Source organism: Malania oleifera, chromosome 2 (assembly GCF_029873635.1).
Source record: "Malania oleifera isolate guangnan ecotype guangnan chromosome 2, ASM2987363v1, whole genome shotgun sequence".
In the NCBI taxonomy this organism is placed as follows: domain Eukaryota; kingdom Viridiplantae; phylum Streptophyta; class Magnoliopsida; order Santalales; family Ximeniaceae; genus Malania; species Malania oleifera.
The window spans coordinates 144,030,913-144,091,860 of NC_080418.1; the positions used below are offsets into that span (position 1 = coordinate 144,030,913).

The window sequence follows — 60,948 nt, forward strand, 5'->3', positions numbered from 1 at the left end:
TTATAATGAAGAAGAAAGAGAAAAAATCAAAGTGCGTGGTTTAAAGAAATGCATAGATAAAAAAGAGACATTCCATTTTTCAGCTATGTCAAACAAAGGCAAGAAGTAAATGTCATAAATGATAAAAGAAAAAATTGGAAACTTTTAAATAACAATTATGTAACAACAATTCATCCTCCTGAGAGCTCATTCAAAATTCAATATAGAGGGTCATAAGTAATTGCCTCACCTTTCAAAGAAACCAAAGGAAACTCAGAAGTTCATCAATTAGTTAGTCAAAATAATTATACAAATCAAATACTTAGAACAATGGTGAATCAATCATCAAGAATTGAAAATCATTTGGAATACCTTTCTGAAATCAAAGAAAATAGCACTTATGAAGTAGGAGAATCTAGTAAGACAAAACCTAAATTAGAAAATCCAATACCAATTAATACTTCAAATAAAAGTTTAAAGGATTTCAAATTTCAAAAGTAAAATGAATTACTTACTCAAAAAATTGACGAACTAATCAGTAAAACTACCAACTTAAAAATCAATATGTTATCAAAGAATAAAGTTATTAATGCTTTAGAATCCAACTTCCAAGATGATGAAGATTTTGAAATCAATAAAATTACGAATTGGGAAAATCAAAGTCAAAGAACTTACTATAAAATATGGTGGGATCATTACCTCACTCCTCATGAAAAAGATCAAATAATGGAAGCAAAAAAGGTCAAAGAAGAAAACGGGGTTCAAACTCAAGAAAGTGATGCTGTCGCAGCACTTATCTGGTCAATCTTTAGACAATTTATAGGAGATTCAACAAGTCAACACGAAAAAAGTAGCGTCATACTCTTAAATTTTACATGTTCAAAATTATCAGATTTTTAATGGTACAAAGATATTTTTTTTATTGCAAAAATAATGAGTAGACCAGATGGGAGATCGGGCTTCTGGAAAGAAAAAATTATTAGTGGATTACCAAAACTATTTGCTCAAAGGGTCAGAAATAGAGTCAAAGAAACCTTAGGATCAAATTACGAAGCAATTACCTACAGACAAATCATTTGTGTTATTAATCATGAAGGTTTAAAACTTTGTAATGAACTAAAAATTCAATCTCAAATGAAAAGTGAGTTCAAAAGAAATAAAGGAAAACTTGGTGATTTCTGTGCCCAATACGGTTATGAAAGAATCAAAGCACCTTCTAAAAAACATATGCATAAGAAACACAAACCATCAAAAGGATATTATAAAAAATATGATAAGAATTATTATAAAAATAAAAGAAGAAGATCTCAAAAACCTTCAAAGTTTCAAAATAAAGAAAAATATCAAACTAGAGAGAAAAATCAAAAAACTTGTTTCAAATGTTGAAAGAAATGTCATTATGCAAGAGATTGTAGGGTCAAGCAAAAAATCAAAGAATTAAATATTGGAGAAAAGCTCAAAAAGCAAATGCTAAATCTGATAATAAGTAGTGAATCAGATAACTTTGAAGAAACTTCATTATCAGAAACAAAAAATGAATTGATCAATGAAATTCAAACCAGCTCAAGTTCAGAAAATCAAAGTAGCTTTGAAGAATCCTGTCAAGAAGACATTGGATTCTGTTCATGTAATAAATGTTCCAAATCAATAAATGTAATTTCAAAAGAAAATGAGACCATTCTTGAAATGATTAAACATATCAATGATCCAGAAATCAAGAATAAATATTTACATCAATTAAAGAAGAATTTAGAAAAAGATAAAACTCCAAAGATTGATAAAGGATTTGACATTAACAAAATTATTAATAGATACAAAGACAAAGAATTCAAACGAGTACTGACCCTAACATTCAAGACTTACAAAGGGAAATAAATCAAACTAAAATATAAGTCAGATTATTAAAGGAACAAAATGAAAAGTTTGAATATCATATGAATCAAATACAATCAAGAATTGATAAAATTGACACAAAAGGAAAATCAAAAATTGAAGAAATCATTGATCCAAATGAAGAAGAATTTCAATATCAAATTAAACCAAAAGAAGAAGTATTCCTTGGATTTTTATCAAGAGTCAATATTCATAAATGGTATTCAGAAATAAAAATTGTAATCAATAAATCATTTGTTCTTGAAGCTCGTGCCCTTTTAGATACAGGAGCAGATATGAATTGTATTCAAGAAGGTCTTATACCTACTTATTACTATGAAAAGACAAAGATGCAATTATATAGAGCAACAAATTCAACTTTAAAAATTCAATAGAAAATTTCAAATGTCCATATTTGTAAACAAGACATTTGCCTCAAAACTACATTTGTACTTGTCAAAAATATGCAACAAGAAATTATATTAGGAACTCCATTTTTTACAATGATTTATCCTTTTAAGGTTGATGAAATTGGAATTCACACTTCAATTGGTGGACAAAATATTTTATTCGAATTCACAGATAAAATGCAAGAAAAAGAGATCAACATGCTTAAAGATTTAGCCATTAGTAGAATCAATCTTATTCAAAATAAAAGAAAACATGTAAAAACATTAACCAAAGAAATCCTTCATAAAAGAATAGAGGAACAAATTCAAAATCCAGAAATAAAAGCTCAAATTGATTTATTCAAAGAAAAACTTGAAAAAGAAGTTTGTTCAAATCTTCCAAATGCCTTTTGGAATATAAAGAAACATTCTATTAAACTTCCTTATACAAAAGATTTTATAGAAGACAAGATTCCTACTAAAGTAAGACCTATTCAAATGAATAAAGAACTCCTTAAATATTGTAAAAAGAAGATTCAAGGATTGCTTGATAAAAAGCTAATTCGAAGAAGCAAATCTCCTTGGAGTTGTGTTGCTTTTTACGTTCAAAATCAAGCTGAAATAGAAAGAGGTGCTCCAAGACTCGTCATAAATTACAAGCCATTAAATAAAGCCTTACAATGGATTAGGTATCCGATACCTAATAAGAGAGATTTACTCAATAGACTAAATACAACGTCAATATATTCAAAGTTTGACATAAAATTAGGATTTTGGTAAATACAAATTGCAGAAGAAGACAAATATAAAACAACATTTACTGTACCATTCGGACACTATGAATGGAATGTCATGCTGTTTGGTCTAAAAAACGCGCCTTCAGAATTTCAAAATATTATAAAATGAAATTTTCAATGATTATAAAAAATTCACTATTGTATACATCGACGATGTCCTTGTATACTCTGAATCAATAAGCCAACATTTCAAACATCTCAACATTTTTTACAATGTTGTCAAAAGAAATGGTTTGGCTGTCTCTCAATAAAAAATAAAACTGTTTCAAACCAATATTAGATTTCTTGGTCATCAAATTTATCAAAATAAAATCACTCAAATCCAAAGATCTTTAGAATTCGCAGACAAATTTCCAAATGAAATTAGGAATAAAAATCAATTGCAAAGATTTTTAGGGTGTCTTAATTATGTGGCAGATTTTATTCTAAACATTAGAATTTTAATCAAACCATTATTCAAAAGACTTAAAAAAAACCCTCCAAACTGGACAGACAAGTGTACTCAAATAGTCATTAAAGTCAAAACCCTAGTCAAGACCCTTCCCTGCCTTAGTCTTCCTGACCCTAAGGCCTTCATGATTGTAGAAACAGATGCCTCTAATGTTGGATTTGGAGGTATTCTCAAACAGAGAATTGATTCTATAGAAACCCTAGTCAGATTCCATTCAAGAGCCTAGTCAGGACCCCAAGTCAATTATTCAACCATTAAAAAAGAAATTTTATCAATTGTTTTGTGCATTCAAAAATTTTAAGACGATTTATTCAATAAAGAGTTTTTACTCATAATTGATTGTGCAAGCGCTAAAAATATTATTGAAAAGGATGTCAAAAATTTGATTTCAAAACAAATATTTGCAAGATGGCAAGCCATTTTATCAGTCTTTGATTTCCAAATTGAATTTATCAAAGGAACTTCAAACCCAATTCCAGATTTTTTAACAAGGGATTTTTTAATAGGTCAAAATGCCAAGAATAACAGCTGAAGACCTTTATTCAACACCTCAAAATTCAAAGGCTCAGGCCCAACCATCCAGTTCAAAAGCCCAAAGAAAAATTCCTATTCATAATAGATTCAACCCTCTTTCAAGGCCACCTCAAAATATTCAAACCCTCTCATTCAAAGAAGTCATGGAAAGTCAGGCCCAATCCTTTGTTGCCCAAACTCAAAATGCTTCGGTTACTAAAGGTTACTATTCAAAAGGTTTCGAAGATCTCTTCCCTATTGAACCCGAATGGGAAGATTCCACTCCCTTCGATGTCATCAAAAACTATTTCTTTTCTGGGTGCCATTTTGATATTCGAGACCCATTAAAGAATAGAAAATTTTATGAATTAATTCTTGTTGAATCTAATTCGGTTGTAATTGATCATAATTACGACCTTCAAGATTCTTCAAAAATTAATTTTTCAAAATTCAAGATTTTCAAAATCATTTCTCCCACTGAATGGGGAACCCATCTAAGAAATTCAAAAAGGTTCAAAGGAAATTTTATTCCTCAAACTTATGATGACAAAGATTACATTGATGCCTGGTCAAATGTTCTCTTCCTTCAAAATTACTCTCATTCTTGGTTCATGCACTTTGACCCCAAAATTTGCAAAACCTTTCCAAATTGGTTTTTAAAATAGTTTAAAACTTTTGGTCCTAAAAAAGAAATTTTTCCAGAAATAATTCAAAATGATCTTGAATTATTTCAAAAGAATTTTTTTTCTTCCTCAAGATCAATCTCATTCGTCTTTCAAGCTTCTACAATTTTGTTCAAACTTCGGAATTACTTGGATTTTTTGTTGGGACTACCTTGTGGTCTCTCCAGAAGAAAGCTCTCTGTATTATTCAAAATCAATGAGAAGAATTTTCACAGTTTGTTGGTGGGAAAAGTTCACCCTGCCAGAAAGACAAGTACGTTTGTGGCTGGTTCAACAAGTTCTTCCACCTTCAAGTTCTCAAGGATCACTTTTAAAATCAAGAGACAAACTGAGAATAATTGATGAAGATGATACTGTTTCAATTTCTTCAGGAAGGTCAAAATTGTCAAAATCAGGAAAGATGAAAGCCCACTTGATCAAGCTCATCAAACAGTTGAAGGAATCGGATGAGTCAGATTCTGCCTACAGCTCTAACTCAAACAGAAACGTTGATCTTGATCTCGGTTCAAAATTCTATCAATTTATTCAAGAAGATCCTTTGCCCCCCTCTGCAAAAGGCAAAGCAAAGAAAAAGAAGTGATTTCTTTACCTACAAGATTCAAAAACTGCGGCTACCGCTTCCAGTTTTGACAAGCCACCCTATCCCCTCAAAGGTTTTTACTCAAGTCTTGACAAGAGTTATTCCAAAGTTACTCAAGACTTATTTAAGAAATTTTGCAGCCGGAAACCATTTGGCCCAACTTGTAATTCTTTGAGTGCTTTAAAAAAGTGAGTGTTTTACACTTGTCCACTTTGGGTCAGGGTTATATTATTTTATTTAAAGGTGGTGGGTCACCCACACAAATGCAGTCGTCCATGTGCTGTCACATTTAAGTAAAATATTTTGTCTTTTGCGTTGGCTCGTTAGTCTTGTAAAAATCCAAAGTTGAATTTAGTGGTCGATGGGGCCCATAGAGCACCCGCATTAATTCACCCCGGATTCCAAACCATCTGAAGTCTGAACCTCTTGATTATAAATAAGAGTCTTTTGTTCTATAAATCCTCGCACCAATTTAGGGATTCTCTAGAGAGGATCTAAGACGCCTTGAGCTCCACTTGAATTTTCTCTTCTCCCTCTTCTCTCTATCTTCGTCCATAGGAATTCTGTCAAAAGTGTAATACAAGTAAGTGTTCAATAAAAGTTAATAATTTCTTTCAAAGTACAAATAATACATATTAAAAAAATTACTATGATAAAACTAAAATTTATTATAATAATTTTACTAATTGTTCTACTTTCAAGTTTTACTTTACAATAAATATTTTATTGAATGACAATTTAAAAGTAGTAAAAGTATTTGGTAATTAGCTTTATTGCCATTTTTTTAATTTATGTATATTTTTCTTTTAATTATATTTAAATTCATATGATCATTTAATTTTGATTTTAATTTAAAAGTGTATAAAATGAACAATTTAGTCCCAAAAAAATTTATTTTTAGGTATTAAAATTTTTGGCAACAGATTACCAAAATAACTGAAAACCATATTTTTGTCAAACAGGTAGAAACTAGCAACAGAAATTGAAAACTAACAATATACTCAAACGAGTTTTTATTATTTGTTTCTTCACTACAGAAAAATAGAAACAAAAAATATACCAAACAGACCCTACTAAGTTGAAGATAAATTTAGCATTCGGTTTAATTCTATCCCTTTTCATAGTTGCCCACAAATTATAAAAATAATTTAAAATAATTTATTTTTGATGTAGACATTTTGGGTACATGTGAGATGGATGGATGTTCATATCTATATTCATGAGACCCTATCACAATTCAACAATTGAAAACTCCTTTAGAAAATCATAAATATTTGTTTATATAGAATAACATTTTATTGTCAAATAACCGACCAAAAAAGGTTTCATCCAGGAAATTTCTTACTTCACAACTTGCAATGTGGACAAGTTTGCTTTACTGAGTCAAAATCATGGGTAGAGAGGATGGGCAGCTCTCTCAAAATTTTGTGCTGATGTTAAAATCTTATCATAAATGTATAATGGCCCAAAAAGTCATTAGAAGTAACATATGGTGCATTGACTACTAAGTGACCCATATTGCATTCCCAAAAAGATTACAAAATAATTCAGACTCATAAAAAAAAGTTACACGGTTCGTGAAAATCGAGTATTAAATTTGAATTTGCGTAAATTTTAATGAAGTATAGTATTAAATTGTACTAAATTTTATTTATATACAAAAGAATTTAATTTAAGATTTCTAATTCATGATCTCGAAGATAAAGTTGTGTTTAAGGGCACGAGTTTTAGGTTTTAAATTTTAATTTGTATGGTTTTGAATAAAACATGTTAGTATAGTTTCCGTTATATCTTGTCGAAATCCATATATACTAATTTGAAAATTCAAAGAATAAAATATAACCTTATGTTTGAAAATATAGTCTTTGAACATCTTTGGATCTAACTTTGTGTGGATTTGAATAAAATATAGTATAAACTTATTTTTAAATTTCTTCCAAATTTTTTTTAAAAATAATCTAAGTTAAAAATTTGTACACCCAAACATTATCAAAGAGCAAGATTTACACTATTAAGGAGAGAGAATATGAGTTATCAAATTTATTGGTGAAATTTAGTATGTAACTATAATATAGTTAGGGGTGCGCAATTGGTCGGTTCAGCCAATTTACCAAATTAACCGAAAAAATTTGGTTAACTATTCATCATAACTGAACTGACTGAATTACCCTTCTTACCCGAGCCTTACCCAACCATCAGATGATTTATGTATATAGATATATATATATATATATATATATGCGATGATTTACGTATATATATAAATATATGTCAGATTATATCAGATTATTTACGTATATATACATAAATCATCTGATATATATGTATATACGTAAATAATCTGATATAATCTGACATATATTTATATATATATACATAAATCATTTGATGTGTGTATATATATATATATATATATATATATATATATATACACACGTAAATCATCTGATGTATATATATATAAATGTAAATCATGTAATGTATATATATATATATATATATATATATATGTAAATAATACGATATATATGTGTATCTACGTAAATAATCTGATATATATATATATATATATATACCTCCTTTATATTCAAGTTTAGGACGAAGTGAATACACACATCTCTTCCTTCTATTTTAAGAGTACGGCCGCTTTCATTCATACAAAAAATATGAAAGTTGCATTATTATTTTAATAATTTTTCATGTGTTCTGGTTTGTATTAGAATAACCAATGGGACCTTACATTGACTAAATCATGTCCAGGAATTCCGGAGGGCTCCCTCTCACATAATGATATAACTAAATCAATTCCCTGGAATTCAAAAAAAGAGTACGGTCAAATGGAAGAGCAAGCAGCTGGCCTGGTCACAAGGCCAGATGTCCCATCCCCAACCATCAGAACTACAAGTGTCATCACAAATCCTCACATGCGTCCCCCCATCCCATCGCCCCCCTCCCTCTATAAATTCCGCACCTTACTGCCATGCAAAATTCATCACTCAAATTAATTAAGTCGTGAGCTTCAGCATCTATCGCTAGCTGTGTGTTCGTAGTCATATCCCCTCAAAAGAAAACTCAAGATGAACCAGCAATCGAACAGTGCGAGCTACCAGGCGGGCCAGGCCAAGGGCCAAGTCCAGGTACATTAATTCCTAATACCCTACTACGTGCTTTCCATGCTTTTCTTTTTTCCTTTATATCTTTTAAGATTTTAACATTTATGTATATATAACTGGTTTAATTCATCAGGAAAAGACTAACCAGATGGCAGACAAGGCCAGCAATGCTGCTCAGTCTGCCAGGGAGTCCTGCCAGGAGGTATATACATTTACATGCATACACCCATTAATTATGTACATGCATAAGAAGCTACACATCGTTAATTTAAATGAATAGTTAATATACCATTTCCCAAAACTATCCATATGTGTATGTGTGTGTGTTGTGTGTGCGTATGTGTGATGTGATGGTTATGGTTAAAAACTAATATATGCATGGATGGATATCGACGTGGGGGTTGCACTGGTGAAGGCAGGACAGCAGATGAGGGCAAAGGCACAGGGAGCTGCTGATGCGGTCAAGAATGCGACTGGAATGAACAAGTGAAGAAGCTATTAATTAGGAGGATAAGGATCCACGATCCATCTGCGCCCCAGCCCAATTCCTTTTCTTCTTCTTTTTCTTCTTGAACCTATCCCTGTTTCATCGCTTTTTCAATTTATTTATTTGTATTCTTTTATTTTGGGGGGAGGGGAGCAATTTTGGGCTCTTTATTTATTTATTTATTTATTTTCTTCTCAATTTTCCTGAAGTGCTGCCGGTTGTTACTGGCTAGCTTTGGAAGAAGGAAAGAACTATCAATCCATCCATCTATTTAGCTCTAGCGATCAGAGAGTTGTTGTCGTTCCGAGTTATTTTTGTTTTGGAGAATAATATAATCTTTCTTTCTTTCTTTCTTTAATTTCTTTGTATATTAATTCGTTGCAGCTTTCTTAATTTGTTTCATGGTGAATGACTGATGATCATAATTATCAGCAGCTATATATAATAATTAACTAACCATTAGATAAATAATTAATTATAGTTGGCATTTGTCATGAATGATAATTTTTATTTATTTATTTATGATATCAATATGCAGTTCTCATTTTCATAAATAATTAAATTAAGAGCTTCAAAATTAATTAATTAATGAATCCCCTTCACAGCCATATATCATAATTAAGTTAGAATGACAGTGCCAAGATGAGCAGCCTGAACTCCTCAGACACTTGTAACAAGAACCAAGTATGAACTATTATATATGACGATTTAATCTTGAAAATGAGCACTTAATTTGTCTAATTCTGATTTATGTATATATGTAAATATATATCAGATTATTTACGTATATATACATATATATGAGATGATTTACGTATATATATATATATATATATATATATATATATGTATGAAAAGATGAGGAAATTTTTGATAAAATAATTTATGTATATATATATATATATATATATATATATATATGAAGTAATCAATCTTAAATTACTTCATAATTTTCTTCCTTAAAATTGCTTTCTAAATCTTGAATAGCTTCTTCTTTACTAAGAACATTCAGATTATATTTTTTAAACATTTCTTCTATGTTTTCCATAATTCTTTTTTCTTTGGAATCAAATTTAAAATCTAAATTTGGTATTGAAAAAGGTTTAACTAATGTCGGTTGTTTGATAACTTTACTTGACTCTCCCTTTTCATAAGTACTTTTCTTCTCTAGTCTCTCTTCTATAAGGGTTTCCATTCTTGTATTCTGCTTTATTCAAAGTTCAAATCTTGAAATGATCTACAGAGTTTATTGCAAAGCAACAATTTCAACGGTTTTGCCAAATTCACTTCGAACAAGTGAAAAAAGAAAAACAATTATGCTTCAATCAAATTATTATAGAAAATCCTTTGTCTCTCATCCCAAGAAACTTCTTTGGCATGAGATTCAATCCGGGGGAGATTGAGAATTTAGCAGTTTAAACGAAACAAATCATGAAATTATTCCAGGAATTCAAAAAACAGAAAGTTATTCAAGATGAAAGTGGAAATGTTAAAATTAACTTTCAACCACAATTAATAAGAAATCATAGTGTTGGTCAAACTTCAAAACAATCAATCGATTTAGGAAGAAAAAGTATTTCAAGTCTTAATATATACGCTGAACCAAGTAGAAACCTCAAACTTAAAGGAGTCGACTTTGGTCCAGAAATACCTCAAGGTTATTATCAAGAAATTCCTGAATCAAACTCTCAAACTGAATCCCAAATCTTAACAGAGGATCAAAGAGAAATACTTCAAGAAGAAAACCAAAGGAAGAATATTATGGTTTTAAGTAAAAAGTTTGAACCAAACATGGAAATAATTAAAAAAGACTATTATCATGATCTTAATGAATTCAATAGAAGATTATTCTTTAAAAAATTTAATCAAGAAGGAGAACAAATCAAAACAGAATGATTCGAAAAGATGGAAGAATTACAAGAAAATATTCCTTTTTTCAAATTTTTCAAAGAAAGACAAACGATTAATGTTATCCAAGATTATAAAAATTGGAAAACCTCTGATAATTATTATGTCAAATCTATTCATCCTCTAGAAAATTCAATCAAATTTAACTACAAGGGAAAAAAAATTTATGCTTCACCTTTCAAAGAATCAAAAGGGAAAACAAATATTGATCAAATAATTAGTCAAAATAATTATACAAATCAAATGCTAAGATCAATGGCTACTCAACAATCAAGGATTGAAGAACGACTAGAAAGCCTTGCAGAAATTAAAGAAGATAGTGTTGGCGTGAGCTGTCATTGTAAACAACCAAGAGAGATTTGAGGCATTTGAAATTTGTAACATCCCATAAATCAGGGTGGTTAGCTTGAGTCTAGGAGATGAGAAACTGTATAGTAAAGTTAAGTTTTTTATATATAAGAAAGGAAAGACGGCTGAAAAAAAAAAAAAAAAACGGATGAAGAAGGAGTAGAGTACAAAAGACAGATTTTTTACATGGTATCAGAGACAAACGAGTTCTGGCTTCCTATATTGCATCCTAACCATACCTCTATTCATGGCGAACTCTGATGATCTGAACTCTTCTGACGACACATCCAATCTCTTTGATTCTATCCTTGAATTGACTACAAGGATGATCGAGGTTTTGAACAATACTCGGACCCCGACCACCACCACTGAAACATCTGCTGCTCCGATCGGCATTAAGTTGGATGGTTCTAACTATGCACTGTGATCCCAGGTTGTTGAGATGTATATCTCTGGCAAGGATAAACTGGGGTACATTAATGGCGACTTTCCCCAGCTGCCATCCACTGATCCCTCCTTTCGCAAGTGGTGCACCGATAACACCATTGTTAAAGGTTGGTTAATTTCTTCCATGGATTCGTCCTTGATTGGCAATTTTATTCGGTTTCCTACGGCAAAGGCGGTTTCGGATTCCATTGCCACTACCTTCTTTGATGGTAGTGATACATCACAAGTGTATGATCTTCAACGCCGTGTGACACGGCTGAAGCAAGCCGCTGGCTCGCTGGAAAAATATTATACTGTGTTGCAAGGTTTATGGCGTGAAATTGATTTCCGCCAGCCAAATCCTATGGAATGCTCTATTGATATTCAGCATTATAATCGGATCATTCAGAAAGACAGTGTTTATGTGTTTTTGGATGGTCTTGACGATCGACTGGACAAAATACGAGCTGATGTTTTGCAGATGAAACCATTTCCTACTGTCGAACAAGCGTATGCGCGTGTTAGACGGGAGGCTATTCGACAACAGGTTATGACTACCCATGACCCCGATGGGCTCCAAGGGGCTATCTTGGCCTCAAAATCACTTACATTAAGCACCTCTGCCCCTGGTAAATCTTCCAAGCCCCGAAACTCCACTGATTCGAAAAAATTTTCTCATTGTGGAAACTAGAAGCACACACGTGAAACCTGTTTCAAATTGCATGGGTACCCTGATTGGTGGCATGACCTTCAAGCCTGTAAACATCTTGCTGGAATCGAAACGAATGGAAATTCAGGCACAGCTGCTGTTGCTGCTGCAGAGCCTCATCTTTCCCTTATACAACCAGTTGCAACGTCTACGAATGCTCCTCCTAATTTGAACTCAGGTATCCCTGATCTTGCTCTTCCTACCTCCCATCAAGATACAGACTGTAGTGCATGGCTTCTTGACTCGGGGGCCACTAACCATATGACTTTTGCTGCCTCGGACTTCTCTCATACCTCTCTTCCGCGACGCACCAGCATAGCCAATGCAAATGGTGTTATCTCACTAGTCACTGGCGCTGGTTCTGTGACTTTATCTCCATCACTGCATTTATCTAATACTTTACTTGTTCCGTCTTTATCCCATAAATTGTTGTCTGTAAGTCAGCTTACTGCAGACCTTGGGTGTGTTGTGCTTATTATCCCAATTTCTGTCTTATTCAGGATATTCTCACCAAGGAGATAATTGGGCGTGGTACTAAGAGGGAGGGATTATATTATGTGGAAGACATTAGTATCGACCAGACCAATCACACGAACCATCCGCATGCTGATAAAGAGACACTACTTTGGTTGTGGCATCGACGCTTGGGACACCCATCTTTTCCTTATTTGAAGCATGTTTTTCCTAATTTGTTTAAGCATTTACAGAATCCTGATTTGAAATGTGACACTTGTATTTTGGCTAAGAGCTATCGCGCTACTTATCCTTTAAGCATGAATAAAAGTGACACTCCATTTACGTTAATTCACTCTGATGTATAGGGGCCCTCACCTATTACTAATATGTCTGGCTTTCGTTGGTTTGTGATTTTTGTGGATGATTGTACTCATATGACATGGCTTTACTTGATGAAACAAAAAGATAAGGTTGTTAGTGTGTTTGAAACATTCCATGCTATGGTTGGTACTCAATACGGTGCCACCATGAAGGTTCTCTGCTCTGATAATGGTGGTGAATATGTCAATAAGCACCTTAAAGCGTACTTTACTCAACATGGTTTAATTCATGAAACTTCATGCTCACAAACACCTCAACAGAACAGTGTTGCCGAGAAGAAGAATAGACATGTTCTTGAAACTACCCGTGCTTTGCTTCTCGGTGCTTATATGCCCAAACGTTTTTGGACCGATGCCGTCTCAACTGCTGTCCATCTTCTTAACCGAATGCCTTCCAAGGTTTTATCCTCTAAGACACCACTCCAACGTCTTTCTACTTATGTGTCACTACCTACTGCACTAATGCTTCCTCCTCGCGTCTTCGGGTGTGTTGTCTATGTGTATCTCCACAAGAACCAACACACTAAACTTGATCCGTGTGCATGTCGATGTTTGTTTTTGGGCTATGGCGTCCATCAGAAAGGGTACCGGTGCTATGATCCTACCACTCGAAGACTCTATGTGACTATGGATGTCCAATTCTTGGAGACTGATATGTTCTTTTCCTCTTTGGCACCTACTTCTCCTCTTCAGGGGGAGATACATAATGAAGAGTTGAATTGGTTCCAACATGAGGTGCCAAATGAGTTTGATTGGTTGGTGCCAAATGAGGGGCCACATGAACATGAGGGGCAGGCTGGGCTGAATGATAACTTAGGCATTGTGAATTGTGAAGCTGAGATATATCCTACTGCAGAGCATGCAACATCTGAGACTGAACCTATATCCCCTCCCTCTGAAGTGCCAACCAAATCATCTCCTGAGAATACTCCTGAGGTGTGTAATGTTATTACACCCTTACATACCGATGATATAGATGCTTCTGTGGGTTATGTCTTACCTTACAGGTACAATCGTGGCAAGCCACCTACTAGATACTCTCCAGATATTGAGGAACGAAGGTCGAGGTATCCTATTGCTAACTATGTATCCACCAAGGAACTCTCTGAACCGATTAAGAAATTTGCACAAGAACTCTCCATATGTCAAATTCCTACTAGTGTTCATGAGGCATTGGCAGATCCAAGATGGACCCGAGCTATTGAGGAAGAAATGGAGGCACTACTAAAAATGATACATGGACTCTTGTTCCATTACCTAAAGGAAAACAAACTATGGGGTGCAAATGGGTGTTCTCCATTAAACACAAAGCAGATGGATCTATTGAACGGTACAAAGCACGACTGGTAGCGAAGGGATATACGCAGACATATGGTGTCGATTATTAGGAGACTTTCTCACCTGTAGCCAAGCTAAACACAGTTAAGGTATTATTGTCTCTTGCTGCAAATCTTGATCAGCCTTTGCATCAATTTGATGTAAAGAATGCTTTTCTCAACGGTGATCTCCAAGAAGAGGTTTATATGGATGTTCCTCTTGGTTATACAACATCTTCAAAGAATGGAGTGGTGTGCAAATTGTAGCGAGCATTGTACGGACTGAAGCAATCACCACGAGCGTGGTTTGGAATGTTTAGCTTGGCAATGAAGAAATATGGCTTCCAACAAAGTAACTCTGACCATACTTTGTTCTTAAAGCATCAGTTAGGCAAGGTAACTGCTTTAATAGTTTATTTAGATGACATTATTATTACAGGAGATGATGAAGACGAAATCTCTCTGCTTCAAAAGCAATTAGCAATTGAATTTGAGATGAAAAATCTGGGAGGACTCAAGTATTTCTTGGGAATTGAAGTTGCCAGGTCTAAGAAAGGCATATTTCTCTCCCAACTGAAATACATATTAGATTTTCTAACCGAAGTAGGGATGTTGGAGTGTAGGCCTGCAGACACCCCCATAGTTCAAAATCACAAGCTTGGAGAATACCCAGACCAAGTACCAATAGATAAGGGAAGATACCAAAGGTTAGTTGGTAAACTCATTTATCTCTCCCATACTCGCCCAGATATTGCCTATGCTGTAAGTGTCGTAAGTCAATTTATGCATAATCCAAGTAAGAGTCATATGGAAGCAGTGATTCGAATACTTCGATACTCGAAGTCATCCCCGAGCAAGGGACTTATGTTCTCAAAACATAATAGTCAGCCGATGGTTTATGGGTATGCGGATGCGGATTGGGCAGGTAATATCACTGACAGAAAGTCTACATCAAGATATTTTACATTTGTTGGAGGAAATCTTGTAACTTGGAGAAGCAAGAAACAAAAAGTGGTAGCCTTGTCAAGTGCTGAAGCTGAGTTTAGGGGAATGGCTAAAGGTCTTTGTGAACTCCTTTGGCTAAGAAAGCTACTCACTGAAATCGGGTTTGCCCTCACTTCTGAGATTGATCTCTTGTGTGACAATAAAGCTGCAATTGCCATTTCTCACAATCCTATTCAACATGATCGTACTAAACATGTGGAGGTAGATCGACACTTCATCAAAGAGAATCTTGAAGCAAAAACAATTAGGTTTTCGTTTGTGAAATCCGAAGATCAATTGGCAGACATCCTTACAAAAGTTGTATCTAGCAAGGACTTCTACAACTCACTTGACAAGTTGGGCATGCGAGACCTCTATGCATCAACTTGAGGGGGAGTGTTGACATGAGCTGTCATTGTAAACAACCAAGAGAGATTTGAGGCATTTGAAATTTGTAACATCCCATAAATCAGGGTGGTTAGCTTGAGTCTAGGAGATGAAAAACTATATAGTAAAGTTAAGTTTTTTATATATAAGAAAGGAAAGACAGCTGAAAAAAAAAAAAAAGGATGAAGAAGGAGTAGAGTACAAAAGACAGATTTTTTACAGATAGTACTTACGAAAAAGGGGAATCTAGTAAATCAAAAGCTAGATTAGAAGAACCAATACCTTTCAATATATTAGATCAAAGTTTAAAGGATTTTTGTTTTGACAAACAAAATGATCTTCTTATCAAAAAGATTGATGAATTAGTTAATCAAACCTCTAATCTAAAAATTAATATGATATCAAAAGAAGAAGCAATTAATGCTCTTGAATCAAACTTTACAAATAATGAAGACTTTGAAATCAATAAAATCAAAGATAAAAGTATCCAAGTCAAAGAACTTATTACAAAAAGCCTACACCTCCAAGTCTTTTATCAGAAGAAATTAATGATCTAATTCCTTAAAAAATATTCCAAGGTAATGAAATTCATGAATGGTGAATTGAAGGTTTAACAGAACATCAGCTTCATTCATTCTTACATCAAATGGCTATGGCTGCAACAGCCTGTAGGCTTCATTCAAACAAAGTTAGTGAAGAACAAATAGTTGCATTAATTACTCATTGATTTACAGGAACATTAAAGGAATGGTGGGATCATTATCTCACCTATTCTGAAAAAAGACAAATTTTTGAAACGAAGAAAGTTAAAGAAGAAAATGAAGTTCAAACTCAAGAAAGTGATGCAGTTGTAGCACTTCTTTGGGCAATCTTTAGGCAATTTATTGGAGATCAAAGTAGTCAACATGAGAAAAATAGTGTAATACTTTTAAATCTCAGTTGTCCAAAACTAACAGACTTTCAATGGTACCAAGATGTTTTTATTTCAAAAGTTATGAGCAGACCAAATGGAAGATTTGGATTTTGGAAAGGAAAATTCATTAGTGGTTTACCCAAACTATTTGCTCAAAGAGTTAGAAAACATGTCAAGGAAACCTTAGGTACAAACTATGAATCAATTACTTATGGTCAAATTATCTGTACAATTAATCATGAAGGTTTAAAACTCTGCAATGAACTCAAAATACAATCTCAAATGAAGTCTGAATTTAAGAGAAACAAAGGAGAATTAGGAGACTTTTGTACTCAATATGGATATGAGAAAATTCAAGCACTTTCAAGAAAACATCAAAAGAAAACTCACAAAAAATACAAACCATCAAAAGATTATTACAAAAATTATGATAAAAAATTTTACAGAAAGAAAAAGCGAAACCCCAAACACAAGATAAATTTCAAAATTATAAAAATAAAAAAACTTGTTTCAAATGTGGAAAGAGAGGACATTATGCAAAAGATTGTAAAGTTAAACAAGAGATTAAAGAACTCAATATAGGGGCAAAATTAAAGAAACAAACACTCAATCTAATCAAAGATGATAAATCTGAAGAATATGATTCAACTTCATCATCCACCTCATTATCTTCCTATAAAGAATTTGTCAATGAAATTATTTCAAGTTCTGAAACTTCAACCTCTTCTGAAGAATCTTGTCAAGAAGAAATAGGATTTTGTTCATGTAACAAATGCTCCAAATCAGTCAATGTTATTTCAAAAGAGAATGAAATTATATTTGAAATGATTGAACACATTCAAGATCCAGAAGTAAAACACAAGTATTTGCTCCCTTGAAGGAGATTATTTTAGCTCAAGGGGAGAGTTCAAATCGAGTATTCATGCATGTGTTTCTTCATATGTACACACATTGAAAAAAACAAAAAAAAGGAAGCAGTGATGAGTGGACTTCCATGATTTCATGCCTCATTTTCATGGTTAAGTAATGATTCCTAGTTAATTACATGACACTAGGTGATTAAGAAAGGCTTCCACTAAAGGGAGAGTGATTGGAAGCTATAAGTTAAGAGGAAATGTTGAGAATTCTATTTGTGAGTTTGTCTCATATCGAAAAAGGATGATGAGTGCTTATATATATGGGGGGGCCTAAAACTTCGTAAATTTAAACTTTTAATTCAAGTTGGTACTCACCATGTATATCAAACCCTTGCTAAAGACTCTTTGTGCATAGGTTGCAAAGGTAGTTTGGCATTTCACTAATCATATGATGATATCTATGGCATTTTTGTGCATCCTAGAGATCCCAATTGGTTTTCACATATGTCTTCATGACTTTTTGTGAGTGCAAACTATCTCTAGTTCCTATATAGCAAATGCACAATGACAAATTATAACAATCTTCTTAACAACAATCCTTGGTGTAAGGCATAACCAGTTTCCTTTGCTACAAGTCCCATTGCTTCCTTGGTTTCTTCAAGTAGGCTACTAGCTTAAGATAAGAAGTTAATGGATTCATCCAAGATGGTAACACTCTACAATGCATACTTGGAAACCAACGTTTAGCTCAACAAATTCTACTCTCAAAATATAATACAAAATTTCAAATGCTCATGTATGTAAACAGGACATTTGTCTCAAAACAATGTTTGTACTTGTCAAAAATATGCAACAAGAAATCATACTTGGAACACCATTTTTTACAATGATCTATCCTTTCAAAGTTGATAAAAAATGGTATACATACAACAATAGGTGGTCAAGATATTACATTTGAATTTATTGACAAAATGCATGAAAAGGAAATCAATACATTAAAAGATTTAGGAATCAGTAAGATAAATCTTATTCAAAACAAACAAAAGCATGTTAAATCTTTATCAAGGGAAATCTATCATAAAAAAATTGAAGAACAAATTCAAACCTCAGAAGTCAAACTTCAAATTAAAATATTTAAAGAAAAACTTGAAAAAGAAGTATGTTCAAATCTTCCAAATGCTTTCTGGAACAGAAAGAAACATTTTGTCAAACTACCTTATACAAAAGATTTTATAGAAGATAAAATACCTACAAAAGTAAGGCCTATTCAAATGAATAAAGAACTACCAGAATATTGTAAAAAGGAAATTCAAGATTTACTCGATAAAAGATTAATTCGGAAAAGTAAATCTCCTTGGAGTTGCGCTGCCTTCTATGTTCAAAATCAAGCTGAAATAGAGAGAGGCGCTCCAAGACTTGTTATTAATTACAAACCATTAAATAAAGCTTTACAATGGATTAGGTATCCAATACCTAACAAGAGAGATTTACTCAATAGACTCAATACAGTTTCAATATATTCAAAATTTGATATGAAATCAGGATTTTGGCAAATACAAATCGCTAAAGAAGATAAATACAAAACAGCATTCACATTACCATTTGAACACTATGAATGTAACGTAATGCCCTTTGGTCTAAAAAATGCTCCTTCAGAATTTCAAAATATCATGAATGAAATTTTTAACAATTATACAAAATTCACAATTGTATACATTGATGATGTCCTTGTATACTCTAAGTCAATCAGTCAACACTTCAAACATCTCAACATTTTCTATGACATTGTCAAGAGAAATGGTTTGGTTGTCTCTTAACCAAAAATCAAATTATTTCAAACCAATGTTAAATTTCTTGGTCATCAAATATATCAAAACAAAATCACTCCAATCCAAAGATCGCTGGAATTTGCTGACAAATTTCCAAATGAAATTACAAACAAAAAACCAACTTCAAAGATTTTTAGGATGTTTAAATTATGTTGCAGATTTCATACCAAACATCAGAATTTTAGTCAAACCATTATTCAAAAGACTTAATAAAAATCCACGAGTATGGACAAATGAATGTACTCAAATAGTTATTAAAGTCAAAACCTTGGTCAAGCCTCTTCCTTGCCTTAATCTTCCTGACCCTAAGGCTTTTATGATTGTAGAAACAGATGCCTATGATGCTGGATTTGGAGGTATTCTCAAACAACAGATTGATTCAAAAGAAACCTTAGTCAAGTTTCATTCGGGAGCTTGGTCTGGACCTCAAGTCAATTACTCAACAATCAAAAAAGAAATTCTTTCAATTGTTCTTTGTATTCAAAAATTTCAAGACGACTTATTCAATAAAGAATTTCTACTTCGAATTGATTGTGCAAGCGCAAAAAATATCATTGAAAAAGATGTCAAGAATTTGGTTTCAAAACAAATCTTTGCTAGATGGCAAGCAATTCTATCTATTTTTTATTTTAAAATTGAGTTTATCAAAGGAACTTCAAACTCCATTCCAGATTTTCTTACAAGAGATTTTCTGACAGGACAAAATGCCAAGAATAACAGCTAAAGACCTTTATTCAAAGCCTCAAGAGTCAAAAGCCCAAAGCCAAACCTTAAAAGCCCAACAAACACAAATTCCTGTTCATAACAGGTTCAACCCACTTCTAAGGCCTCAAATACCTTCCTTCAAAGAAGTTATGGAAAGTCAGGCCCATTCCTCAGCTGCCCATCAAAGGGATCAAGCTCAAAAGGTACATGTTTCAAAAGGATATTATTCAAAAGGCTTCGAGGATCTCTTCCCCATCGAGCTCGAATGGGAAGACTCCACTCCCTTTGAAGTCATAAAAAATTGTTTCTTTTTTGGGTGCCATTTCGATACTCCAGATCCATTAAAGAACAGAGAATTTTATGAGTTAATTTTGATTGAATCCAATTCGATTGTAATCAATCATAATTACGACCTCCAAGATTCTTCAAAAATTAATTTTTCAAAATTAAAGATTTTCAAAATTATTTCCCCTACTGAATGGGGATCTCATCCGAGAATTTCAAAAAGATTCAAAGGTAATTTTATTCCTCAAACTTACGACTATAAAGATTATATCAACGCTTGGTCAAACGTTCTTTTCCTTAGAAATTATTCTCATTCCTGGTTTCTTCATTTTGATAAAAAAGTTTGTAAATCCTTTGCAAATTGGTTTCTCAAATGGTTTAAAACCTTTGGTCCTGATATCGTCATTTTTCTAAAAGTAATTCAAAATGATCTTGAATTATTTCAAAAGAATTTTCTCCTTCCTCAGGATCAATCCGACTTTTCTTGGAAGCTTCTACATTTTTGTTCAAATTTCGGAATTACTTGGATATTTTGTTGGGACTATCTTTTTGCCTCTCATATAGAAAGTATCCTTTGTTACTCAAAATCAATAAGGAGAATTTTCAAAATTCAATGGTGGGAAAAATTCACCATACCTGAAAATCAAGTCCAATCATGGTTGGTTCAGCATGTTCTTCCACCCTCAAGCTCTCAAGGATCAATCTTAAAATCAAAAGAATGATAAGATGATTTATGTATATATATATATATATATATATATATCATTCTTTTGATTTTAAGATTGATATATATATATATGATTTATGATGATTCTCAAAGGAATAAATCAAGTTGAAAAGTATAAGGAAAATTTTGATGATTCTCTCTATTGGAAGAATGATAGGATCCATTTAGTATGTTCATTATATATGTTCCATGACTAAGACTTTGACCACGTAGGAGGATTTTTGAGTACACTTATCTGTCCACGTAGGAGGATTTTTCTTTATATATATATATATATATATATATATATATATATATATATGTATATATGTAAATAATCCGATATAATCTGATATATATTCATATACGCAAATCATCTGATGTATATATATATACGTAAATCATCTCATATATATGTATATATAAGTAAATATAAATATATATATATATGTGTGTGTGTGTGTGTGTGTGTGTGTAAATCATCTGATATATATGTATATATACGTAAATCATCTAATATATATGTATATATACGTAAATAATTTGATATATATATATATATATACGTAAATCATCTAATATATATATGTATATATACGAAAATATATATATATATATATATATACATACGTAAATATATATATTTATATATACGTAAATAATCTGATACCGGGCACCTGAATGAAACCTAACAAAAGTTTCAACCAAATCACTTTTCTGTTTGAAAATTCCTCCAAATCCGACATTAGAGGCATCGGTTTCGATGATCATGAAGGGCTTAGGGTCTAGGAGGTTAAAATAAGGAAAAGTTTTGACAAAGGCTTTAACCTTAATTATAATTTGAGTACAATCAAATTATATATTTACGTTTATATATATATACGTAAATCATCTGATGTATATGTATATATACATATAGTTGATCTTTGAAATTAATTCACCAACTATGTCTCCGGTCTTAGATCAAGAACAAAGAGAAGCCTTAAGTGAAGAAGGTCAAAGAAAAAATCTATTAACAATAACTGAAAATTTTAAATCACAAATGGATATTTTACGAGCGGATTATAAACATAAGTTAAATAAGAAGAATAGAGATAATTTTCTTTGAAACTTATAGTGAAGGAGAAAGAGAAACAAAAAAAGAAGGATGGTTAGAAGAGATGCAAAGAACTAAGAGAAACATTTTATTCTTTACTTATGTCAAAAAAAGGCAACAAGAAGTTAATGTCATTCATAATAATAAGTGGAAATTATTAGACAATAATTATGTAACCTCAACTCATCCACCAAAAGATTCATTTAAAATTCAATATAAAGGATCAAAAATTATCGCATCACCTTATAAAGAAACTAAGAATACTGATACTGAATTCGATCAATTAGTTAGCCAAAACAATTATACAAATCAAATGTTGCAATCTCTTGCAAGTCAGAATACAAGAATCGAAACCCTTATAGAAGAGAGACTAGAGAAGAAAAGTACTTATGAAAAGGGAGAGTCAAGTAAAGTCATCAAACAACCGACATTAGTTAAACCTTTTTCAATACCAAATTTAGATTTTAAATTTGATTCCAAAGAAAAAAGAATTATGGAAAAAATAGAAGAAATGTTTAAAAAATGTAATCTGAATGTTCTTAGTAAAAAAGAAGCTATTCAAGATTTGGAAAGCAATTTTAAGGAAGAAAATTATGAAGTAAACAAAATAGGAAATCATTGGAAGAATAAAAATCAAAGAACTTATTATAAGAAGCCAACTTTTTCAAGTTTATTATTTGAAGACGATCCATTGAAAGAAGAAAGAAGTTTTAGTGGAGGATCTCTTTACGAATGGAATTTGGATGGATTTACAGAGTATCAAGTTGTAAGAATTGTTCAACAACTGACCTTAGCAGCAGCAGCTTATAAATATAGTGACAAAAAAACTTCGGAAACTACCATTGTAGATTTGTTAGTTCAGGGGTTTAATGGATCATTAAGATCATGGTGGGATAATTATCTTAATCAATATGAAAAAGCAAACATTTATACAGCAACCAAAATTATAGAAGAAAATGGACAACAAGTCCAAGTTAGTGATGCTATTTCAGCATTACTATGGACAATACTAAAAGCTTTCGTTGGAGAATCAAATGAAGTAATTGAAAAGAATAGTGTCATTCTTGTCAATCTTACTTGTCCAAAATTATCAGACTTTTCCTGGTACAAAGATATCTTTTTAGCAAAAGTTTTGAGTAGGCCAGATGGAAGAAGTGGTTTTTGGAAAGAAAAGTTTATAGGAGGATTACCAAAGTTATTTGCTCAAAGAGTTCGAGAAAGAATTAAGGATACATTATGAACAGATTATGAAAGAATCACGTATGGTCAAATTACAAGTGTAATTAACCATGAAGGTCTTAGACTATGTAATAAATTAAAAATACAATCTCAAATGAAGAATCAATTCAAAAGAAACAAGGGAGAATTAGGAGATTTTTGTACTCAATATGGGTATGAGAAAATCCAAGCCCCTTCAAAAGGACATAAGTATCATAAAAAATATTATAAAAAATCAACCAAAAGAAATCATAAAAATTACGATAAAGAGTATTATAAGAAAAAGAAAAGGAATTATTCAAAACCTTCAAAACATTATAAAGGAAAACAAAAATCAAGAAATAAAAGAGATGTTACCTGTTTCAAGTGTGGAAGGAAAGGATATTATTCAAAAGATTGCAGGACTAAGAAAGAAATAAAAGAATTAAATTGTGAAGGAGATCTTAAAAGGAAAATGATTATTTTAATAAAAAATAGTTCCTCTGAGTCTAAATCATTTGAGTCTTCATCTGAATCAGAAGAAGTTGTTCTTAATATTCAAGAAATCTCATAAGATTATTCACAATCTTCATCAGAAGAAGAACTTTGTAATGAAGACATAGGATTTTGTTATTGTGATAAATGTACAAATAAAATAAATGTTATTTCAAAAGAAAGTGAAGATATGCTTGAAATGATCGAGTACATAGAAGATCCAAAAATAAGAAGTAAATATTTAGCAAGATTAAAAGAAAGATTAACAAAATCTAAATTACCAAATATTGAAAAAGGCTATAACTTAGCAAAAAAAATTAAAAGTTACAGTGATAAAGAGGCAAAAGAAAATAAAAATGATCAACCAACTATACAAGATTTACAAAGAGAAATAAATGTTACTAAGAATGAAATTAAAAAAATTCAAACTGAAATGCAAACGTTACAGTTTAAAGTTAAATCTTTAGAAAAAGGAAAAGCTAAAATTGAAGAAATTGTTGAATCCGAAGACGAAGCAGATTATACGCAGGAAGATAAGAATAGAGAAATCTACCTAGGATACTTATCAAAAGTTAACATACACAAATGGTATACAGAGGTTAAAGTTGTTATTAACAAGCTATTCGTATTAGTGGCCCATGCTCTCTTAGACACAGGAGCTGATATGAATTGTATTCAAGAAGGTTTAATCCCAACAACATATTATGAAAAAACAAATACTCAACTTTATGGTGCAAACAATTCAAAATTACGAATAGATTACAAAATTACTAATGTTCATATATGTAACAAGGAAATATGCCTCAAAACAACTTTTATACTTGTCAAGAATATTGAACAAGAGATTATTCTAGGAACACCATTTTTTACATTAATTTACCCATTTCAAGAATCTTGCTAGGACATTGTTAAAAAAGATCTCTTGGATGCGGCAATGGATTTTTTTCAGGGCACTACTCTTTCCAGGTTTTTTTCCTCTTCATTTATTGTTTTAATTCCAAAGGTGGATAATCCTTCTAACTTTGATAAATTCCAGCCTATTAGTTTATGCTCTGTGGCTTATAAATTTTTTTCCAAGATTCTTGTTTTTAGACTAAACGAGGTTGTTGATAAGTTGGTCTCACATGAACAAGGCGCTTTTATTCCTGGGCGAAGTATTTTTGAAAATATTACACTGGCTCAAGAAATGGTTCAGTCTTTGCACAAAAAAAACAGTTGGCGGCAATGTGATGATAAAACTAGATATGGCTAAGGCTTACGATAGAGTGAACTGGAATTTTCTTCTGGAGGTTCTTAAGACTTTTGGTTTCTCTGAGAGGTTTTGCAAGCTCATAAAAAATTGATGAACGGAACCTTTAAGGGGTTTTTTCAATCTACGAGAGGCTTGCGGCAAGAGGATCCATTATCCCCTTATTTATTCATCATAATGGAGGAGGTGTTGACAAGGTTGCTTAGGAAAAACTATGAGACTGGTCGGATTGGTAAATTTAATCATCCGATTGGGACCCCATTGGTTTCGCATTTGTTATATGCGTATGATATTCTTATTTTTGCGAATGTTGGGAAGAGGTTTATGAGAAATTTAGTTTACGCTCTGGAAAGGTATGAGAAGTGGTCGGGTCAAAAAATCAGTAAGACTAAGTCAGCGTTATTCCTATCAAAATACACCACTCCCGCTAGGAAGCATGGTTTATTGAGAATCATGGGTTTCACGGAAGGTAAATTCCCTATTTCATATTTGGATGTGCCTTTGATGTCTGAAAAATTGTCTTCTAGGACATTGGAGCCTCTTGTGGAGAAAATTAGAAAGAAAATTGCAGGGTGGAAATCTAAGTTGCTCTCATAAGGTGGAATATTGATTTTATTAAGACATGTGTTGTCAAGCATGCCTATTCATTTGATGTCTGTTATTAAGATTTTGCAGGTCACATATTCTCGCATTAACTCTCTTCTTTCAAATTTTTTATGGGGAGAGGTGAAAGATAAAAGGAAGATTCATTGGTGCTTTTGGGTGAAAATTTGTAAACCTACCTCCGAAGGGGGTCTGGGCCTGAGAGATCTTAAGGAAGTTCAGAAATCTCTTTTCATGAAATTTACCTTCAGATTGCTCACTTCTAACAATCTGTGGCAAGATTTTTTTAGAGCTAAATATTGCAGAAATGATCATTTACTAATAAGGAAGGGGAGACCAAATGATTCTCGGTTTTGGAAATCAATTATGGCCACCATTCCAGAAGTTATGGATAATGTTAAAATTTTGGTGAGAGGTGGGAACTCTTCTTTTTGGTTCGACAGGTGGTTGTCATCAGGCCCGTTATCTATAAGCACTAAGGATATTTTGAACAAGAAACTGTGTATTAAGGATTTCTGGCTAAATAATAATTGGAACTCTGATTTAGTATGGGAATTGGTTGGTGCTGAGAAAACAAGGGAATTTTTGCAACAAGTACCGGCAGGTAAAAGTGGCATAATATTTTTGTCTGGAAGCCTACCCCGGACGGTAATTTTTCTACAAAAGCGACTTGGGAGGCAATGATGAGCAGAAGTGATAATTTTTTGTGGAATGACTGGTTTTGGCATTCTTTATTGCCTAGAAAAATATCAATGTGTTTATGGAGAGCCTGGTTTAGCTGCTTGGCTGTAGATGATAGAATTCAGACCAAAGGAATATCGATGGCTTTGGCTTGTGATTGTTGCGTTCGGAGAAGCCAGGAAAACATTGATCATAAAGAGGTGGCTTCAGAGGATTGCTGTGTTCGGAGAAGCCAGGAAAACATTGATCATAAAGAGGTGGCTTCAGAGGTTTGGCATCCGGCTAGTGTGGCATTGGGGATTCCTTTCCAACGATCTCTTCCTTCGAAAAATAAAATGGAAAATTGATTCCACTATGCAAAAAAATCGTCTATTAAAGGTATTTTAATCGGACTGATTCCATTATTGATTACGTGGTGCCTCTGGAATCGAAAATGTAAAGTAAGAATGGAAGGAGTTTATCAAAGTGCAGATCAGATGTGGAGAAGTGTTCGATTCTGGGTTAGTTTTATTGCTGAGAGCACCATTTCTTTTAAAAAATTGAAGAAGTCGGACATTAAGATTTTGAATGAGTTTCAAATTAAGCATCAGGGAGTTTGCGATAGGTATGGAAAAATTATTTTATGGGTTAGGGTGGATAAAACTTAATTGTGATGGGAGTTGTTGGGGCAATCCGGGTACTTCAGGAGGTGGAGGAATTATTCGGGATTGTCATGCATGGTAAAAGAGGCTTTTTCAAGTTATTTTGGCAATGGTACGAATAATAGTGCGGAATTAAAAGCAATCAGGGAAGGAATACGTTTGTGTAAATGTTTTCATTATGTTAATGTGATTATTGAAAGTGACTCACGAATTGTAGTTGATTGGCTTCGGAAAGGTAGATATATTTTGTGGTATCTTTGGGAATTTTGGGAAAAGCTCGTGGCAGAGTTAGAAGGAGTGAATGTCATGGTGATGCATTAATATAGGGAAGCCAATAGTGCGGCTGATTTTCTTGCTAAAGAAGGAGAAATGAGAAACAATGTAATCTACGAAGAACAACACCTTCTACCACGTTATCTGAAAGGTATCATTAGGATGGATAGGTGGGGTCTTGTTTCCGTTCGTCGTTAGTTCATCTCTAGAGTTTTGTTTGGCGTATTTCGTTTTGTTTTTGGTTGTTTTTATGTTTTTTATCTCCTTTGTTAGTTATATTTAATTTTGTTTGTCCTAATTTGGTTGGTTGGTTTTATCTTGTAACCACGGAATGAGGGTTTATTAATAAGTTGATGAAAAAGGAATTCATACAGAAATAGGAGGTCAAGAAATTACGTTTGAATTTTTAGAAAAAATGCAAGAAAAGGAAGTTAATACTTTAAAAGATTTAGCATTAAATTTAATTAAACAAAAGAGAAAACATATTAAACATTTATCAAAAGAAATTTATCATAAAAAGATTGAAGAAAGAATTCAAACTCCTGAAGTCAAAATTAAAATTGAACAGATTAGGGTTTAAATTTACCAAATGCTTTTAGGTCAAGAAAAAAGCATATGGTACGACTACCATATGTAAAATATTTTACTGAAGACAAAATACCTACAAAAGCAAGACCAATACAAATGAACCATGAATTATTAGAATATTGCAAGAAAGAAATCAAAGATTTATTGGACAAACAATTAATAAGAAAAAGTAAATCCCCATGGAGTTGCTCAGCATTTTACGTACAAAACCAAGCTGAAATTGAACGAGGAGCCCCTCGCCTTGTCATAAACTACAACCCCCTTAATAAAGTATTGCAATGGATTAGGTATCCCATACCTAATAAAAAAGACTTACTCAATAGGTTATGTATTGCAATAATTTACTCAAAATTTGATATGAAATTAAAATTTTGGCAAATACAAATAGCTGAAGAAGACAAATACAAGACAGCTTTTACGGTGCCATTTGGACATTACGAATGGAATGTAATGCCCTTGGTTTAAAGAATGCTCCATCAGAATTTCAAAACATTATGAATGAAATTTTTAATCCTTATACAAAATTTATCATTGTATACATTGACAATGTGCTTGTATAATCAGAATCCTTAGAACAACTGTAACGACCTCAAATTTCTTATCATTTTTCATCATTTTTTTTTATATCTATATACAATAAACATTCCTACGCAGCGGAAAATCTCGCACTTTCCTCCATATAAATAATGTCTCCAAATTTTAAGAGCATACACCACTGCAGCAAGCTCTAAATCATGGATATGATAATTCTTCTCATATTCTTTAAGCTGCTTAGACGCATATGCAATAACCCTGCTATGCTGCATCAACACGCACCCAAGACCCTTCAAAGAAGCATTACTGTATATCACATAACTATCCTCCCCTAATGGAATAGCCAGTTCTGGAGCTGAAACTAATCGTTGCTTTAACTCTTGGAAACTCTGCTCACAGTCATCAGTCCATTCAAATTTTACATTTTTCCTCGTAAGTCGTGTCAATGGACCTGATAGCCTGGAAAAACCCTCCACAAAGTGTTGGTAATAACCTGCCAACCCCAGAAAACTCCTAACTTCCTGAACATTTCCCGGCCTCCCCCAATTCGCCACTACCTCTATCTTGCTCGGATCAACTGATACTCCTGCTTCTGAGATCACATGGCCGAGAAAAGTAACCTGCCTTAACCAGAACTCGCATTTCTTAAACTTTGCATATAATTTCTTTTCCCTAAATACCTGCAACACCAGCCTCAAATGATGCTCGTGCTCCTCAGAACTCCTCGAGTAGACCAGTATATCGTCAATAAACACAACCACAAACTGGTCCAAATACTGGTGGAATACCCGATTCATCAAATCCATAAAAACCGCTGGTGCATTAGTTAACCCAAATGGCATCACTAAGAACTCGTAATGCCCATATCGGGTACAAAAAGCAGTCTTCAAAATGTCCTCTGCCTTGACTTTCACCTGATGGTAGCCGGACCGCAGATCAATCTTAGAATAAACCTAGGTCCCCTGGAGCTGATCAAATAAATCATCGATCCTAGGGAGAGGATATTTATTCTTGACTGTCAATTTGTTTATCTCCCTATAATCGATGCATAACCTCATGGTTCCATCTTTCTTTTTCACGAACAATACTAGCGCACCCCAAGGCGACACGCTAAGCCTGATGAAACCCTTATCTAGTAACTCCTGTAGTTGGTATTTCAATTCTTTTAACTCGACTGGGGCCATACGATACGGTGCTTTAGATACTGGTGTGGACCGCGGCAACAAATCTATAGTAAACTCAATCTCACGGTCTACGGCAAACCAGGCAATTCTTCTTGGAATACATCTGGGAATTCCCTCACTACTGGTATGTCATCTTGTCTCAACTCTTCTTTTGGAAACTCTTTTATGTATGCAACATACCCCTGGCAACCATCCTGTAATAGTCTCCTCACCTGAATAGCCGACACCAGCTGTGGCGAGGCACGTACACGTGAACCCGCAAATCTAAATTCTGGTTCACCCGGGGGTCTGAAAATTACTTCTTTCTGATGGCAATCTATGCTAGCGTGATAAATGGCTAACCAATCCATGCCCAATATCACATCAAACCCCTGTATTTATAGGACCACAAGATCGGCTAACAACACTCTCTCTTGAATACTTACTAGAAAATTCCGAAGTACCCTCTGCATCTAATCACAGATCCCATCGGCGTGCCCACTGACAATTCTATATCTAATGGTTGTGTCTCTATTCTAGTAATTTTCACATACCCCACCGATATAAAATAGTGCGTGGCCCCTGCATCAAACAAAACAATCATGCTATATGGTAAAGCAGTAAGAGTACCTATGACAACGTCCCCAGTCGTCTCAGCGTCTCCTGGTGTTAACGCATAAACTCTCACCAGCACAGTGTTCCTCTGCTGACCACCGCGGGGCGCCTGATATCCACCCTGAAATGGTCTAGGAGCCTGTGCATAACCCGAAGGCATCTGACATGCTCGTGCCACGTGACTGGGTCTCCCACAGCGATAGCAAACATTCTCCCCAAATCGACATTCACCCGAGTGTCTTCGGCCACACCTGGCACAAGTGGCGGGAGGCTAACTGCTCTGGGATCCCCTGTGCTCTACCATATGTCTCTGTCCTCCACTAGATCTACCTCCTCTCCAAGGACCTCGGCTGGGACCCGCCTGATAACTCGAGGGCGCAGCCCTCTTCTTCTAACTTTGTGCCTCCGTCTCTCCAGATAAACTCTCCTCCGCGATAGTGGCCCTGTCAACCAACTCTGAGAAATCCTAGATCCTTAGTACCACCACCTGCCTGTAAACATCCCTCCTCAAATTTCTCTCAAACATTCTAACCTTCTTTGCTTCATCTGGGAACAATATAAGGGCAGAAGCGAGAGAGCTCAATAAATCTCACCGCATACTGTGGGACAGTCAATGACCCCTGGGACAGACTCAGAAACTCCTGTACTCGAGCCTTTTTGACCGAAGCAGGATAATATCTATCAAAGAACATGTCTCTGAATCGGGCACAGGTCATCTGCACTGGTATAGCCCTCTGCTCCTCCAACAATCTGGTGGCTGTCCACCACCTCTCAGCCTCCTCTGCCAGTCTATATGTAGCGTACATAACTCTCTGCTCGTCAGTGCAGTGAAGTACTGTCAGGATCTTCTCGATCTCCTACACCCAGTTCTCTACAACTGCAGGATCAGTCGCTCCAGAGAAAGCTGGCGGATTCATCTTCATAAATTTCTCTATGGTACACCCCTGAGCTGAGGATGGACCTCCCTGCTCTCTAGAGCTCCACGCTATCTCAGCCATAACTTGTTGGGCTACACTGCAAGCACAGCATCTGAATCCCCACCAATTGCGCCAGAAGGACCCGCTCCATCATTCCCACTGGCGTGAGCACTGTTGTCCCCTGGGTCCATCCTGCAAACACATAGAATACCGTTTCAAAATTCTATCTTCCTATAGACTTAACTTATTCAACTAAAACTCCAAAACCTTTGTTAACTATCCCTCATGTTTCTAATCCCAAAATCCGCTCCTACAACCTAAACACATGACTCGTCGACAGTTTACTATGGTTTTCCAGAAATCGTCACCCCAAGAAAAACACAGAAACAATCACGAAATCCTGTATTCAGATCACAGAATAAAACCTCAAATCTTTTCCCTATATTCTGGTATTGTTTTTTGCTGCACTCTAGTATCTACAGAACCTAGCAACCTAGGCTCTGATACCAAATTGTAACGACCTCAAATTTCTTATCATTTTTCATCATTTTTTTTATATCTATATACAACAAACATTCCTACGCAGCGAAAACACAAATCATAAAACCATTTATACATAAACTATACAATACCAGATTCTAGAATATACAACCCATACAAAAATGCCACTCCAGTATCATCTATCCCAAAACATACACAACTCTGCCAAAAACTCACCCTATAACCACGGTGACCAAACACTCTCTCTATCTGCGAGCCTGATCTGCTCGCTTATCTGGCTCACCTGAAAAATGTTAAAATAAAGGGATGAGTCGACGCTCAGTAAGTGGAAATATGCTATTACTAGTATGTGGCAACTAAGTTAAGGATACTTTTAAAATAATAACTGAACTGTAATGTAATAAATCATCTGTAAAACATACTTTATTTCATAATTTAAAACACATTGTATCATCTGTTTTTCTACTTTTCATATTGGTAATATCATACTATACTGTAAAACTGTAATCATATATATATAACTGTGCTTTTATCCCTGGGACTCTGTACGTCATGATTTGACCCCTCATGACAGGGTTATGCGGCCCGTAGGCAGGACTCTATCTGGTTGGCCCTCTAGATAAGTCATCATACTCTACACTACCTTAGCCCGGCCAAACTGCATCCTCTCCTAAGCTCGGGATTGGCTACTATCTCGTCAAACCGGCCCCCTCAACCCAATGTACTGGGGAGCTGCTTACTCTCCGAGCACGGCTGACGGTACCCACATACTATCTGAGATATGTGGTTGCACTCTATCTGTATCTAGCAACGGTACCGTGCTCTGTAATCTGTATCTATCTGTGTATCTTTCCTCAGGGATCTGATACTATATACATATATACATACACACTCTTTTACTGTTTTCATCATGTTTCCAAAATTACCGTAACGCTGTCTTTATGTACTCTATATATATATATATATACTATAAAACTGTATACTGCATCTGTAGCATCTTGATGCTACCTCTGTATTTCTGTCTGTATGTTACGGTAATAGGAAACATGACATAACAAATTCTGTATAAAGCTGTGGTATAAATACTGATCTGAATAATACTGTATACATGTATCTGTATATATATATGTTTCCTGAACTATTTAGATAAAAAATGTATATGCATGTACGTTTCTCTGCGAATATAAATCTATCTCTGTATAATCTCATATGCTAGAAAACCATATCAAATGTATATACTATCTATATCTTTGTATGTAGTATAGTATGATGTTTCATAATAACTTTATAAATTCATTCTTCACATGAAAGTCTACTTAGGCCACACAAACATTTATGCTCATTTTCTATAAAAACTGTATAATAGACTGACATAAAATATGCTTATGAAATCTCTATTAACTCTATTAAAACTCCTAGCATAGCATATTTCCCTTACCTCAACTTTGAAAAGCCCCTATAAAAATCTGGCTCTATACCTGCAGGATTCCTAGATCAACCTCCTAAAACCACAATATCTCAGAACAAAATATTATTATTTTTCCGCCCACGTCATTTCTTATAATTACCATAAAGCCAAAAACTCAATAAAAGACCTTACCTAGAATTTGGGATGAAATCCAACTTCGTTTTCTCGACGATCCGCTCCGGCAAACTTGTAGGGAATTCCACCAAGAGCGTCGTGGTAGTCTCGGATCGTCGATCCGGCGACTAGTGGGGCCGAAAACGAAGAGAGAAGGGAGAGAAAGTCGTAGGGAGAGAGAGAGATTTCGTAAAAATGAAAATTTTCCCCGGATTCCGTATATATATATAAACAGGGGATTTCGTTAATGAGACCCTGTGTTCGTCGACGAGTCCTTCACAAATTTCGTCGACGAGGCCCTGTATTCGTTGACGAAATTCAGGCTGCCTTAGAACCCCTCTCGGTATTTTCTCGTCAACGAAGTCCTGTGTTCGTCGACGAAATTCTGAAAACCTTCTTCGACGAGACCCTGTGTTCGTCGACGAAGCTTGGCAACTTTCTAAAATTATTTTTTGTTAATATTATCTCCAAAATGCAATGTCATCGATGAAGTCTACGACCTCCTTCTATTTCTGTATCTATTTTTCTCTCTCTTTAATATTTGAATATCAATATTTTCTGGGTCGTTACAACAACATTTTAAACATTTGAATATATTTTATGAAGTTATTAAAAAAAATGAATTGGTTGATTCACAGCCAAAAATCAAGCTATTCCAAGTTCACATTAGAATTATTGGTCATAACATTTATCAAAATACCATTACTCAAATCCAAAGGACATTAGAATTTGCAAATAAATTCCCAAATGAAATCAAAGATAAAAATCAATTACAAAGATTTTTAGGATGTTTAAACTATGTGGCAAATTTTATTCCAAATATTAGAATTATATTAAAACCTTTATTTAAAAGATTAAAAAAGAATCCACCCCTGTGGACCGAAGAACATACTCAAATAGTTATCAAAGTCAAAAATTTAGTCAAAAGCCTACCTTGCCTTAGTTTACTTGATCCAAAAGCCTTTATGATAGTAGAAACGGACGCCTCTAATGTTGGATTTGGAGGTATCCTTAAGCAAAGAATTGTGTCAAAAGAAACCTTGGTTAGGTTTCATTCTGGTGCCTGGTCAGGACCACAGACCAATTATTCAACAGTTAAAAAAGAAATTTTATCCATTGTTTTATGCATACAAAAATTTCAAGATGATTTATTTAACAAAGAATTTTTATTAAGAATTGACTGCAAAAGTGCAAAAGACATTTTAGAGAAAGATGTTAAAAATTTAGTTTCAAAACAGATTTTTGCCAGATGGCAGGCAATTCTTTCTATTTTTGATTTTGAAATCGAATTTATTAAAGGATCTTCAAACTCAATACCAGATTTCTTAACAAGAGATTTTCTTCGGGGTAAAAATGGCTAGACGACAGAAAGCCACCGATTATTACTCAAAAGAAGCCACCTCCTCAAAAGCCACCAAACCCTCAGAAGTTATTCCAACCTTCAACAGATACTCACCCCTCATAAGACCACCTCTTATTCAAGCACCATCTTTCAGAGAAATTATGGAAGGATAAGCTCCGTCACCACAACGGTCACTTTCTCATAATTTTTCAAAAGGTTATTTTATCAAAAATTCATTTGAAGATTTGTTTCCTATTGAGCCTGAATGGGAAGCACCTACCCCCTTCGAAGTTATCAAAAAAAAATTCGTTCAAGGTTGTCATTTTGACACTCCAGACACCTTGAAAGAAAGAATTTTTTATGAATTAATTTTAATTGAATCCAATTCTATTATCATTGATCACACCTATGATATTCAAGACGCTTCGAAAATAAATTTTTCAAAGATCAAGATTTTGAAAGTCATTTCTCCTTCAGAATGGGGACATCATCCTCGAGTCCCAAAGAGTTTTAAAGGAGGTTTTGTTCCTCAAAAGTATGATTACCAAGATTACATGAGAGCACGATTTTACACCATGTATGTAAGAAATTTTACTCATTCCTAGTTTATTAATTTTACTCATTCCTAGTTTATTCATTTTGATCAAAAAATTATCAAAACTTTTCCTTGTTGGTTTTTTACCTGGTTCAAATTCTTTGGACCAGATTCTGAAATATTCCCAGAAGCCATCCAAAAGGATTTTGAATTATTTCAAAAGAATTGTAAATACCCATCCGGTTATTCAAAAGATTCTTCAAGTCTTTTGTTTTTCTGCTCAATTTTCATGATTACATGGATCTCTTGCAGGGATTATATTATAATTCCTCCAGGATAAAGCTCATATCTTTACTTCAGAATCCTACAAAGAATTTTCAAAGTCAGATGGTGGGACAAATTCACCATGCCAGAAGGAAAAGTAAGGGCCTGGTTAGCTCAGTCTTTTACTCCTAAAGCTCCATTATCAAAAGACAAGAAGAAGAAAGTTTACGAAGAAGATGATACTATGTCAACAGTATCATCAAGGAAGTCAAAATCCTTTACAAAAGAAAAATTACTCAAGATGATTGCTCAATTAGAATCGGACGACTCTGATTCAACAGAAGACCAAGTTTCGCCCAAGGCCGTTGATTTCAATTACCTCTGGTTAGACATTGATGCTTGGTACAAATTCATTGAGAAAGACCAAGAGGAAGTTTCCTCGAAAAAAGGAGGGGAGATTGTAGTAACCCGACCCCAAAAATAATAATAATAATAATAAATAATAAATAAATAAATAATGAATAATAAATAAATAAATAAAGAGATATTTTGGAGAAGATATTTTGAAAGGAGATATTTTGAAATATTTGTATATGAATATCTTGGAGGAGAAGTTTATTTAGATTACTTAAAGGCTAAGTTAGGTTTTATTCTATAAATTCTCTACAACTATAGCGGATCAGAAGGAGAAACTCTACAACTATAGCGGATCAGATCGTCGTTTTGAAGATTTTTGGGTTTTCCCAAAAAATCAAGGTAAGGATCTGATTCCGATTTCGATTAGGTAGTTGTATAGTAGTCGGGATTGCAATGAGGTAATATTCTGTGGTTTTTAGTTTTCGAGGATCCAAGGTCGTTGTTTTGGACCAAACCATTCGTGTCTTCATTTTCGGGTTTAAGGTAAGGGGATTTGTTTACATCAGTTTATTTTGAAAATTAAACCGGTAAAACTGTGGTCTGTACTATTATGTACGTTATGATTGTTCGTTTGCAAAATTCTACTGGGTAAAAGTGTCGGTTTAATTATTTTTATGGTTTTGGTAAATTTAGGGATTTTGCTTATGATCTCCAAACGTTTTAAAAACTTACCTAGTTGCTTTATACTACTAGTAGGAGATGCTTAAACCCTCATTTTTCATTTAAATGACTTTTTGAACCGATTAGTCCTTAAAGCAGTTTTTGACGAAACGAAGGTGATATATGCTATTAAATGGACTTATAATGCAATGTAGGGGTGAGCAAACGGTCGGTTCGATTAAATTCGGGTAATTAACCGAACTAACCGAAAAATTCGGTTAAATAATACCATTAACCGAACCGACCGAATTGACGAAGGACACCGAACCAACCCTGACCGAATTGCCCGTTCAGGTAATTCAGTTAACCGATTTTAACCGAAATCATTTAAAATTAATTGCTATAAACATAATACAATTATAAATTTTTTTTTAAAACCAAATCCAACTTAATTAAATACCTTATTTATTAATTTTATTAATGAAAATAATATTTTACCATAGAACAAAGAATCCAAATAGGTTAATTAAACTCCTTAATGCACTTGCATAAGCAAAATTTATTCATAAATTATATTTAAAATCTAATTAATTAGTAATTCGGTTAATCGATTAACCGAAATTTTTTTTACCCTTAACCGAACTGAAACCGATTAACCTAAATTTTGTAGAATTATAACCAGACCAACCGAACTAGAATTTTTACCCGAACCAAACCGGCCAATTTGGCCGGTTAATTCGGTTTTCACCAAATTATGCTCACCCCTAATGCAGTGGTATATATAGTTATGAACTATAGGAACTAAGGTTCCATTATACTATCTGAAATTGTGGAAAATAGGTGTCGATTAAATACCAAGCTATATACGAAAAAGGGGTTAAACCGAGATGATATGTGCCGGTTTATTCCCGATGCAATTTTATGAGTTTGCGAAAATACTGAAATTGCACAGGTTATTTGTTTTATTATAAATTGTATATATGATGAATGGAACCACAGCTTGCCACCAAAGGAGTTGAAAGATATTTCTATAATAGGAGTTGAAAGATACTCCAGTTAGAAGTTGAAAAAACTTTAGTTATGGGGTTGAAAAATAACCCCCAATGGCAGGGAATATTCCTCAGCTAGAAGGGTACAATGCAACCACACATATAAATCAGTGTGGGTACACATAGATAGTCGGCTAGTAGGAGTAATGAAACCATCGGTGAAATAATAAACCAGATGGGGGCAGTCGGACTATATATTAGATACTTAACAGTGCCTGTACGAACAAGGCATTGTTAGAGTTATCAGTGCACAACCCGTGCTACGGGGTAAAATAGGCATACTATATCATACTAAGCTAGTCGTTGTTCTAACACTAATATACATGATTTAAAAGCTACTATGGGAAATTCATGTGATTTATGTTGATATATCTTTCGCATTTCAGTATTGAAAATGTTCATTTAATGTATCGGTTTTAAATTGAATACAGAATATGGTCACACACTGATTGTAATATCTTCCGCCTTACTGAAAAGTGTCTCACCCCATTATACAACCATTGTTTTCAGGTCCTTCTGGACGTTGGTCCTAGTTGCTTGGAGAGACTGGGGAGTTGTTTTGAGTTTTGATTACGTAAGTATTTTATTTGTGTAATAGACTTATTCGGAGCCCCCTTTTTGGGAGATTGTAAGAACTGGTGATGTTTTAAGTATGGACGTTTGTATTTGACATTACAACTAGTAAATTCTAGTATATGTCTAATAGGAAATCCCGATGGATGTTTATGTTTTTCCGCAACATTTATATCCCAGTTATGTATGTGTTACACCCATTTGTCTTTGTTTAGGGCGGGTTGTTCATGCATGTTTATCAGATACAGGTATTCCGTATATTCGATAGCCGCCTGGGTCCGTGTAAAGGGCCGGGTCGTTACAGTTGGTATTAGAGCCTGTAGCTAGTCGGAAGTATGATTTGATTCATGCTGCCTAGTTAGGGATATGTGCTAAACTAAGAAGTTGCTAGTTGTGATAGTCTAGAATATACCAGAGTATAGGACAAAGATAAGACCTTGGATTTTGATTTGTGTATCTGGAGACGAAAATTTATTGATAGACTTCTGTATTTTTCTAGATCAGTTGAAAGGTTTAGAAAATCACGGCATTCCATTGATGATTTTGTTTCCTAGTAGAAGGGTGAAATTCGAGTTAGAATGAAGATGTTAAATTTATGAAGTATGTCAATGTTAAGAATGTGAACTTGGAGAATTGACCTTATATTGTGATAGTAGTAGTTGATGGGTAGGTTATTACCTTTTTAATGGGTTATCGTAATTATTTTTAGGATGGAATCCAGGGATATCACGGCCAACGTGGGTGGTAGTAGTGGTGAGGGTGCCGGCCCTGAGGCTGGTAATGACTCTACTAGTGTGTTGTGTGACTTCGCACAGCAGCTTATGGTTGAGGTAGTGCGGGCGAATAGGGGGTAGGATCATCCTACGACTGAGATGGGTTGCTCCATTGAGCAGTTCACCATATTGAAGCCCTTAGCTTTTATGGGCACTACAAATCCAGTTCGTGCTAAGAATTGGATCTAGGAGATCGAGAAGATCTTAGATGTGTTAAGCTGCACTGAAAGGCAGAAAGTCACCTTCGCCACGTTCAAGTTAGTAGGGGAGGCTGAAAGATAGTGGGTGTCTGTAAAGCAGATGGAAGAGCACCGACCGATACCAATAGCATTGACGTGGGCCCGATTCAAAGAGCTCTTCTTTGAACGTTATTTTTCGGCCACAATTAGAAACGCGAAAATGGAGGAATTCATGAATCTGACGCAAGGATCGCTGACAGTGCAGCAGTACGCTGCTAAATTCCAAGAGCTGTCTCGATTTGCTCCATTCATGATTCCCGATGAAGCAAAGAAAGCCTGGAAGTTTCAGAGGAGTCTGAGGAGCGAGATACGTAAGCAGATGGCGATTTTGCATTTGCAAGACTTTGCTACACTGGTTGATAAAGCCACTGTGGCAGAGGACAGTTGTAACGACCCTCAATAAAATATAACATAATAAATAAAAATGGTCAACCCGAACCCATAAGTAACGGGGACATCTGTCAAACACAGTAGAAATCTACGCAGCAGTAAACATAAAATCCAAACATTCATCCATAAAGCATAATACCAGAACTTTCTATAACATTATAAAACTGTACTTCTATACATCCTCATATACATCAAAATATCTCTAGTAACAAACACAAAATGACTCTGATCCTATTACAAAATTTTACCCTCCTCACAGGGTAATCTCACTAACTCAACAGCGGCCTTGACCCACCGGTCTCTCAGGGGCTCTTAAAAAATTAATTAAGTTTGGGGGTGAGACACTTCTTAGTAAGAGAAGATAAACTAAATACAGCTGTGTGGCAACATGAACATTTAAGGCATTTATACATATACAATGCAGTTCATATTTTCATAAAAATTCATCATATCATATTGAATATTCACATGCTTTCATATTTTCCAATAAGTCATATCATACATAAAACATCTGCTATAGCTGAATAGTACTAGGATGAATAGCTAGCAATGTCATGTATTAACCCCCATGACGGGTTGTGCAGCCCAAAGTCGGGACCCGACAATGGCTGGCCGACCACTGCCGAATCAAATATGTCTGTAAGTACAATGGGCCCGCCACACCCTGGTCCGGACTGCCAGGTGGATGTCCACACTTTACTAAAAGCCATATCGACTATCCATCTCCCATCCCCTTGTGGGATGGTTAGCACTAATCTGAACGTAGATATCTGATCTACATATAGCTACGGTACCGAGCTCGTGAACTGAACTAAACTAACATCCGGGTTCTGATAACATATATTACATAATTTTGTAAATATGGCCTCGTGCCGAAATCATAGTAAATACAGCATTGCGCCGATAACATAATAAATACGGTCTCGTGCCGAAATCATAAATACGGCCTCGCGCGAAAAACATAATAAATACGGCCTCACGCCGATAACATAAGTATGGCCTCGCTCCAAAATCGTTTCAGGTATTTACATTCTGAAAATAACTCATTTATCATATATTCATCAAACTCAATATAGCATAACTCGTCTTTTCAAAATACCTGAAAATATGCTTTGTTCGTAAAATCATTCATATCATGATTCACTTCACATAAAATAATGTCTATGACACACATGTGCCGTTTAAAGTCATACCTCATATTCTAAAATCATCATTTATAGCATCTTATACATACATATACATTTTAATCATAATAACAGTATTTTCCAAACATACATTTCATATATGATAAAAAAATATAGCATATGTTTTTCCAAAAATAAATGTGCTCATAATTAATAATAACTTGCATGGAAAATAACTGTTTTAGTTTATTCCCTTACCTGGCTATTGAGGAAGCCCCCAAAATATCCTAGGCTAACCCCCGTATGATTTCCTGATCAATACCCTGAAACTCAAAACTCTCAGTATTAAACATTAGTATTTTCATGCGTACATCAATTTCTATAACTACCATAAAGTCTAATTTGGCTTAAAAAGTCTTACCTCAACATAGGGATGATTTCCAACTTCGTTTTCCCAACGATCCTCTCCGGAAAACTCATAGAGAACTTTACCAGGAGCAACGTGGTAGCCTCAAATCTTTGATCCGGCAACTGGCGGGGCCAAAATCAAAGAGATAAAGAGAGAGAGAGAGAGAGAGAGAGAGAGAGAGAGAGAGAAGAATAGCTTAATTAGGAAGTTAAATCCGGATTTCCCATATTTATAGAACAAGGAATTTCTTCGACGAGCCCGTCCTTCGTCGATGAGTCCTTCACAAATTTTGTTGACGAAATCCACTCCTCGTCGACAAAATTTAGTTGGCTCAAAAACCCCTCTCGGTATTTTCTCGTTGACGAGTCCCCTGTGTTCATCGACAAATTCTCTTAAGCTTTCGTCGACGAATCCCCTGTATTCGTCGACGAAGTCTTGCTGATCCCTTTTTTCCATTTTTCCTCCCAAAGTTCAATGTTGTCGACGAAGTCGGCGGCCTCCTTCTGCTTCTGTTTCTATTTCTCTCCCTCTTAATTAGTCAAATTCCATTTTATTCAGGTTGTCACAACATTCTACTGGAGGATGCAGAGGTTCAGGTCCCGAAGAAGAGGTCAGCGCCTCCTAGTTCTTCGTCTGGGACGAGGCAGGGTAACTGGAAGAAGAACAGTGGTGGTACGTCTCAGAACACCGTACATTTCCAACATTGCTCGTTGTGTGGTAGGAGACACCCGAGGCAGTGTTGGTTGGATGTGGGGGCTTGTATGCGGTGTGGTAAACAAGGACACCAGGCAAGAGACTGTAGTATGCAGGGAAACAGTGGAGCCTCGCAACAGCCATACAGGGGAAATACTCAGGCACAGCGTAGTGGTCAGCAAGGGGGTACCGCCCAGGCTAGGGTGTATTCCCTGACACTTGGTGACGCAAAGAACACTGGTGATGCAGTCACAGGTATCATTTACATGCTTTCTCATAAAGTTGTAGTATTATTTGATTCCGGGGCAACGCATTCTTTTATTTCCCGAGGTTTTGTTAAATTGTGTGGATTAGAAGTGCAATTGTTAGATTATGAACTGGTGGTGGCTACACCATCTGGATCTATAGTTGGGTGTAGCAAGGTAGCTCGGGACTTCTCGATTGAAATATAGGGGAGGATACTACCAGTTAATCTTGTGGTATACAACATGTATGACTTTGATATTATCCTAGGAATGGACTAGTTGTTTGCCAGTTATGCTAGTATTGATTGCCACAGGAGAGAGGTGTTGTTTAGACTGCCAGGAAAGCAGGAATTTCAGTTCCTTAGATCATGTGTACGTTCTACACCACGTATCCTTTTGGCTATGCAAGCTAGAAGACTACTCCTTAAAGGGTGCCAAGGATATTTGACATTTTTGAAAGACACACCAGCAGAAGAACGGGAATTAGAGATGAATGCTATAGTGTGCGAGTTCCCTGACATGTTTCTAGAGGACTTACCAGGATTACCTCCAGACCATGATGTGGAATTTGCCATAAAATTAGCTCCAGATACAGCGCCGATATCGAAAGCTTCGTATCGAATGGCTCCAACTGAATTAAGAGAATTGAAGGAACAACTTCAAGAGCTGCTTGACAAGCGGTACATTAGACCTAGTGTTTCTCCCTAGGGAGCACTGGTGTTATTTGTGAAGAAGAAGGATGGGTCGATCAGGATGTGCATCGATTATCGAGAACTGAATAAAGTAACAATAAAGAATAAATATCTGCTATCCAGGATCGATGATTTGTTTGACCAACTTTAGGGTATGCAGGTTTTCTCCAAGATTGACCTACAATCTGGGTATTACCAGTTGAAGGTAAAAGCGGAGGACATCTTGAAAACTGCATTTCGAACCTGGTATGGCCATTTTGAATTTATGGTTATGCCTTTTGGTTTGACTAATGCATTTGCAGCATTTATGGACCTGATGAATAAGGTCTTTCATGAATATTTAGACCGGTTCATCGTGGTATTTATTGACGACATGATAGTGTATTCTAGGAGCGCTGCAGAGCATGAAGTTCATTTGAGATTGGTTTTGCAAATGCTTGGGGATAAGAGATTATATGCCAAACTGAAGAAATGTGAGTTCTAGTTAGAGCATATTGCATTTCTTGGTCACGTAGTGTCCAAGGAAGGTGTATCGATGGACCTGAGTAAGATAGAGGCAGTAGTGGATTGGGCGAGGCCGAAGAATGTTCAAGATGTTAGAAGTTTCCTGGGTCTTGCAGGCTACTATCGTCGTTTTGTAGTAGGGTTCTCCAGTTTAGCAGGTCCTTTGACACGACTCACGATAAAGAACGTGAAGTACGATTGTACTGAAGATTGCGAGCAGAGTTTTCAGGAGCTGAAAAGGCGGCTGGTTACTACTCCAGTCTTGACCATTCCTTTTGGGGATGACAGATTCATTATATACAGTGATGCCTCTAAGAAGGGTCTTGGCTGTGTTCTAATGCAACAAGGCAGAGTAATTACTTACGCTTCTCATCAACTTAAAGAATACGAGAAGAACTACCCGATGCATAATATGGAATTAGCAGTGGTAGTGTTTGCATTGAAAATCTAGAGGCATTATTTGTATGGTGAGAGGTGCGAGATTTTTACCAATCATAAAAGTTTTAGTACTTTTTCACCTAAAAAGAGCTGAACATGAGACAACATAGGTGGCTCGAGTTGATAAAAGACTACGACTGTGTTATTAGCTATCACCCAGGAAAGGCTAATATGGTGGTTGATGCTCTGAGTCGGAAGTCTATTGATGCGTCGGTCTCAGCAGTAGGAGTTCAGCATCAGATTTGTATGGACTTGGAAAGGTTGGACTTGGAAGTGGTAAAAAGGAATCATCAAGCTGTTCTTGCCAGCTTGGTGGTGCAGCCGACCTTACAAGAGAGGATTCGTATGGTGCAGAAAGAGGATCCGAAGTTAGTTAAGGTTATGGAAGGAGTTCAGAATGAGTTGAAGCCAGATTTCAGTATCTCGGGCGATGGGATATTTAGATTTCACAACAGAGCGTGTGTACCAAATGATGCTGTGATTAAACGGGTCATTCTAGAGGAGGCACACCATTCGCTCTACACTATGCATCCTGGTAGCATGAAGATGTACCGGTATTTGAGGGAATCTTTCTGGTGGTCTTGCATAAAAAGAGAGATCGCCCATTTTGTAGAGCAGTGTCTGACTTGTCAGCGGGTCGAAGTAGAGCACCAAAGGCCAGCAGGACCACCTCAGCCACTTGTCATCCCCGAGTGGAAGTGGGAGCACGTTTTGACGGATTTTGTAACGGGATTACCTGCGGTGGTGCATGGGCAGAATGCTATATGGGTTGTAGTAGATCGGCTGACGAAGACTGGACATTTCATACCAATCAAAGTTAGCTATTCTCTGAATAGGCTAGCAGAGCTATACGTGCAGGAGATTGTACGACTATACGGTGTTCCTGTTTCTATTATTTCAGACCGAGATCCTCGTTTTACGTCTCATTTCTGGAAGAGTCTACAAGATGCCTTGGGATTACAACTGACGTTCAGTACATCTTTCCACCCGCATACGGATGGACAGTCTGAGAGGACTATTCATACATTGGTGGATATGTTGTGGGCTTGTGTACTGGATTTTAGTGATAGTTGGATATGGTATCTACCACTTGTCGAATTTGCATATAACAACAGTTACCAGGCTAGCATAGAGATGGCACCTTATGAGGCATTGTATAGTCGCCGGTGTCGATCTCCGTTGTTTTGGGATCAGGTAGGTGAGGTACTGGGTCCGGAACTGGTTCATCAGGCCTCTGCAAAGGTCGAGTTGATTAGGGAAAGAATCAAGGCAGCTCAAAGTCGGCAAAAGAGTTATGCTGATACTCGTCATCGAGAGCAGAAATTTGAGGTAGGGGATATGGTTTTTCTTAAGATCGCTCCAATGAATGGGGTGATGAGGTTCGGAAAGAAGGAGAAGTTAAGTCCTCGATATATCAGGCCTTTTGAAGTCCTGAAAAGGATAGGTTCGGTTGCTTATCGAGTGGCTTTGCCTCCAGCACTATCTAGAGTTCATGACGTGTTTCACCTCTCGGTGCTGAGGAAGTATGTGTCGGATCCTTCGCACATGCTGAGTTACGAACCTCTAGAGATCAGTGAGGCTTTATCATATAAAGAGGTACCACTACTGATATTAGATCGGAAAGTTCAGCAATTACGAACTAGGGAAATACAACTAGTGAATGTATTATGGCGTAACCATGCAATGGAGGAAGCTTCATAGGAGTTAGAGTTAGAGATACACCAGAAGTACGCACAGTTATTTTCGGATGGTACGTAGTTATGTATAGTAGTATAGGTGGCATGGTCTTCGAGAGAGTTTTGTGTGTGTGTAATCTTTCGAAGCATCACATTGTAACCACGGTATTCCTCCGCTATAAGCGAGGTAAGATAATGAATTCAGGCCGGAGCTGCTTTGAGGGTGGCTGCCGACTCTTTTGTAGGTCTCCAACGTAAGGTAGAGTATGCTTGGTATCAATTGGTGAATTTCGGGGACGAAATTCTTATAAGGAAGGGAGATTGTAGTAACCCGACCCTGAAAAAATAATAATAATAAATAATAAATAATAAATAAATAAATAATGAATAATAAATAAATAAATAAATAAAGTAATATTTTGGAGGAGATATTTTAGAAAAGATATTTTGAAAGGAGATATTTTGAGATATTTGTATATAAATATCTTGGAGGAGATATTTATTTAGATTACTTAAAGGCTAAGTTAGGTTTTATTCTATAAATTCTCTCACTCTATCTCTCTCTCTCTCTCTCTCTCTCTCTCTCTCTCTCTCTCTCTCTCTCTCTCTCTCTAAGATCCTTCGCTGTTCATCGCCCATTTCGATGATCGAAGGTTCCTGTGTGGATCAGAAGGAGAAACTCTACAACTATAACGGATTAGATCGTCGTTTTGAAGATTTTTGGGTTTTCCTAAAAAATCAAGGTAAGGATCTGATTCCGATTTCGATTAGGTAGTTGTATAGTAGTCGGGATTGCAGTGAGGTAATATTCTGTGGTTTTTAGGTTTCGAGGATCCAAGGTCACTGTTTTGGACCAAACCATTCATGTCTTCATTTCCGGGTTTAAGGTAAGGGGATTTGTTTACATCAGTTTATTTTGAAAATTAAACCAGTAAAACTGTGGTCTATACTATTATATACGTTATGATTGTTCGTTTGCAAAATTCTATTGGGTAAAAGTGTCGGTTTAATTATTTTTACGGTTTTGGTAAATTTAGGGATTTTGCTTATGATCTCCAAACATTTTAAAAACTTACCTAGTTGCTTTAAACTACTAGTAGGAGATGCTTGAACCCTCATTTTTCATTTCAATGACTTTTTGAACCGATTAGTCCTTAAAGCAGTTTTTGACGAAACGAATGTGATATATGCTGTTAAATGGACTTATAATGCAGTGGTATATACAGTTATGAACTATAGGAACTAAGGTTCCATTATACTATCTGAAACTGTGGAAAATAGGTGCCGGTTAAATACCGAGTAATATACGAAAAAGGGGGTTAAACCGAGAGGATATGTGCCGGTTTATTCCCGATGCAATTGTATGAGTTTACGAAAATACTGAAATTGCACAGGTTGTTTATTTTATTATAAATTGTATATATGATGAATTGAACCACAACTTGCCACCAAAGGAGTTGAAAGATACTTCTATAATAGGAGTTGAAAGATACTCTAGTTAGAAGTTGAAAAAGCTTTAGTTATGGGGTTGAAAGATAACCCCCAATGGCAATGAATATTCCTCAGCTAGAAGGGTACAATGCAACTACACATGTAAATCAGTGTGGGTACACATAGATAGTCGGCTAGCAAGAGTAATGAAACCACCGATGAAATAATAAATCAGATGGGGGCAGTCGGACTATATATTAGATACTTAACAGTGCCTGCACGAACAAGGCATTGTTAGAGTTATTAGTGCACAACCCGTGCCACGGGGTAAAATAGGCATACTATATCATACCAAGCTGGTCGTTGTTCTAACACTCATATACATGATTCAAAAGCTATTATGGGAAATTCATATGATTTATGTTGATATATCTTTCGCATTTCAGTATTGAAAATGTTCATTTAATGTATCGGTTTTAAATTGAATACAGAATATGGTCACACACTGATTGTAATATCTTCCGCCTTACTGAGAAGTGTCTCACCCCATTATACAACCATTGTTTTCAGGTCCTTCTGGACGTTGGTCCTAGTTGCTTGGAGGGACTGGGGAGTTGTTTTGAGTTTTGATTACGTAAGTATTTTATTTGTGTAATAGACTTATTCGGAGCCCCCTCTTTGGGAGATTGTAAGAACTGGTGATGTTCTAAGTATGGACGTTTGTATTTGACATTACAGTTAGTAAATTCTGGTATATGTCTAATAGAAAATCTCGATGGATGTTTATATTTTTCCGCAACATTTATATCCCAGTTATGTATGTGTTACACCCGTTTGTCCTTATTTAGGGTGGGTTGTTCGTGCATGTTTATCAGATACAGGTATTCCGTATGTTCGGTAGCCACCTGGGTCCGTGTAAAGGGTCGGGTCGTTACAATATATATATATATATATATATATGTCGGATGATTTTTGTATATATATAAATATATATAAGATTATATCAGATTATTTACGTATATATATATATAAATATATATCAGATTGTATCAGATTATTTACATGTGCATATATATATATATATATATATATATATCGAATTATTTACGTATATATATATTTACGTATATATACATCCATATGTAAATAATTCGGTATATATACATATATATATATATGTATATATACGTAAATATTCCTTGGGCGATGCTTGATCCTTTGATGAATCAGAATTGTCTGATTCCAATTAAGCAATCATCTTGAGTAATTTTTCTTTCACAGAGGATTTTGACTTCCTTGATGATACTGTAGACATAGTATTATCGTCTTCGTAAATCTTCTTCTTCTTGTCTTTTGATAATGGAGCTTCAGGAGTAAGAGACTGAGCTAAACAGGCCCTTACTTTTCCTTCTCGCACGGTGAATTTGTCCCACCATCTGACTTTGAAAATTCTTCGCAAGGTTCTGAAGTAAATATACGAACTTTCTTCTGGAGGAACTATAATATAGTCCCAGCAAGAAATCCACATAATCATGAATATCGAGCAGAAAAACAAAAGACTTGAAGAATCTTTTGAATAACCGGATGGGAACTTAAAATTCTTTTGAAATAATTCAAAATCCTTTTGAATAACTTCTGGGAAGATTTCAGCAAGATTTCAGTATCATTGTTAACAAGTCAGTATCATTGGTTCACTGATCGTTTATTTCTTTCTTGACCCTACAGTCTTTTGAATAATGTCCTTTCTTTCCACATTTAAAAGAGGTAACATCTCTTTTATCTATTAACTTTTGTTTTCCTTTATAGTGTTTCGTAGGTTTTGAATAATTCTTTTTCTTTTTTCTGTAGTATTCTTTGTCATAATTCTTATAGTTTCTTTTAGCTGATTTTCTGTAATATTTTTTTTATGATGCTTATGTCCTTTTAAAGGGGCTTGGATTTTCTCTTACCCGTATTGAGCACAAAAATCTCCTAATTCTCCTTTGTTTCTTTTGAATTCATTTTTCATCTGAGATTGTATTTTTAATTCATTGCATAATCTAAGACCTTCATGGTTAATAACACTCGTAATTTGACCATAAGTGATTCTTTCGTAATCTGTTCCTAATGTGTCTTTAATTCTTTCTTGAACTCTCTAAGAAAACAATTTTGGTAATCCTCCTATAAATTTTTCTATCCAAAACTCACTTCTTCCATCTGGTCTACTTAAAACTTTTGCTAAAAAGATATCTTTATACCACGAAAAGTTCGATAATTTTGGACAAGTAAGATTAACAAGTATAACACTATTTTTTTCAATTACTTCATTCGGTTCTCCTACGAAAGCTTTTAATATTGTCCATAGTAATGCTGAAACAGCATCACTCGTTTGGACTTGTTGTCCATTATCTTCTATAATTTTTGTTGCTGTATAAATTCTGCTTTTTCATATTGAGTAAGATAATTATCTCACCATGATCTTAGTGATCCATTAAATCCTTGAACTAACAAATCTACAATGGTAGTTTATGGAGTTTTTTGTCACTATATTTATAAGTTGCTGCTGTCAAGGTCATTTGTTGAACAATTCTTACAACTTGATACTCTATAAATCCATCTAAATTCCATTCGTAAAGAGATTCTCCACTAAAACTTCTTTCTTCTTTCAAAGGATCATCTTCAAATAACAAACTTGGAAAAGTTGGCTTTTTATAATAAGTTCTTTGACTTTTATTCTTCCAATGATTTCCTATTTTGTTTACTTCATAATTTTCTTCCTTAAAGTTGCTTTCCAAATCTTGAATAGCTTCTTCTTTACTAAGAACATTCAAATTACATTTTTTAAACATTTCTTCTATTCTTTCCATAATTCTTTCTTCTTTGGAATCAAATTTAAAATCTAAGTTTGGTATTGAAAAAGGTTTAACTAATGATGGTTGTTTGATAACTTTACTTGACTCTCCCTTTTCATAAGTACCTTTCTTTTCTAGTCTTTCTTCTATAAGGGTTTCCATTCTTGTATTCTAACTTGCAAGAGATTGTAACATTTGATTTGTATAATTGTTTTGACTAACTAGTTGATCGAATTCAGTACCAGTGTTCTTAGTTTCTTTGTAGGGTGATGCAATAATTTCTGACCCTTTATATTGAATTTTGAATGAATCTTTAGGTGGATGAACTGAAGTTACATAATTATTGTCTAATAATTTCCACTTATTATTATGAATAATGTTAACCTTTTGTTGCTTTTTAACATAAGTAAAGAATAAAATATTTTTCTTTGTTTTTTGCATTTCTTCTAGTCATCCTTCTTTTATTTTATCTCTTTCTTCTTCACTATAAGTTTCAAAGAAATTATCTCTATTCTTCTTATTTAACTTATGTTTATGATCCGCTCGTAAAATATCCATTTGTGGTTCAAACTTTTCAGTTATTGTTAATAGATTTTTTTCTTTGACCTTCTTCACTTAAGGCTTCTCTTTGTTCTTCATCTAAGATTTGAGACATAGTTGGTGAATTAATTTCTTCGTAATAACCTTGAGAAACTTCTGGTTCAAAATCAACTCCTTTTACTCTATAGTAATTATTTGGCCTTGTATAAACACTTGAAATACTTTTTCTTCCTAAATCTTCTGGTGTACTTGATTTTGAAGATTGTCCTATACTTCTACTTTTTATTAATAAAGGTGATTGAAAATTTATTTTGACATTTCTAGATTGATCTTGACTAATACATGTAGCAATTGTCTTTTTAATACTTCAAATTTTTTCATCTGTGTTTTCATTAAGATTATTAAACTCTCATTCTCCCCCAGTTTGAATCTCATGCCAAAGAAGTTTCTTTGGCTGAGATACCAACAAGGTTCTTTCATTATTAGCTTCTAATAATAGTGTTTCACCTTTTGGACTTTATTTAATTGCATTTGGGAAAACCGTTGAGGTTGTTACTTTATAGTAAACTCTATAAATCATTTCTAAATTTGAAGATCTTGAATCCATATTATAATTCTTTGTTTGGACATCTAATGTTAATATTTTGTATATTGATTCATCATGAAGATTTGTCCTAATGTTTGGATAACATTCAAAATAAATTGGCCCTTCTGCAATATTTGATTCTAACATTCGTAATAAGGAATCATTAAACTCATGATGTCTGGTGTGTCTTACTTAGAGACACAGACTGGTTGGTTAAGACCTGCCCTAGTTAATGGAAATAATTCAATCTCGACCATCCCAATATGGATTCTATCATACTTGGATCTAAAGGCTTCTAAGTCTTCTAAACTTAATAATATCTTCTGTTGTCTAGCTTCATTTGTAACCAATGATACTGATTTGTTAATAATTTTGACTAAGTATTTTTCATTTATTTCTAAGGCACCCTTTTGCTTAATAACTTGAGCTTCTGCTCTAGACATCTTCCAAATTTCTTTTCGATCTTATTTTGGTAAATCCTTTCCATTCTAGTTTGCTAATCTTTTCTCTATTTTTTCTAAAGATATTTGTATTTCTTTTTTATCTGATTTTTTACTTGAAGATTCGCCTTGCTCTATTTTACCTTCTTTCAAAAACTTTTCGGTTCTAGCTTATCCATTATCTTTCTTAAATTTTTCCTATTATTGTAGGTTACGTTTTCCTAATTGGGACCACCACCGGGACCACTCTATATGCTCTCCTGGCTTGGCGGGCTGACCATCGGATTTTCATTAGCTGACTAACGTTTAGAAAAATCAAAACATGCAATTTTTAGAAAAAATTTTAAAAGATGATAAATAAATCTGGCTCTAATAACAATTTCCCCTTATCATTTAATTCAGAAGGTATAAGAAGACACGCAATATAGAACAATTGAGAAATCATTCAATAAATCATAAATCAGATAATATAGTATATTGTTCTGAAATTCTGATTGAGCATTTTTTAAACCAAAGGACATTACATTCCATTCGTAATGAAGGTTTGGAGGAATACAATTGAATTACATTCCATTCGATATATATATATATATATATATATATATCAGATTTATTTACGTAAATATACATATACATCAGATGATTTACGTATATATATCAGATTATTTATGTATATATACATATATATTAGATTATTTACGTACATATATATATATACACATCAGATGATTTTCGTAAATATATATATATTTACGTATATATACATATATATAAGATGATTTATATATATATATATATATAGGTGAGTTCTAAATTTGACTAACCGTTTAGTATTTATTTCTAAGGTGGCTAAAGCCCAAACATAAAAAATAGTCGTTTCCTGAAATGGGATTCAGCGGTTCTTAAAAGGCGGAGCAATGCTTTAACCAACACAAACGGCCCTGGCACTGACAGCTTCCCCCAACCGCTATATACCAAATGCCCATTCCCAAATTAACCCATAGCTTCTCTCTCTCTCTCTCTCTCTCCTCTACAAATATCATCCCCTCTCATTCTCTCTCTCTCTCTCTCTCTCTCTCTCTCTCTCTCGATTCTCTTTCCATAGGTGTGCTACGTTTCTGGGTCTGCATGTGGTTTGTGCCATCATGGAGATATCTGCAGCTTTGATTGCTGTTCCTCTGGGCGTCCTCTTCATTCTTACAGGCCTAATTGTCAACCTCCTTCAGGTATTCTCCCACGAAGTTATGGCTTTGTCTTTTTGTCTTGGTTTATGCTTCTCGTCTTTTGGTTCTCTTCATGAGCTAATGTTTTAGAATTGTTGCTAAATGTAATCTCATGCTCTCTCGAAAAAATACTTTTTTAAAACCTACATTGTTGAAAATTACATTCTCCACATTGAACAATGTTCACTATTGATTGTTCTTTTTCCTGACAAGTCGTTTATAATGATGAAATTCAACTTATAGTCGTATGTAAGATGCAATATGGCAATCCAGTCTTCATGGGGCATCTCAATAAGGGTTGTAGGAACCTCTTGCTCTGGTTTAAGGTTCCTGAACCCCTCATCTCCTTAAAAAAAAAAAAAAAACCCCATGTCTAAAAATTTATCTGATAAATTGCAAATTTATTTTGCTAAAAGAAGTCTTCTTCAAGATGCTCATGGTAATGTATTTTAAATTTCTCGTGGTAATGTATTTCAGGATATTTATTATTAAAGTATAATTATGTATGTATTATGCGTCCTTGCTTGTTATTGTGATTATTGCCCTTTTTTTTCTATTCAACTTATTTTTCATGTGCCATTCCCTATAGTTTGCATTCTCTGAAGAAAAAATTTTTTATACATTTTATACAGCCTCCTCCAAACCAAGAAGAAAAAAAAGAAAAGTATAAATATTTATACTGTCTTTTACTATTTTTCTTCTTATTTTCTTGCATTTGTACTTTCAGGCAATTTTCTTCATCCTTGTTTATCCTTTGTCTAAGAGAGTATATAGACGGATTAACAAGCTACTCATGGAATTGTTATGTTCGGAGTTCATGTGGCTCTTTGACTGGTGGGCAGGTGTTAAGGTCTGTTTATCCATATAATCATTTATGTATTTATGTTTCGGCTTATCTTTGTATATGATAATGTAAAATTTTCTGCTGCTTTTCACAAAAAAAAAATAAATAAATAAAGGAAAATAAAGCAAAAGAATGACGTATTAATTGTTATTTGTTTTTCCCCCAACTTGTCAGTTGGTTGAAATTATTCATAATGTGAGGTCTTTTTTTGTAGATTAGAAGTTTTTGGTGTACTCTATGAACACTTACTCTATGATAATCAAGTAACTTCTAATTTTTGAAAGATGAACAAAGTGACATAATTTTAAGGATGCTCTTTTTAAAGTGGAAAATTGACCCAGTATCATCCTAAGCATTCCCTATCAATGTTGTTTCAGGTTCAGTTGTACACCGACTCCGAAACTTTTCAAATAATGGGTAAGGAAACAATTTCTCCTTGGTTGAGCACCTGAGCTCTCTTATCATAATGAGCAGGCACCCTGCAACCATCTGCTAGTAGTGAAAAATTGCATTATAAGCTGTCTTACTGGAAATATGCAGGTAAAGAGCATGCAATTGTCATTTGCAATCACAGGAGCGACATTGATTGGCTCGTTGGATGGGTCTTAGCTGAGGTAAAATTAGTAGTGCTGTGCATATAACTAGTTTGTTAAATTTGAGAGTGTACATTGGGTACTTGCCCCAATCAAATGTATGATTTTCAAAATATTCTTGGCTTTTGTTAGCTTTACCCCTCATCAAATATTATGTTATTGATTGCAGCGGTCAGGTTGCCTTGGCAGCGCAGTGGCTCTCATGAAGAAATCTATAAAATTTCTCCCAGTAAGCTTCTAGTCGACCCTTAGTCCTGTTTCCGTCTTCTTCTTCTGGCTGATCACCAACAGACCTCAATTGATGTTGACATGGATGAGATTAATCTCAAACTTTATCAATTTCTTTTAAGGATGTGCAATTAAGTTTCATTTGAAGTCACGCCATTTAAGATCTTAGCACACAAGCTGATAAATTGAAAAATAAAAACATGAAACCATTGTAGTTTTCCAGAATGGTGGCTTAGTTCACATTTCCATGGATATAATTTATGATTTAAGCGAGTCTCAGAGTTACATATTGATGTAACAGTAAATTTTAAAATTTGCTTTAACTATCCAAGATGCAGTTCTTAATAATTTAACAAGGTATTAATAATATTTATGCATTTTTATTTAATTTACTTGCTTCTGTGTCTTGAGTGCAGATAACTGACCTCTTGATGTTCTTTACTGATTCGTGATAATTTTCTTAGTAGAATATTTGGTTAGATGACTGAATAGTCTGAACTGAAGTTTCATTTTCTTCCATGAAATGACACTGTTAAGCCTGATATACGTTGTTGCCTCACAACCTAACAGCTTAAACTTTTAGGTAAAATAGTAATCTAACATGTTATCAAAGCTGGTTACCAAGGGGTCCTGACTTCTAGTCTTGCTGTATGCATTTATTGTGTAGTGTTTAAAATTTATTGTATTCCCCATAATGGGAGTTATTTAACGATTGTTTACCTCTACACATGCTGTCGGGCGGCACATGTGGGAGAGTGTTAAAATATTGATATACATTGTTGGCCCACAACCTAACTGTTTAAGACAATGTCCACTTTATTCTTGTCAGAGGGTCAATTAGTTCATATTTTGTCATTTAGCTATTCTTCTTTAAACAGGGTATGAATCATTCATTGAGTGATGAGTCAATCCGTGCAGGTCATAGGTTGGGCTATGTGGTTTTCTGATTACATCTTTCTGGAAAGAAGCTGGGCTAAGGATGAAAGTAGTTTGAAGGTATTCTTATTCATATATGCATTTGTCCCTACATGCTTTTGGCATGGATTGTCTTTGTATTTTTACATTTATATCTTACTGGAGTTTGCACTGCAGTCTGGTTTCCAACAACTGGAGGATTTCTCTATGCCTTTCTGGCTGGCTATTTTTCCAGAGGGAACTCGCTTTACACAAGCAAAGCTTCAAGCAGCTCAAGAGTATGCTGTTTCAGCTGGGCTACCCGTCCCCAGGAATACTTTAATTCCCCGTACCAAGGTTTGAAGAGACTTCCCTACCAAATTCCCTCCCCTCCCCCACCCCCCAGGGCAGCATTTTTTCCAGTCAGCGCATCGCTGTGGGATACTTACCAGATAAGGAATGAAAACAAGAAATGACATGGGAAAGAGGCAAAAAATGAACATCAAGGAAATGTGAGTCTTGAAGCAGGAAAAAAAAAAACGAACAAGAAACGACAGAAATTCCATAAAGTGCATATGAATGTTAGGCATTGCCTATGGAAGATAGAAACTTAAACTCTTAACAAATAATAAAGGAAACTTCCAAGGATTATTTACAAATCATTATGGGGATAGCTAGAGAACACCCATGGGATTTTTTTTTTTTTTTTGTGGTGGTGGTGGTTTGTGGAGGGGTGAGGGCGGGGAATGTTCCTTGGTGGTTTTGTGGGAATTCCCAACCATTTCCAAAATAACTCCATATATATTTCATCCATACTTCAGACACAGGTCTCCTACTTACTACAACACAATTTCATCCTGAAATTATTTGAAAATTCAAAAACCAAAAATAAAAAATTCTGTGAATTTTTCAAATTGAAACCAATTATATTTGACTGAGCCTTAAGCTTACAGGTCTGTCACCTATCTTATCACTGTGAAACAAATCATGTTCGTTTCCTGTTTACTTGTGAATTTTGAAATTACTGGGCACAATTTGTGTGCGTGCGTGTGTGTGTGTGTGTGTGAGAGAGAGAGAGAGAGAGAGAGAGATGGGTGGGGTTGGAGAAGGAGGAGATGCTTTACATATTTAGACTTCAGCATTCACCATTTAACATGGTTATTTGTTGCACTCAGGGTCTTGTTTCAGCTGTAAATAATCTTCGGTCATTTGTTCCTGCAATATACAATACTACAGTGGCAGTTCCTAAAGATGAGCCTTCACCAACAATGCTGCGAATATTGAAGGGGAAACCCTCTGTGGTAATCCAAAATTTTGACAAGTTTCTAATGACCCTATTTGTAAACTTACTTGCATACATTTTGAAGTCAATGAGGTTTAAAGTTTCTATTGGGGGTATTCATTGAACATTTATCAGAAACAATTTACTTTATGCCACTTGTGAACCATCCTTTCATGATTCTCTTTAGATTACCCCTTTTCTTCAGTTCAGCTCGTTGTTATTGCCAGCCTTTGTTTTTCTTTTAAAGTCTATGCTTTTTGTGAGTTTCTTAGATATTATTTTGATAGATCAGTTCTTCTTCTTCTTCTTCTTCTTCTTCTTCTTCTTCTTCATATTCTTCCTCTTCTTCTTCTTCTTGAATAGTTGCATGCAAATATTTTGCATGATGAGTAGCAAATTGTTAAAGATTCAACTACAGTATGCTCACCTTGGACTGCAATGAATAATTATAAGGCCAAATATGAAGGCATCTAAGTAGCTCTTTTCTGAATTTGATAGGCACACTGAGCTGGACAATTCGGTTGGATCATCATTAAACCTATCTGTGAAGTTTCGAATTCATAGGAAGGGCTAACACACCCCATTCTTGCAGGTACATGTGCACATCGAACGAGTTTTAATGCAAGAATTGCCAGAAACTGATGTTGGCATTGCACAGTGGTGTAAAGATGTTTTTGTTGCCAAGGTATTATTGAATGATGTTGTAAAACTATGATTTGCGCATGAACCCCTCGACGTTTAATGTACAAATTTAGTTGCTTTCCATATTAATCTGGATATGTAAAATTGAGACATCAAGAGAATTGTGAAAATATAAAGTTGTGTGATTTTTCATTAATCACATCTAGTCTGTGTTTTGGTCTTGAAGTAGACCATATATTTGAAAGAAAATTTCCAATGTTCCCAAGTTTTCAGCCAAAGAGAACCAGTGCTTTGTTCAAACATATTTGCAAAAATTGGCTAGTTGGTGTGCCTCTTTCTGGTTCTTACCTGTATTAATGACATTCCCGTGCAAATGTTCAAAGGCTTAGTCTTCTTTTTTATGTTTTATCAAATAAAATGGAATCTCAGTCAATTTTCTTCTTGTGCACGTTTCTTGATGTGTGGACAATTTTCCACCTGCCAGGATGCTTTATTGGACGAGCACCGTGTCAAGGATACATTCGTCCACCAAAAATGTCAGGACATTAGCAGACCAAAGAAGTCCTTGCTTGTAAGATAACCTTACGCACCCTCTAATTTGGAAGACAATCTCATGCTCCCTTTATTTCCTGTTTCCTAGTCTAATATGTGTATACATATTGGTTTCAAAACAGATTTTTCTGTCTTGGTCATGCCTGCTTATCTTTGGCATTGTCAAATTCCTCCAATGGTCTTCGCTTTTGTCATCGTGGAAAGGCCTTGCATCTTCGGGAGCATTCTTGGCCCTCGTGACGATCACAATGCACATCTTTATTTTATTTTCCCAGTCTGAGCATTCTACCCCTGCCAGAACATCCACATCAGACTCAATGAAGGAAAGCCTTCTCCCAAAATGATGGAGGATGAACAAAAAGAAATCATGACCAATGACTGCAATTCTCCAAATGCCACTGAGGCCTTGTCTGTGGTCTGGAAAATATATGCTGCTTGTTTGGAAACTCGTGAATGCCTCGCCAAAAGGATAGAACAAACTGTTTATGGGGTGGGAAATGCAATACAGGGACATAGGATATACCTTAGAACGTGTCACTAGGATTGTCTTTTGATCTGTTGAAAAAGAAAAAGAACAATATTTTTTTCGTTTATTCATTAATTGCTCTTTAGTTAAGTTGGTTTCTTTTCATGAGAGAAATGGCTTTTTGTGAACAGAACTTTGGCTGGGCTGTCATGGTAATGATATTAATAAGGTGTTTTGCCTATGGAAATGGTCTAATCTTATGTCTGGAAGAGGTTTAAATTTAGATTTGCGTAAATTTGGATAAAATGTAATATATGAATTGAAATTTATTCAAGTCCAAGTCCATAAACCAAAATCCATGCTCCCCAATTGCAGCCCAAGGAAACTCAGTTGCATTCTACCATGCTAAGCTCTAAATAATATAGAAGTGTTTTAAATATAGAAATTAGCCAATTATCTCCTCAGCTTTTAGGATCCCCGGGTTTACGTTTGGGAACGTGAAGTTCGAGATTTGAATTTTTGAAGCATATGTTTTTTTTTTTTGTAATGCAAAAATATACTTTTATGGATTTGCCCTGAGTATGCTACTATATTTGACTAAAGTCATATTTATTCTTTTAAATTTTATTGATATAAAAATACTTTTATATTGGCCACCCTTCTCTCTCATTGTTTTGTTATAAAATTAAAATTATGTCATAAATTGGATAATATTTTTCAATAGTCAAAACCTCTGATCACAAGCCATCCCATAAGTTCATGTTAATTAATATTATTTCCCACTAAAAATTTCACATGCAATATGTGATAAATTAAAGATGATATAAAGGACTGTTTGTGTTGTTAGTAATAATAATTATTTGCATTATATTATGGTAGAATAGTCTTTCTTCCATTTATTCTTGCAGGCTATATAAGTCATCTTTATCTCTTGTAGAACTCTAATGATTCAATGAAAGTCTTTTCTTTTCCCAATCTTTTGCTCCTCTTTGATTCTATCATGGAATCAGAGCTTTGCTCTATGGAATTTCGCATCTCATCCATCATGACTATTGTTGCAAAACTTAAAGATTTGTAGATGGAAATCCTATAATTTGAATTTGCGCCTGGACATTGGAGGGTGTATGCACACGTGAGCCATCCATCTCTAATTGGGCGCTTAATGAAGGATGTTTTGTTTGAAATTCATGAAGTTGTTTATTTGTGGAGCAATTGTGGTGCTTGATTTGAAACAGTGAATCGGATTGCGTTGAATTTTGAGAAAACATCTTCCAGGAAAAAAAAAAAAAAATCTTCTAGAAAAATGCCAATTTGAGCGATGGCTAGTTTTGGGGAGTGGTTTGTTGATGCGTTTGGGTGTATATGACATTGAGATCATATATTCAATTTTTTTTTTGGCAAATTTTGGCTATTGGCAAATCTGGACGTGGTATGCTTTTAGTTCAAGTATGATTCGCGATTTGTTGGATTCTCGCTTGGCTCGGTATTGGTAGGTTTGGTTTAACTCTTGCCATTCTCAGATTAATTTGTTTCTTAATTTGGCTCGTAAACCTATGGAGGGGGTTGATAAATATGATGACTTATTGGATGCATGGGATACTCATACCTCTAAAGTTATTACTTAGACCAACAATTTTGTTGATAGTCGCATTGGGATTCAATTGGCGAAATATGAAACTGCTAAGAAGGTTTGAAACCATTTGGCAAGATTGTATGTTCGGTCTAACTTTGTTGTTCAGTATCAATTGGAGATGGATATTCGAGCACTTGAACAAAAGGATAGGAGTGTTCAGGAATTTTATTAAGTTATTATTAATCTTTGGGATCAATTGGCTCTCATATAATCTATAAAATTACAGAAGTTTGCTCCATATATTGCCTGTAGGGAAGAGCAACAATTGGTCCAAAATCTGATAGCTATGTGATAATTTTGAGGGCATTCGTGGATCAATTTTACATCGCACTCTACTGCCTTCAGTTGATTCGGTGGTCAGTAAGTTGTTGGTATAGGAGACTCGTCTCAAATCTCAAGCTGGAAAAGGAACATATCCCCCATCTGTGTCTGTTTTGGTTGTTCCTCCTAAACCACCTTCCTTCAGTTAAAATTGATCTTCGCCTCGCCCCAACAATAAGTGCAACTTATATAAGGAGAAGGGACATTGGAAGGCTCAGTGTCAACTTCACAACTGTGGCGAAATGGAGGAAAGTCATCGTAGCGTTCAGGGAGTCCAATGCCCTAGCAGTGACGACCAGGATGGCACTAGCCGTATACAACAGTTGTTGCCCCTTCATCGGATAACTCATGGAATGATTCCCCATTTGATCCTTGCATGAATGCCCTTGCAGAACAGTTCCAGCAGTTTCTTACTTCACAACCATATGCCATGTCCACTCCATTTGTAGTAAGTTTGTCATCATCTACTCCCTCAGGTATATCCACTTCTTTATGGGTTTTAGATTCTAGTGCATCTCATCATATGTCCCCTTGCTTCTCTTCATTTGCGTCTATACACTCATCATTTTCTTCAAATTTTTTGCTAACTGCTGATGACACTCCTATGGCTTTAAAGGGTGTTGGTTCCATTCATACTCATAATTTCTCACTTTCAGAAGTTTATTACATTCCTAAACTAATCATGAGTATTGTCTCTATTGGTCAACTGTGCGATAATGGTTATTCTATTCATTTTTCCTTTACTTCTTGTCATGTGCAAGATCCTCAATTTTAGGAAGCTGATTGGGATAAGCCGTAGAGAGGGTGACATATATGTTTTGGATGAGCTACGAGTTCCTGATCATGTGGCGGCTTGGGAGTAGATCTCTCCTCATTTTGATTGGATTCCTCATCTTCTATTTTTTATTTGTGGCATTCTAGACTTGGTCATGTGTCGGCCTCTCGTCTAAAATTCTTGGTATCTAGTGGAGTTTTGGGTGACTTACAGATACATGATATTTCTAATTATAGTGGTTGCAAATTGGCAAAGTTTTCTACATTACCTTTTAATCATAGCATATCTAAGTCTGTTGCACCTTTTAATTTAATTCACTCTGATGTGTGGGGTCTTGCCCTTGTTGACACAAAAGGGGGGTCTAGATACTATGTTTCTTTTATTGATGACTATACTCGGTATTGGGTCTATTTAATGAAACGTCGATTTGATTTCATCCCTATATATACTGTCTTCCGATCATTTGTTTGTACTCAACACTCTATTGTAGTTAAGT

At 34.8% G+C, this 60,948-nt stretch overlaps 3 protein-coding genes across 3 annotated transcripts; all 3 read left to right on the forward strand.

Annotated features, from left to right (window-relative positions):
- Positions 1-8,271: 8,271 nt before the first annotated feature.
- Positions 8,272-9,216, forward strand: LOC131147920 (stress-induced protein KIN2-like). Its single transcript, XM_058097575.1, has 3 exons — positions 8,272-8,401; positions 8,511-8,579; positions 8,793-9,216. Exons 1-3 carry the CDS (start codon positions 8,342-8,344, stop codon positions 8,865-8,867), a joined length of 204 nt encoding a protein of 67 aa, XP_057953558.1. The 5' UTR covers positions 8,272-8,341; the 3' UTR covers positions 8,868-9,216.
- A 29,944-nt stretch (positions 9,217-39,160) lies between these two features.
- Positions 39,161-42,569, forward strand: LOC131148436 (uncharacterized). Its single transcript, XM_058098136.1, has 4 exons — positions 39,161-39,386; positions 41,482-41,871; positions 41,986-42,038; positions 42,141-42,569. The coding sequence occupies exons 1-4, from the start codon at positions 39,161-39,163 to the stop codon at positions 42,567-42,569; spliced, it is 1,098 nt and encodes a 365-aa protein (XP_057954119.1).
- Positions 42,570-52,093: 9,524 nt separating this feature from the next.
- Positions 52,094-57,855, forward strand: LOC131147921 (1-acyl-sn-glycerol-3-phosphate acyltransferase 2-like). Its single transcript, XM_058097577.1, has 11 exons — positions 52,094-52,225; positions 52,950-53,072; positions 53,444-53,483; positions 53,607-53,680; positions 53,829-53,888; positions 54,806-54,883; positions 54,980-55,138; positions 55,957-56,082; positions 56,656-56,748; positions 57,190-57,276; positions 57,380-57,855. Exons 1-11 carry the CDS (start codon positions 52,145-52,147, stop codon positions 57,599-57,601), a joined length of 1,143 nt encoding a protein of 380 aa, XP_057953560.1. The 5' UTR covers positions 52,094-52,144; the 3' UTR covers positions 57,602-57,855.
- Positions 57,856-60,948: the final 3,093 nt, after the last annotated feature.

What these genes read in the sequence shown, in the direction of transcription:
- LOC131147921 (XM_058097577.1), top strand. Translation starts at nt 52,145, where the DNA reads ATGGAGATATCTGCAGCTTTGATTGCTGTTCCTCTGGGCGTCCTCTTC. An exon ending in TAATTGTCAACCTCCTTCAG is followed by an intron (nt 52,226 to 52,949) that starts GTATTCTCCCAC and finishes TTGTACTTTCAG; the next exon opens with GCAATTTTCTTCATCCTTGT. An exon ending in TTGGATGGGTCTTAGCTGAG is followed by an intron (nt 53,681 to 53,828) that starts GTAAAATTAGTA and finishes TATTGATTGCAG; the next exon opens with CGGTCAGGTTGCCTTGGCAG.
- LOC131147920 (XM_058097575.1), top strand. Translation starts at nt 8,342, where the DNA reads ATGAACCAGCAATCGAACAGTGCGAGCTACCAGGCGGGCCAGGCCAAG. An exon ending in AGGCCAAGGGCCAAGTCCAG is followed by an intron (nt 8,402 to 8,510) that starts GTACATTAATTC and finishes TTAATTCATCAG; the next exon opens with GAAAAGACTAACCAGATGGC. An exon ending in CCAGGGAGTCCTGCCAGGAG is followed by an intron (nt 8,580 to 8,792) that starts GTATATACATTT and finishes GCACTGGTGAAG; the next exon opens with GCAGGACAGCAGATGAGGGC.
- LOC131148436 (XM_058098136.1), top strand. Translation starts at nt 39,161, where the DNA reads ATGGAGGAATTCATGAATCTGACGCAAGGATCGCTGACAGTGCAGCAG. An exon ending in CACTGTGGCAGAGGACAGTT is followed by an intron (nt 39,387 to 41,481) that starts GTAACGACCCTC and finishes CATTTTATTCAG; the next exon opens with GTTGTCACAACATTCTACTG. An exon ending in CTATAGTTGGGTGTAGCAAG is followed by an intron (nt 42,039 to 42,140) that starts GTAGCTCGGGAC and finishes GGAATGGACTAG; the next exon opens with TTGTTTGCCAGTTATGCTAG.